Source organism: Gossypium arboreum, chromosome 6 (genome assembly GCF_025698485.1).
Source record: "Gossypium arboreum isolate Shixiya-1 chromosome 6, ASM2569848v2, whole genome shotgun sequence".
In the NCBI taxonomy this organism is placed as follows: domain Eukaryota; kingdom Viridiplantae; phylum Streptophyta; class Magnoliopsida; order Malvales; family Malvaceae; genus Gossypium; species Gossypium arboreum.
This window is the reverse complement of record NC_069075.1, coordinates 121,787,706-121,859,794: the sequence shown is the minus strand read 5'-3', so window position 1 is coordinate 121,859,794 and position 72,089 is coordinate 121,787,706. Positions and strand designations below refer to the sequence as shown.

The following is a 72,089-nucleotide window of genomic DNA, read 5'->3' as shown; positions in this document are numbered from 1 at the left end:
GTGTAACGCCCCAATTTTCGGGAATTCTGTGAATGTTGACAAAATTTCATGCTTTGATTTTGTCATTTGTGAGTGAAATTATGAAATAGGACCTATGTGAAAATGTTTGAAAATGCTATAGGCTAAATTGAAGTGGCCAAATAAATAGGAGTGCAAATTAGGAGGATTTGCATGATAAACCTCCCATTTTACATGAAGTGGCCAGCCATCATGTTGTTGTAACAAAATGTACACTTGATATCCATAATTTATGGTACAAATTGATACAAATTGATAATGGGTTAGGTAAATGTTTCATGACAATGGATTAGGTAAATATTCCATGATAATGGGTTAGGTAAATGTTTTATGATAATGGGTTAGGTAAATGTTTCATGATAAGAATTTCATGTCTTTTTTATTAAAGAATTAAATGGATGAATTATGAAATTTTATTAAAAGAAAAAGGGGTGAAAAGAACAAAGTTTTGTCCATCTTTGTTCATCATAGCTGAAAGTTAGAGAAGAGAAAGGAGAGGAGAAAGCTCTTGAGTATTCGGTCATTAGGAGGAGGAAAATTGAAGGTAAGTTCTTGGTACCTTGCTTCTATTTTGAGGTTCATGAGTTCTTCTTGATTCTACCTTAACTCTTGAAGTATATTTTGATTTTTAGTTGTGTTGTGAGCATTTAGTCATGAATTAAAATGAAGGAAATGGTTGTTGTTTCATGTTCTTTTGATGAAAAATGGAAGATAGGTGAAGTTGAGCCAAACAAATGAGCATGCATGTGCCTTAGATGCTAAAGGGAAAAATCGGCTAACATGTTGTGCTTTAAAATGATGAAATGGAGATTATACTTAAGTAAAATCATAGATATGTGATGATTGATTGGTGATATACATGTTTAAATAACAAGCATGCAAGATAGGTGTATAAAAGAGTGATTTGGTAATAAATCTGCTTGGGACAACAGCAGTAACGTAACTTTAGAAAATCACCATAAATTGTGGGAGATGAATTAGAAGCTGAATAAATTATGTAATTAAATCTTATTGAGTCTAGTTTCTAATGAAATAAACAAGAACATATTTTGAATTCTGTACAATGAGAAATTTGATTCGTAATGAAGAGTGGTCAGATTAGTCGAACAGTGAAACATGGGAAACTTTAAGAAAAATCTGGTATTAATTGGCCATACCAAAAATTCTGAAAATTTTATGGATAAAAGATATATGAGTCTATTTTCAGGGAAAATTAACGGCACTTGATTTGGAGTTTCGTAGCTCCAGTTATAAATAATTTAGTGACTGTTGCTCAGGAAGACAGCTTGCAGTGAAATTATGATTATGTGGTAAACATTGACAAAAATTTGTTAATGAGTTGCTTATTGATTTCTTATAAGCTTACTATGATCTGTAGGTGTGGTTGGCGAATATTGTAAGGGGTTAATCGTAGTTTGTATTTGAATAGTTAGATTAACGTGTTAGTAATCCAATTGTAGGCGGTTCGTGTGTGGATCTCAATCAAGATATCGTCATAAGCAGTGTGTAACTCGACACCCTCTCATAGACTAGATTGGCAAAAGCGAAAAGCAAATGCCGAAAAGTCGGTATTTTGGGAATTTATGATGTCTAATGCTTGTAAGATAGTTGGGTTTGTATATTTGGTAATCTAAAGTAATAAACCGCATGACGCGATTTCGTACATTTTGATAATTTGGGCTTAATAGGCCAAAGATCGAGTTCATGGGCCAACGGCCCAATTGATAAGTATACTGCGTAAGTGTTCGATAGTACGTAAATAGTTAGGATATGCATGAAAACCCTAAAAGTAGCTAAATTACTATAATACCCCTATGTATGGAAAATTATTGTTATACCCCAGGTGCGAATCACTGTTATACCCTAGGGTTAATTTTGACCGAAAAGCATGATGATCCGATTACGTATGATGTATGCCATGATTATATATCTGCATGGGGACATGGGTTATATTATGGAGGAAGCGTTCGGTGGCTATGCCACAAATATCGATCCGGTGGCTCGCCACATATATCTGATACGGTGGCTCGCCACGATTATTCAGATCTGTGACTCTGTCACATTATTCATGCTCGCGCCCATGCTGCAAATTCGTGGTGTGTAGTGGTTGGGTGGGTCGAGTTGTCTCCCCACACGGTGTAAGGTTGGTACGGGTGCATACGGTTGGATATGGTTGGGTTTACGCATAAACATGTAATATCTGCTACTTTTTTGTTATGGGCCTATGGGCTTTATTCTCAATTTGCTCGGCTAAGGCCAACTTATTCTATTTCTGTGGTTTGAGCTGATATAGGCTATGGTTGGGTTAATTTACACACTGAGTTTCCCCAAACTCACCCCTTTTATTTTCATCCACGCAGGTAATCCCCAACCATAGTGGGCTTGGAGTCGTGAGGGAATTGAGTGGCCACCCGCTCGAAAGTTTGATTTTCTTCCGTGAACTGGACATCCTTTTATTTACGTTTGAAGTTTTGGGTTTTTAAATGTAATAAGGCCGCTTAATTATTTTTGATGGTTTTAATATGTATTACTAAGATAGGTATTACTTATTTTAAATGTTGAAATTGGATAGCTTTAGGCGCATTTTCAAAAACAACAATTGATTTCAAAATAACACGACAACAAGCAAAACTTCCGAATGAAAGTATTTTCCAAAATTAATTACTTTTTCTAAAAATGACTTAATCAAATCGGTTTCCTAGAAATATCCATGACGTTAAGGTGTGGCAATGGCGGTATGCATGTCTAGGATTGGATCCGAAGGAGCTTGGTATTTAGCAATCCGATGGACTCACCACCTCTTTTCGGTTTCCTACCGGTGCATGACTTCCATTTACTTTAACCTTTAATGAATTAATCTTTTGAACATCAAGTACGATTTTCGGACTTAGAATGGAAATTTTTTTTTACGCTTTTGATGTGGCATGCCGGATCCGGCCATAACTTCTGGGCCGGGTTTGGGGTGCTACACGGAGGCAGCACCACACTATCAAGACACCACCTTTGGAGTATTGGCATATGTATATTAAGCACCTTCAAGTGAGTGGCATGTATAGGGATTTAGTTTTTATGATAGATGTTGTTATGATTAGCCAAATGTATTGGCTTATATTGATTCATTATATATATAGCCATGAGATGTGGCTTATAATGATTGTGGCTTGTAAGTCTAGTTATCCATGATAAGTTCTAATACTTGTGATGGATGATGTGTTTATGCTTGTGGGACATGCATGATTGGTGTTAAGACATCTATGACCAATCAAAATGGTTATAGCCATGAAGTAATTGTATGGTATAGGAATAAGACGATGATGATTCAACATGAATGCTTAATCTTTAAATAAGGTCACTTGACAAGGTCAATGAAAATGGATTATTGTGTTTAGACTTGATATTATATGAGTATGTGAAACTTGTTAATGATAGCATGTTAAAGTTAAGAATACACATTAGTGAAGTATGCTAAATCATTAAAATAATGCCACAATGTATAACTTTGATGTGTGTAAAGATGTGAGGGATTAATGGTAACAAAAGGCTTGGAAAATAGCCTAAGTGTTAGCCACATGGGCAGAGGCACGGCCATGTGTCTCAACCGTGTGGATGACACGGCCTAGCACACGGGTGTGTGGCTTGGCCGTGTTGTTAATTTTTGTTTGTTGACATCATAGTCAGAGAGTTACACGGCCTGAGGACATGGGCGTGTCCTGGGCACACGGGAGTGTCCTTGTGCCTACACGGGCATGTGACTCTGTTTCTTGGAAAATTTTCCTAAGTTTTCCCTAATCCTTCTAAAATACCCAATCTAGTCCTTAACCACTCTCAAAGTATGTTTAGGGCCTCATAGGCCCGTTTAAGGGACATCTTGCATATGTATGAATGTTTTTAAAATGAATAAAATTTTATGGCTCGGATTTACATGTGTGTTTACAATTATGTCCGGTAATGCCTCGTACCCTGTTCCAGCCTTGGATATGTGTAAGGGGTGTTACACGAAACAACTTCGTGTACCAATCATCCATCATGTGGAGAAAGGCTTCCTGAGCCCCTTCTCCTACTTTCTGGCTAACCGTGGGAGGCCGGTTATTAGTTGGCACTGCCCTTCAATGGGAGCCAGCGTATTACTTTCTACGTCATCTGTCATAGCTCGACCGGGATCCATTTACTATATGAAAACACAATTTAAAATCATTAGAAGTCGTTACACTATCATAATATACATTTGGCATGTATATCTAGACTCAAACACATGCTACGTAGTCCAAGAACTGACTAAACTGTAGCTTTGATACCACTAAATATAACACCTCTTACCCGTATTCAACACCAAAATAGGGTAAGAGGCATTACCAGACTTAAACACAAGCATTCATATAAAACCGAGACAGGAATTTCTGTCCAAATTTTAAACTTTTCATTTACATTCATATCATCTATATTATGGGCCTACGAGGCCCAAAACATACATCGAAAGTGATTCGGGACTAAATCGAGAACTTTCAGAACTATTACAACATTTAGAAAATTTTCGTGTTTTGGAGAGTCACACGCCTGAATGGGAAGGCTGTGTGATCACACACGCCTGTGTGGCTTGGGACACACCCGTGTCCTCTGCCCGTGTAACTCTCGGTTTATGACATCATCAGCAAAATAAGGTCACACGGCCACAGCACACTCCCGTGTGCTTAGGTCAGGTGGCAAATTAAATTCTCGAAATTAAGTGCAGACTTCACACGGCCAGGGCACAAGCCCATGTCTCAAGGCCAGGGCACACGCTGTAACACTCCGTACCCGAGTCCGTTACCGGAGTCGAACACAAGGTGCGTACAGACTTAACTTAATTATTTTCACAGTCCATTTAAAAATTTCCGCACAAAGTTATCATTCTTGTATCACTGTCACCTTAAAAATCATATCTTGAGTTTCAAAACACGAAAATTAGTTTCGTAATTTTTCCCTGAAACTAGACTCATATGTTCATCTACAGATTTTTTTCTAGAATTTTTGGTCGAGCCAATTAGTACAGTTTATTAGTTAAAGTCTCCCCTATTTTAGGGTTCGACTACACTGACCTCCATGCATTACGACTTGGATATCTCCCTGTACAGGGCTTCAATACTGATGCCGTTTGTTTCTACTGAAACTAGACTCGAAAAGGAATCTGTACATATATGGCATGACTTCTAATTATCTCTGGTCAATTTATAATGAATTTTCTAAGTCAAGATAAAAGCCTTCAATATGCTTACCTATGGCCGAATAACACATCAACCTATGTACTCATTCATGTGGCCGATTATGCATGTCTATGTTGAGGCCAATTATATACTCAATACCACACACAAATGGCATACCTTTTACTAACTAATGTATTACATATTATAACTCAATACGCATCTATCATGTACTCCATAACCGAAACACCATCATATGTAAATATATACCTTGAGATATTGTATATGTCTTACCAATTTGTTATGTGCAAACATATATATATATATATATACATATATATATATGTGCAAGAGCCGAATCTCAAAGTTGATTATAACTAAACATGAACATAAATCCAAAACACAAATCTTACCTACCATGCAATAAGCATAAATCATACTTATGGATATACCATGGCCGAATACATCACAACACCATACCATTTCAATTTTGGTCATGGTTAAACAAAGAACTTAATGTCTCACTCAAAAATGCTAAAAAGAAAATCCAAGAGTCATCAATCCACCATCACGTGTATCATTAACAAGCTTCATATTTAGCATGCAATGGCATTAACACAAAATCCACCTTGGCCGAATATCATCCCCATGACATAGCAAAGTTTTGAACCATGGGCTAATTAGGACTCAAGCTAGCAACTAAAAACATGCATGAATCTCATGGCACAACCTCAAACATACCTTAATCTAGATACAAGTATGGCCAAACCTCCTCCTAATCCTCTTCCAAACCAAACATGAAGCAAGAACTCCTTCCTTCTTCCTTATAATTTTCGGCCCAAAGAAATGAAAAAAGGATGAACAAATTTTTTTCTTTTCTTTCCCTCAACTCACTGAGAATGGGGGGAACACTCACACCATTCTTTTTTTTTTTCTTCCATTTCTTTATTACCCATACTCCTTATTTTATTTTTCCTAACATACACCATTGTCGCAACATGTTTTATGACATGTTTTGCCCATCATCCTTTGTCATGGCTGGCCACTAGCAAATAAAAAGGGGGAAATTGACATGCAAGTCCACCCCTTTGATTACGTGCACTAATAGATCCTTATAGATTTACCTATTACATTTCGAAAGTGTCACACATAAGTCCTATCGACTAATTTCACATGCAATTTACTAAATCAAAGCTTAAAACTTTCACACATTCATAATCACATATTTTAGACAATAGATATCATATTCAAATAATTTGGTGACTCAGTTTAGCGGTCCCGAAACCGCTTTCCGACTAGGGTCACTTTAGGGCTATCACAACTCTCCCCCACTTAAGAAATTTTCGTCCTCGAAAATCTTACTGGTAAATAAGTTTGGGTATCGTTCTTTCATGGCATTCTCAGTTTCCCAAGTAGCTTCTTCGACTCCGTGTTTGAGCCATAACACCTTTACTAACGGAACCCTTTTGTTTCGCAACTCTTTCACTTCACAGGCTAGGATATGAATCGGTTCTTCTTCATAACTCAAGTCAGATTGCATTTCAACTTCTGATGGATTAATCACGTGTGACGGATCGGATCTATAACGTCAAAGCATTGAAACATGAAAGACGTCGTGAATCTTTTCAAGTTCGGGGGCAAAATCAATCTATACGAATCGACCAACTCGTTCGAGATTTCAGACGCCCAATGAATCTCGGCTCAACTTGCCCTTACGGCCAAATCGAGTATCTTTTTCCAAGGCGAAACTTTAAGAAACACTTTATCTCCCACCGATATTCAATGTCTTTTGTTTCAAATCACAGACGATTTCTCGACGATTTGTGGCCGCCTTGAGACTTTCACGGATTACCTTTACTTTCTGCTCAGCATCTTTAATCAAATCAACTCGAAAATTTTACTTTCACCGAGCTCGGTCCAAAACAATGGTGTACGGCATTTACGACCGTACAAAGCCTCGTAAGGTGCCATCTTAATACTTGATTGAAAACTATTGTTGTAAGCGAATTCAATCAAAGGTAAATACCGTTCCCATGAACCACTAAACTCAAGGATGCAGCATCTCAACATATCCTCGAGTATTTGAATTATTCGCTCAGATTGACCATCGGTTTGGGGGTGAAAAGCGATGCTAAAATGTAACTTGGTACCCAAAGCTTCTTGCAATTTCTTCCAAAATCGTGAGGTGAATCTCGGATCTCTATCCGACACAATAGAAATAGGTACCCCGTGTAATCTCACAATCTGAGAAACATATAATTCAGCTAATTTATCCATTGAAAAATCCGTGCGTACGGGGATAAAGTGAGCCGACTTAGTCAATCTATCAACGACGACCCAAATTGCATCTTTCTTACTTGCATTACACCGGCAACCCGGATACAAAATCCATCGTTACTCGATCCCATTTTCGTATCATGATCGGTTGGAGTAAACCCGTAGGCACTTGATGTTTCGCCTTCACTTGTCGACATATTAAACACTTCAAACAAAATCGAAATGTCTCGTTTCATACCATGCCACCAAAATCGACGTCTTAGGTCGTGGTACATTTTCGTACTCCCGGTGAATTGACATTCGGCTACAATGAGCTTCGCTCGTAATCATCGAAATGAGTTCGAATTTCTTGGAACACACAACCGATTTCGTACCTCAAACAATCGTCATCATCAATTTGAAACTCCGATTCCACATTCGAACATATTCACCTGCTTTTGCAACCAACTCATCGTCGACTTTCTCGAGCTTCATGAATTTGATGAATCAATAATGGTTTGACCTTTAATTCGCCACTAACACATTGTTGGGTAGAAACGCACAAGTGTACATTCATTGCTCGAAAAGCAAACAATGATTTCCGCTTAAGGCGTCCGCAACCACATTAGCCTTTCCGGTGATAATCAATGACCACTCATAATCTTTCAACAACTCAAGCCAACGCCTTTGTCGCAGATTCAAGTCTCTTTGGGTCATCAAATATTTGAGACTTTTGTGATCCGAAAATACATGGCACTTCTCACCAAATAAGTAATGTCGCCATATTTTCAAGGCGAATACGATGGCGACTAATTCGAGATCATGGGTGGGATAATTTTTCTCATGTGGCTTTAATTGTCTCGACGATAGGCCACAACTCGACCTTCTTGCATCAATACGCAACCTAACCCAAGTAGGGAGGCGTCACTATAGATGACAAACTCTTTGCCCGATTTGGTGCACTAAAATTGAGCTTCGTCAAATAAGTTTTCAGTTGATAAAAACTTTTCGACATTTTTCCGTCCATTCGAACTTAACATCTTTTTGAAGTAGCTTCGTCATGGGTGTGGCTATCATCGAAAACCTTTTACAAATCGTCGGTAATCGGCAAGTCCCAAAAGCTCGAACCTCGATAATATTTCTGAGGCTTCCGGTTAAGTATGGCTGAAATTTTGCTCGTCAACTCGAATACCGTCGCGGATACCACATGACCCAAGAAGCTAACCTCTCTAACCGTAACTCACACTTCTTGAACTTAGCATATAACCGCTTATCCCGTAAAATTTGCAATACTAATCTCGTGTGCTTAGCATGTTCGGTCTCATCTCTTGAATAGACCAAGATGTCATCAATGAACACAACTACTGAATCGGTCCAAATCGTCTCAAGATCTGATTCATCAAATCCATAAATCTGCGGGGCATTAGTGAGCCCGAACGGCATCACTAAGAACTTGTAGTGACCGTACCTCGCTTCGAAAGCGGTCTTGGGTACATCCGAATCTCGAATCCAAGAATCGATAATAACCCGATCTCAAATCTATCTTTGAAAACACCGAGGCTCCCTTTAGTTGATCAAACAAATCATCAATACGCTGTAACGGATATTTATTCTTTATCGTCACTTTATTCACCGACGATAGTCAATGCACAACCTCATGGTTCCGTCCTTCTTTTTCACAAACAATACCGGTGCACCCCAAGGTGAGAAACTTGGTCGAGCGAAACCTCTATCCGTCAACTCTTGCAATCGAAGCTTTCAATTCTTTTAACTCGGTTAGTGCCATGCGATAGAGCTATCGAAATTGGCGTAGTCCTGTACAAGCTCAATACCAAACTCTACTTCCCGAACAGTGGTAAACCCAGTAATTCTTCGGAAAAACATCCGGTATTCACAAACCACCGCAGCAGATTCGGTTTCTTTTCCAATTCCTTGTCATCAAGTACATACGCAAGGTATGCTTCGCACCCTTCCTTACATATTTCGGGCCAACATTGCCGATATTACAAATTGGCAACCCTTTAAGTCCGTAGACTCAACTCGGATTATCTCGTTATTTGCACACCTCAAATCAATAGTCTTGCTTTTGCAATTCACAACCGCATCATGCACGGTCAACCAATCCAAACCAAGAATAACATCAAATTCATTGAACGGCAAAAGCATCAAGTCCGCCGGAAAACAGGAACCTCGAATTACTAGGGGGCATTTCTTATACACTTTGTCAACAAGCACGAACGACCCAAGGGATTTGACACCCGAATTACAAACTCAGTAGACTCTATAGGTAGAGTCTTCTTGGATGCTAAGGTTTCGCATATATAAGAATGAGTAGAACCGTGGTCAATCAAAGCAATCACATTAGTATCAAAGAGAGTGAAAGTACCAGTAATAACATCCGGCGAGGAAGCATCCTCGCGTCGCAGATGGCATAAGCCCTAGCAGAGCACGAGCCTCGATCCGTGGTAGCATCTCTAGATCCTCTCGACCGCCGCTAGCATTGCCCGTATTCCTAGATGGTCTACCCCGAGCGGTGGTAGCACCCGGTTTCCCACTCGATTTACATTCTGCTCGCACAATCTCGGGCAATATTTGATAAAGTGGTCGGTGACCAAGACTTGTAACAGAGCGGTCATGGAACCTACAACTCCCGAATGCCATTTACCACAATCACGGCATCCCGCCTGTCTCGACGGTCATTTCCAACATCGGCGATCAAGTGACTCGTGTGCTCACAGGGGTCGATCGCGATCTCGTCTAGAAAAGCCCGGTATCCTAGACCGCCCAAGCCATCTCTAAATTTATTCGATGACTGTGGAAGGGCTTCCCAAGACCTCTTACGAAACTCCCTTGCTCCCACCTCGACTTTTCTTTTCTCCATATCGAGCTCGTCGGCCTTGCAAGCTCGCTCAACAAGTACTACAAATTCTCGATTTCCAAGATGCCAACATACAGCTTTATATCATCATTTAGTCCATCCTCAAACGTTTACACATTACGGCTTCGAGGAAATGCATTCTCGTCATGCATCTGGCTAAGCCTCACAAATTTTCGCTCATAGTCGGTGAACCGACATGGAACCTTGTTTAAGTTCAAGAAATTCCTTCCGTTTTTGATCCATAAATCTCGATCGATATACTTTTTCCAAACTCGCTTTGGAAAAACTCCCAAGTTACTTGCTCTCTAGGCACAATGAAGTCAACGATTCCACCAATAGTAGGCAGAATCACGTAGCAAGGAGATAGTACCCGGATAGTGTTGTCCAACCAAAATTCAGCTTGCTCGGCATCATCGCTGTCCGTAGCTTTAAATTCAAGAGCCCGTGTTTTCGGATTCATCAACTAGGGCTTATTTGACCTTATTTGGTCGATTCACGGAGGTATCGAGGTACGGGGTGGTATTTGTCGGGAATGGAGGTTGTGGAACAGTAGTATTAGTTTGAATGTATTGGTTGAACCAATCATTCATCACGCTTATAAAAAGCTTGCCTAGCCTCATCATTCAGATTGCTAGCAATAGGTTGAGAGTCCGTCGTTACATTGTCCCTTGCGGAGAAGGCACTACACTCTCAAGATCATCACTCATCCTTCGATCAGATCGGGATCCATTACTATAAATAAACACATTTGCAAATGTCGAAATCACCACACTATCAAATAATCACATAAAATGGCATGTATAGCTAGACCCAAACGCATTACGGTAGTCCTAGAATCGACTAAACCGTAGCTCGATACCAATAAAATTGTAACACCCGCATGCGAGTGTCTCACATACGAGTCGAACACAAGGTGCGCATGCACCTAACTTAATTATTTTCACAGTCCATTTAAAATATTTCCAGACAAGCTGGTTACTGCATCACTGTCGCCTTAAAAATCATATCTTGAGTTTCAAAACTCGAAAATCAGTTTCGTAATTTTTCCCTGAAACTAGACTCATATTTCCATCTACATATTTTTTTCTATAATTTTTGGTCAAGCCAATTAGTACAGTTTATTAGTTAAAGTCTCCCCTATTTCAGGGTTCGACTACACTGACCTTCATGCATTACGACTTAGATATCTCCCTGTACAGGGCTTCAATACTGATGCTGTTTGTTTCTACGGAAACTAGACTCGAAAAGGAATCTGTAAATATATGGCATGAATTCTAATTATCTTTGGTAAATTTATAATGAATTTCTAAAGTCAGAACAGGGACTCCAAAAACTGTTCTGGCCCTGTCTCACGAAAACTTAAATATCTCTTAACATACTGTTCATATGATCATTTCGTTACTACCCTATGAAAATAGACTCGTCAAGGTTCGTTTACATAATTTATTCACTATTTAATTCCATTCCTACTATTTTTAGTGATTTTTCACATCCACTTCACTGCAGCTGTCAGCATCTGTCTTTAAGGTAGGCTTTACCTATTTCATAGTTTCCATGATTCAACTAGCCCTTTAACATAAATAGCACAAAATATGATCATGATTAACCATCCCAATGGCTAATCGTTTCCAAACATTTCCATACCTCTTAATGAACAACATACAATGATTATAATACCATGCCCAAAGTATACTTAAGCCATTTTCGCATGGCTATCCAAATTTACACAAAACCGAAAGGTACATGACCTACAACAAAAGGATAGTCCTATACATGCCATTTCAAAGTTCAACCAAAATTGTACCAAAAGGGGGCTTTGATAGTGTGGGAGACTTCGACTTCCAAAAATCCCGAGTCCGATAGCTGACGAGCCAAAATCTATAAAACAGAGAAACAAAGAAACGGAGTAAGCAATTTATGCTTAGTAAGTTTTGAGCAAGGGATTCCAGCACAACAAAAGTATAGCATTCATATAGCTAAAAGGATAATTTCATATGCACAAATTCTCAATATCATACTTACGTCACATTACCAACCCTTATGTTCATACACAAAAGATCAACTTAGCCAAAGGCCGGTAGCTCATTTATTGACTGAGCGAATACAGATTTGTAAGGGATCAACTAATTCAAAGCACACACAAAACATACCTCATCGCTGGGATTTTACGAGCGTATTAATTTAAATTTTACAGCAAGATCGCTCATTCCCAAATCAAGCATCTTCGGGGTTTAGCCGGATATAACCACTCGCCCAAGGCCTTCGGTCTTAGCCCGGATATGGTCACTAGCATAAATGCCTTGAGACTTAGCCGGATATAGTTACTAGCACAAATGCCTTCGGATCTTAGTCCGGATGTAGTCGCTTAGCACAAAAGCCTTCGGGACTTAGCCCAGATATCATTCGAGTAACCATGCTTATATATCAATAAATCATGACACATTCATATTTCATTTTCATTACCAAAGCTCAAACACAAGACACTTATCGCATTTACAATTTCGCTCAATAGCCACATACAAGAGCATGATTTTGATTTACTTAAAACATAATCTAACCGAATCATAATTTAAGTTCCATTACTCGAAAACTTACCTCGGATGTTGTCGAACGATTCGATGGCTATTCGACCACTTTTTCCTTCCTTTTATCGGATTTAGTTCCCTTTGCTCTTGAGCTTAATTTAACAAATAAATTGATTTAATCATTTGAGCATCGAAAAGAGGAACTCAAGGTACTTAGCCCACATATATTCATTAGACATTAAAGTCACATATGTACGGAATCATGAATCAAACTCAACACATTAGTTAATACTCTCCTTAGCAATTTTCTAAGTCAAGATAAAGCCTTCAATATGCTTACCTATGGCGAACAACACATCAACCTATGTACTCATTCATGTGGCCGATTATGCATGTCTATGTTGAGGCCAATTATATACTCAATACCACACACAAATGGCATACCTTTTACTAACTAATGCATTACATATTATAACTCAATACGCATCCATCATGTACTCCATAACCGAAACACCATTATATGTAAATATATACCTTGAGATATTGTATATGTCATACCAATTCATTATGTGCAAACATATATATATATACATATATATATGTGCAAGAGCCGAATCTCAAAGTTGATTATAACTAAACATGAACATAAATCCAAAACACAAATCTTACCTACCATGCAATAAGCATAAATCATACTTATGGATATACCATGGCCGAATACATCACAACACCATACCATTTCAATTTTGGTCATGGTTAAACAAAGAACTTAATGTCTCACTCAAAAATGCTAAAAAGAAAATCCAAGAGTCATCAATCCACCATCACATGTATCATTAACAAGCTTCATATTTAGCATGCAATAGCATTAACACAAAATCCACCTTGGCCGAATATCATCCCCATGACATAGCAAAGTTTTGAACCATGGGCTAATTAGGACTCAAGCTAGCAACTAAAAACATGCATGAATCTCATGGCACAACCTCAAACATACCTTAATCTAGATACAAGTATGGCCAAACCTCCTCCTAATCCTCTTCCAAACCAAACATGAAGCAAGAACTCCTTCCTTCTTCCTTAGAATTTTCAGCCTAAAGAAATGAAAAAAGGATGAACAATTTTTTTTTCTTTTTCTTTCCCTCAACTCACGGTAATGGGGGGGGAACACTCACACCATTCTTTTTTTTTTCTTCCATTTCTTTATTACCCATACTCCTTATTTTATTTTTCCTAACATACACCATTGTCACAACATGTTTTATGACATGTTTTGCCCATCATCCTTTGTCATGGCGGCCACTAGCAAATAAAAAGGGGAAATTGACATGCAAGTCCACCCTTTGATTACGTGCACTAATAGATCCTTATAGATTTACCTATTACATTTCGAAAGTGTCACACATAAGTCCTATCGACTAATTTCACATGCAATTTACTAAATCGAAGCTTAAAACTTTCACACATTCATAATCACATATTTTAGACAATAGATATCATATTCAAATAATTTGGTGACTCGGTTTAGCGGTCCCGAAACCGCTTTCCGACTAGGGTCACTTTAGGGCTGTCACACACGCCCATGTCCCAAGGCCGTGTCCTCCATACAGCTAAGACACACGGCCATGTCTCTGCCTATGTTTTTATTACTGAGCATTCTATTTTGCATTAATTAGGGTGCAGGGGACACGGCCGGACCGTAGCCCATGAGGTAGACCGTGTGTCACACATAGCCTGGACACATGCCCGTGTGCCTACCCGTGGTCAATTTTTGAGGCTATTTTCCAAGCCAATTGCCACCCTTAATTACACATACACAAACTTGACTTCAATGGCACCTCACATGACATAATTTCATGTACTTAAACCTTCATAAACATAGTTCATGCGTGACAACTTCTCATCACACTGTACTTGATTAAGACTCCATATCATGGAAAAACCAATTTTACCAACACATAAGTATACAAATAAACAATATTTCCTAGATTGTATGCATGCATTATCATATTAACTTATTCACACACTAAACTACCATCATCATTCAACTATCAATAACCATGAGCCATATCATAATGGCATTGGCACATACATGCATAAATGAATTGGTTTACAATCTAATATACATTATGAGCCACATCACATGGCCTTATACAAAATGAATCAAATATCATCATAAGCCAACACATTTGGCTAAATCAATATGACATATAACAAAAAACCAAGTCCCTATAAATGACATACTCAAAATACTTAAATTCACTATACCCAAAAGATTAAGTTGATAGTGTGAATCGAGCTCCGACGTCCTTCGATCCCTGAGCCAGCTTGGCGACACTATAAGGAAATGGAAAAAAAAAGGAAGTAAGCATAAGCTTAGTAAGCTTGCATGTAAATAATAAGCAATAAAAATATGCATTTTCATATACATACATAACTTAATTCATCTCATTCTTATTAATCATTGTAGTCATATCCTATCTCATTCAATTTACATAATGTTCAATAAAGCTCAAGATCATAATTCCTTCATTCTTATCTTATCGAAGTTTTATCACTTCGTAATCTCAATAACTACGAGCTTGGCGTACATACCTAAACCCTTTCAACATGATCATACCTCGTCATTTCTTTGACAAATCCTTAGACTACCCGTTGAACCACTTGGAATACTAAAGATACTCGGGATTTTCATACACACAATAAGATACTAATGCCATGTCCTAAACGTGGCCTTACATGGGATTTCACATCGATGCCATATCCTAGATATGGTATTATACGAAATCTCATTTCAATGCCATGTCCCACACGTGGTCTTACACGAAATATCATATCAATGCCATATCCCAAATATGGTCTTACATGATAACATATACCAATGCTGGTGCCATATCCCAGATATGGTCTTATATGGGATCTCATCAACTCAAATGTCATGATATTTGTACCCTAAGTATTCCTAAGGTTCAACCGGCTTTCATCATATCAAATCCTTGTCGAACAGCATCAATAATATGAAAAAATAAAAATATACAATTCATGCAACATTAAATGTTAAATACATGATGAAATGTTGTATTAATTACACACAAACTTACCTAGGTACAAAAATGTAGCTAACTATTCGATTTAGTCCACAACCTTGTTCTTCCCTCGGTTTAGGTCCGGGCTTCATTTTTCTTGATCTATAATAACAATTTCACTTATTTAATTATCACATTATTTAGATCAATCCATAAATTATACTTTTGCAAAATAATAATTTTGTCCCTAAACTTTCATATATTTACACTTTTTCCCCTAAGCTAGTAAAATGAAATGTGTCTAATTTTTTTGTTACCCAAGCCTAGAAGATTCATAGTCCCTTTTATAATAGCCCACATTTTTCATCAAATCACATTTTTAACACCTATTTTTACATGTTTTACAAACAAGTCCTTTTAGGTGTTTTCATGAAAAATCACTTAGAAAAATATGCTCATCTAACACCAAACTTCCATATTCCTCCATTAATCATCAAAATACATGCATGACACACATGTTTAAATTTTTAAACATAAACCCTAGTTCAAATAAAAGGTAGAAATGGCTAAATCATGCTTCAAGGATTTCAAAAATGTAAAGAACATTAAAAACGGAGCTAGGATTGACTTACTTTCAAGCTTGAAAAGTTGAAGAAACCGAAACTATGGTGACTCTTTAAATTCAGCACAAGCATGGAAAAGATGAATAGATTTTGGCTTTATTTTCCCTTTTAATTCATTTATTTACAAAATAACCAAAATGCCCTTAATACCTTTCTTTCTAATTTTTCCTATTCTTGCCCATTTTTGTCCAAAAAATATAGAAATTGGCCAAATTACTATTTAAGACCTTCTAATTAATAATCTATGGCAAATTTCATGCTTAAAGCTTCTGGAACTCCTATTTTGCATCTTATTCAATTTAGTCCTAAAAGCCAAATTGGACACCTTACCCATAAAATTTCTTCATGAATTTTTCAAACAATCTTGCAAACACATCATAAACCTCAAAATAATCATAAAATAATTATTTTTATTTTGAATTTATGGTCTCGAAACTACTATTCTGACTAGACCCTAATTCGAGATGTTACAAAAGTTATTGACTAAACGACTTATTTTGTAGTTTCCACATTTGAGGTAAGTTCGTATGTGATAAATTTCATTTTAAATGTATATTAAATGCTTTGATATTGTATATGTTGTGAATACGATACTTCAAATAAGTTTGACAATGACTCGATGATAATTCGGCGTTCGAAATCCCAGTTGAATCTTAGGAATATTATAGGATACTAGTGACATGTCATTAGGAGATACATTGAGTTGGCTTCGAGCCATGATATTAGCACTTCGGGTGCGAGATATACCAATTTGGCTTCCGGCCATGAATATCGGCTGATTTGGCTTCAGGCCATGATATCAGTACTTCGGAGATAAGTTAACTTGATTTGGCTTCGTGTTATGGTATAGGTACTTATCATGTGAAACCCTTGAGTATCTGACTTCTATTCTGAATGTTTAACGGGTAAACAAAAGAGGTGGATAAGTATGAGATTGATGTTAAATGATACAGGTACGTACATGAATTATATAAGTTTCAAATCGAAGAAATTTGTGAAGGTAGTGTATAATTTCACAATTGAGTATGTGAAAGGTTTGTTAGCTATTGTAAGCTATATGTTGTTATATTCAAATTATTGAATTATTATTTATGTGATTGTATTAAGTTTATTTCATACGAGCTTACTAAGCTATAAAGTTTACTTTGTGTATTTCTTTGTGTATTATAGTTTTCAAAGCTAGCTCGGACTCAGGGATCATTGGAGATCGCATCACACTATCCACCTATCTCTTGGTATTTATGAACTTTGGTATTTAGAGTATATGGCATGTATAAGGACTTTGGTTATTTTAGTTATGACTTGATAATGATTTTGGTCATATGAATTGGCATTGTAAATGTTTATGATTTAGTATGTATATATAGCCATGAGTGATGGCTTATTTTGGTTTAATTGGTATGTTTGAATCATGTACATATATATATATGATTATGTCTTGTGAATTGAGTTGGTTGATGGTTGTGTGATGCTTGATGGCTATAGGTGTTATAAGTGTTCAAATGTTTGAATTGTGAATATTGGTATGCTTGTGAAATTAGGCCAAATAATGCATATTTGAGTTTGGTCATTTTGATGTTTGAAGTAATTGGTATTTGGTATTTTTTGAATGAGTAAATCATGAGTTTATAAGCATGTTGGTTGTTAGTATTGGAAATGATATGATTTAGCCTTGATTGTGGTTAATATAGATGTTCATTTATACTATGAATTTGTACCATTGGGTTGTGTAAGTGCATACAAATATGGGTGGAAAATTGACTTGGTAAATAGCCTATTTTTGTCTACACAGGTAGAGACACGGGCGTGTGCCTCATCCGTATGTGACACATGGTTAAGCACACGGCCGTGTGTCCCTTAGTGTTGAATTTGAAATTAAGTCAATATGCTCCACACAGCCTCACACACGGATGTGTGACTTGGCCGTGTGGTATAAGTCAGTATACCTTACAGGTTTGGCACGGCCTAGCATACGGCCTGGCACACGGGGGTGTGTGGCCACTTCGAAAGACATACGAGCTACACACACGGGCGTGTGGTTGGCCTTGTGACCCAAGTCAATAAGTTCACTTGTTTGGACACGGGAAGGGATACGGCCATATGCTCCCATTTCAAATGTCCACACGGCCTGTGACACGGGCGTGTCTGGTGGCCGTGTGAGAGACATAGCCTGGCCACACGGGCGTGTGTCCCCTATTTTGAGAAAAATTTTCAAAGTTTCATGACAGTTTCTTAAGTTATCAGTTTAGTCCCGAACCACTCTCAAAGCATGTTTAGGGCCTAGTAGGCTCGTATTAGGGACAAATTGATTCAGATTAAATGATGATTGTATGAATTGATTAAATGCATGTGAAAAGTATGTATAAATGTGTTGTAAGTCCGATAATACTCCGTAGCCCTATTCCAGCGTTGAATACGGATGAGAAGTGTTACAGGGTGGTTGACCAGTGTGGTCCACACAACCTAAAACACGTCGGTGTCTCTTGCCTATGTAACTCTAATTCCAAAATAGTGAGTTAAACAACCTGGACACACAAAACGTGCCTATGGCCCATGTGACTCTAATTCCAAAATAGTGAGTTACACGGCCTACCACACGGCCTACCACACGGTCATGTGGCATCTATAACCATGGATTCCAACTTCTGACGTTCATAGAAATTCGGGTTTTCGTTACATACATGATACGAATTCAATGTAGAAGCAACAAAGATGAATTCCTAGCCCTAAAACGATAATCAAACCTTAATCAAATGATTTCTGTAACCATTTCAATAACTAACATATTTACTACCAAAGTTTCATTGAAAACTTTTGACGCAAAGCCCAAATCAAACTTAAATGCTTACCTCGCTCGCATCTAGCAGTACAAGTACTTAAATAGGTAGAGAATCTTAATATGCATCCCTTCACCTAAGAAAGAGAACTAACTGAACCCTCAAAAACGAAATTGGACAAAATGAGCAGAACAATTTCAATTTTAACAAGTAACAAACTTACACCATTAACCTTTCTATCGAAACAACGAAATATGTAATCTCTTCGACAAAACCAGTTGTGGAGTTATCACAAAGAAAAAGGAAAATAAAAATAAAAATAAAAAAATAGATGTTCCAAAAAAAAAAGAGAAGTTTTTGAAAAGGAGTTTAGTTATTTTAAAATAAAATAACTAAAATAAACTAGAACAATTTCACAAGGCAACGTAAAAAGAAAAAAAAAGAACATTTTTCTTATCGCTTTCGCAAGGACTCAAACACGAGAGCAAAGAGTACATAGAAGCTTAACCACTGAACCACTAGACTCATTGTTGACATTAGTTGATCGAAAATAGATTTTATACCAAATGATCAAGGATAGATGTTAAGACAAAAATGAAAAAAAATTCAAAGAAGGGATTTGAGCACAAGACCTCATGCACACATCCAGAGCATTTAACCAATGAACCAAATGAATTTACTGTGCAAAATTTTCAAAATCCTAACTCAAAATCAAGACATAACCACTCTTGGTTTAGCTAACCCAATTTCTTCTAACTCGATTTTTGGGATATTACAAGTCTTGATACATCATTTTTATGACAATACTAAAATAGTGAGGCATATATAGAATCTCGATCTTCATTTTAACTAGATAATGTAACTTCTTTAACAAGTAGAAATAGTATTACACAGTCCAACATAAGCTTCCAATCATTTAACTTAGCAATCTCATTCAGAGCAATTACAAGTAAATAAATAGCACAACTAAAATAGACAGAAATACAGTTCCAAGAGATTAAAAAAAAAAAGCCATATTAAACTGAACAGAAAAAAACCTATATCCCCGACAAAAGAATTCCTATTTACATGAACTCTTGCAAAACCATACGAAGAGAAATAATTTCAACATCAACACGAGTAAAAAAAACTTCTCTAACTAGAGGTGGCAAAATAGGCTTGAGCCCAAAAGCTTGCCCATGCCAGTCCTAGTTCATAACGATCTAAATTCCAGAAAATCAAGCCTATAATGCTCCAAGCCCAAGAATAAGCTTGAGCCTAAAATAATTCGGGGCCTAGCTTGAGATCAATCTGAGCTCAAGCTCGAGATGGATTTGATCTAAAACCTAAAAAAGTATGAACTTATGATGAAACGAACATTAATTATTAGGTTAAAATATGTCATACGTCATTGTACTCTTTATAAATTTAGAATTTGGCCACTGTACTTCTATTCCCAGGAATTTATTCTCTCTACTTTTTAGATTTCAAATTTCAGTTCCAGTTGTTAACACTATTCTTTTTTTTAAAAAAATTTTTTGATGTGACATTTTAAAATTAAAAAGAAGTACTCACTTGGTAGCCGCGTGGCTAAAAAAAATGACGTTATAATAAACTTGAATTTAACAAAATAATTGTAACAGTGTTAATAGTTGGACTTGAAGTTTGAAATCTAAAGTAGAAGGACTAAATTTCTAAAATTAAAAGTATAATAACTAAATTTGAAATTTATGAAGAGGACAAAAACTTCGACATATTTTAACCTAATAACTAATATAATTATATGATGATATTTAAAATAATATAAAATATAAATGAAAGTTGAAAAATATTTAATTTATGAAATATATATTTTAAATATTATATAATTATATTAAAATTTATAATTAAAAATGTTAAACTATAAATTAAAATAAATATTAAAAACATGAATTATGAATACAGAATATTTTTTAATGTAATTATTATATATGTATAATAATATTAAAAGTGAATAATTATTCAAAATTACAAAATTTAAATTAAATGATTATATAAAATATTTAATGATGTAATATAATAAATTAATGATATGAAATCAAATTAAATCTAAAAGAATTTATCTATAGAATTTGTTAAACTTTCAATTAATGAAAAATCAATTTATAGATACTCATTATACCCATAATTCGTATGAAAACACGAAAACCAATTAAAATAAAATTTTTATTACTTTGAGACATTTTAATACAAAATTGCTTGAATTACAAAAATGAGCAAATAACATGGTTTTAATGTTTATTTTAGCTGGTTCCAAAAATTCTATAACAAAGCAAAATGGAGTAATATATATATATATATATTAACGTTTTATGAGTATTGTAGTTTGCTAGAATTTTTATTATTTATCGATAATTATTATAATTTTCTAATCACTGTTTATAAGTTTATAATTCTATATATTTTTACAAAAGTTTAATAATTTTATAAATTTTTATAATATTTTGAACTACAATTAATATGAACTATATAAATAAATGTCCAAATTCAAATAAATTTAGACGTTCATTTGTTTAAGTTTAAGATCATTTTAGACATAAAAATTTGAAATATCTAAAAAAAACTTGAGCCCAAAAAATTTTAAACTTAAAAATAATCGAACTTAGAACTAATTCAAGCCCATGATATTTCAAATTCAAAATAATTTGAATCTAACACACTATTATTAACTACCTAACCTGCATCCCTAACAACAAAAGCAGCACAACTAGAACATCGATCAAGAGCTCTACACTCTACTGGCAACAAAGTAACCTCAGGTCAGCAAGAGTCGGTGAAATTTTCAATAAATGCAAGGCATTTTCAACAAACAAACGAAGTAATCCGCTAAGTATTTCCCAATGGGCCAATAGATAAACAAGAATGCAACCGACCATATAGCCAACAAAGCAAACCCCCAAAAGCTAAATTTTGCACAACTATGATAAAATAACTGATATAGATGAAAAGCCCACACTAAGGAACTCCAGAGTAAAAGATATGAATTGGAGAAACACAAATCTAATTCGCTGGAGTGTGAAACAAGAGGTTTCATCAAAGGAACTGTTTGTCTGATGATTGCTATAGTGATAGACTTTGGGAGAGGCAAAGGGGCAAATTAATTTTATGAATAAATAGTTGGTTTATGAATAAAATTTTCATTTATTAAAAATTTTATTTAGTTAAAGATTAGTTTTTATATATTAGCATAAAGTACACATAGTATATCACGATAACTGTCACCAATTTTAATAATAAAAATAAATGAAATTTTAAAAAAAAATTAATTTTAATTTATAAAAACTAATTTATCTATTTTTTGAGCAAAGGGGACAAAATGCAATGTCCAGCATGAATTATGAAACTGCCCTTGGCACAAGGGATAAACTTTCGCCAAAGAATTGGCATGTTTTTGAGGCATGCATTGAAGCTGTTGGAATGATCCATGATAGAAGTATAGGGGTTTAAGTTGCTTGAGCAAGCTGTGGAAGAAAGTGGTCTTTAGGAGAACTCACTATATGTAGAGAATCTCACCAAATCCAATTAGGACAAAGCTTACCATTGATAGATCCATAAAGCAAATGCTTGAAGCTTCTGGAATTAAGAGCATATAAAATGTTGTGTATAAATTTGGTGATGACAGTGATTTTGCTCTTAGTCCAACTTGACAAGATATTTTATGATATTATTGAATCTATGCTGCTCATCCCATCCCCATTGCATTCAGTGTGGGCTCACTTAAATAAAAATCGCCACACTTGGAATGCAACTACATTAGAAGGAAAGTTTATTAAGAAAAGGATTCTCAAAGCTCTAGGTCTGGTGTCCCAGTTCCCCCAAGCTAGAATGAAGGCTAAATTTATTATAGGTTAGGTGAAACTACTACTGAAAAAGTGCCAGAAACGACCTTGCTTGACCCATGAATCCAGGGGAATTCTAAGTCAAAAACAGCAGTGACTCGGAGCAATGTTCTTTTGCCACAACCCCCTTGGTCTTGGGGCAATTAGATTCTTCAAAAATGTCGGAATTTCTTTTCTTTTCTTTTTTATGGGTTGGGAAAGTTCCAAAAAGAAAAACCAAGATATTTATGTTGTACATCTTGCTAATTGAGACTGCACAGCAGCTAGAGTGGCAGCTGGCTAATCTGGGCTGTTCCAAGTCATAATATATAACACATGCTGTAAGATTATAATATGCTGGGATTGTGCTCATCACAGAGAACATACTCAGATACTCTAAATCTTAGAAACTTTGAAAGCCGAAGCTGTTCATCAGATATACATGCTGTTTACACTACAAGGTTCATTAAATTCAGATTCCAAAACATTACAGCAATTAAGACATATATAATTATTAACAATCTGATATTGAAACAGAATTCCTCTGTTTTCCATGCACTGACCAAGTAACCGTAAAACTTGGGAAGAATAATCAAGCCGGAAAGAGGTGAGAAACAGCTCTCAGACGGATGAAGAGATGGAGCCTTGAGTGACTTCTTCAAATCCTGGCAAGACTCCACTTGAGTTAGACCTAAGAGGCCGGGGTGAATCCAGGCTTCGACGAAGAATCCTCCCTATGGCCGAGATAGGGTGCTCCGTTTCATCTAAAGGACTCGACGCCTTGAACTGATTGCAGAATTTGATGTGTCGGTCCAGTGCTTCCTCGGTGGAAATAAGCGTATCCGATCTCAGAGCCTCATCCTTGACGGCCTCGATGCACAGCCCACAAATCCAACGGCCCTGGTAACGTTCCCGGACACGCAGTATATATGCAAGGGTGCACTCCTCTGTGAAGCCGCAGGACTCACATTTAACGCAGTGAATTTCGATCGGAGCTGTCGCTTTGCTGGGTGGGTTTTGAGTGTCTATGGTTGAAACCGCCATTGCAGGGAACAAACATTGAATATTCCTTCGTTTTTTGCTCTGTTCTTATTTCTATGTTTTCTAGACTATGTTTAATGTTTTCTGTTTTGTGTTCTGTGTAACTCTTATATTGTGAAGGGAGAGGAACAGGTAAGTTAAAAAAGATTATGTCATGGGGATGTGATAAAAAAAAAAAACAGACAAATGAAATTTAAGCGAAAGAATAAAATGGTTGCCAATTTCCATTTGCCATGCTTGCGGCTGTCCCACAGATAAATCAGAAATTATCAAAATTACTATGAAATATATTCCAACATAAACTAAAATAATAAAAACTCATTAACTTAAATGAGATGAGGAGAAATTAAACCCATTATAGATCCAAGTATTGTGGATTTTGACATGGTTGATAAAACTCCAAGTGATTGAGACTTTGGGATTCAAATGAAAACCTGCGGCTGCTAAAATTGCTGCCACCAGACAGCCAGATGTGACCACAGCAACAATATACTTTTAAATCAAAAACCTAATCAAGATGAAACTTTTTCCCGTCTATAATTCATAACCACGATCATAAAAGTTACATTAACTGACCGTATATGAATATGTTTAGGTTCAGTGTTGAGATACTACTCTTCAATGCATTGCTCCAAATCTTATGAAACTGAGGCCAGCTTAAAAGAAAATATAGAACCATATTTGAGGTTTCTACTGTAATGGCAGTAAATGTATTCCCATATAATCCCGCAATGCTGATCTAATATGAAGCTTTTAATCAATGAAACTGTCCATTACTATAATGATGTTCAAAATCCGGGTTTTAATATTTTGGTTATAAATATAACAACTATGGGTCTTTTTCTTATCTTCTTCCATTTCAGCGGACATCTGGTCCTTGATAATTGGAGGGTAGTGGAAGTCCTATACACAATTCCAACTACTCTTCTTAATAATCCAGCAGAAAATTCAAATCATAGCATTTAGAATAGTTCACAATCATCATATCTCACTATCAGAGATTTCTCTCAAACAAACATCTTTGTAGCAGCATTTTTCAGTTCCCTTCAGAAGTTGTTGGGTCTTTTTCATGGGTTTTTCTGATGAACTCGGTACTTCAAATCGTCTTCATCTTGCCTATATCTCCTCACCTACTTGGAAGTGCCACTGGCATCCAAAATACTTGTTGCAGGTAAGCTTCCAAGGTATTATTTTTTATCTTTTAGACACTTTGTTTGTTTCTTCTAGTAGAGGGTGACTAAACTTGGGAGAAGGATTATTGAAAGGATTTTGTAGATAAAAATGGTGTATTTTGTGCTGAAACCAGGGACAGCTCGATCAAAAGACTGCACAGAAAAGGAAGAGACTTAGCTTGGGTTGGAATCAGAACAGCTAAAGGAGGAGGCTTTATTGTCTGTGACGGCCAAAGCTTATGACGTTCTTTTTCTCCAACCATGCTGCAAAGGTTTAGCTAAGTTTAATTAAGAATTCGTATGTCTACTCTTTTTCATGCTAAAAGAGAGCGGTATCAGACTTCATTCAACGTCAGAAAAAGACAATGGTGCAAGGCAAATGAACCATGTGCAAGATTTGCTCACTCTTCTTCTATACGGACAAAGGCAAGGCCAAAACTGGTAAAGAGGTGTGGCAGTGGCAGCTTCCTTATGAGAGGACTCCTCTTTCACACCTTCACCGGCAAGGGGAATCTTTTCTTCATTTTGTTGTTGGGACCAGATAACTACAATTGATGCCTCATTGTTTGGTGGCATATGTTTTTTATGATAGATACGGATTTTGTTATCCATTTCTTGTTCTATTTTGCGTTTGTTTTTAAACCCTTTACCTTTTTATCTGAAATATTATTTTACTTTTGCGTATTATCCAGACCAAGAGATAATTGCATTGCAACATGTTTGCTGTCATGAAAGATGAGACGAAAAACCAAAGACCCACCACCATGGACCACAGCACTTGACCATATATGATTAGGCCCCATCAAACTCATCATAGGACATGTTAACTGGACAAACTATAATAGCAATTTGCAGACTTTCAACAATTTTAGACAATTATAATCTAAATGCACCTGCAAGCTGCTTCATCTTGGAGGAAGTCAATTCAGAAATAACATGAATTTAATTATAAAGTTTCGAGCAGTAATAGGAGGCAACATAAATGTAAGCTCTTCTAACCCTCTTTCAATCCCTCTCAAACATCATGATCAACTAAAGCATGTATGTTGTTTTAAATAATAGAAAGGTTTTTGCAGCAGCTAATATTGGTCCATGCTCACTAGTCGCGCTCACTAATAGCTGTCAGATGTTCATCAATTTCCTCAGTTGACAACACTCTGAAAGCTGGGTTATTAGCTTTCACCACTCCCACCTGCCAAACATTAAAAGATATGTATGTATGTCAACTACAGTTCAAATGAGGGAAAACAACAATAATTCCAGTTTCAGCTAGTACAGGGAATATATCTATGCAATTTTATTAAGAACCATAATCAAATGCATTAGAGTGAGAATACACCACAAGCAGACTATGAGACAAACAAAGGATATCCTGATAGTGGGTTGTCTTCAGATCCCACATTGGCATTGCGTGCAAGTTTCTAGTAGGTTACACACAGGATTCCATGGTACTTCAAACCAGCTAGCTTTTAACTACCGGTGTATCCATCGGGCTAAAAAGGCAAATACATGTGTGTGGCGCTTCCGCATGTCTGGACAACCCCATAGTGTATCGTTTTTAAATCACATCAACAGTATGCTCGAGTTTCTTATAGTTTATAGAGGAGTCCACAGTAGTTAAAATTAGCAGGCTTTAATACTGGTGTTCCTTTGGCCAAAAATTATGCTAATTATATACACAGCTTATCTTCAGGAAACATTTATTAGACATGAGAAAAGCACCAACGATATTCAATCATTCAAACATTTAGATGGTGCAAACTTATAATGGTAAGATAATAAATTCTATATCTACTAACAAGTAGAAGGATGAGCAGCCTCATTATACCTCTATCTCAGTAGCCTTGAAATCCTCTTGAAGAACAGACTGTAGAGCAGAAATAGCAGTCTGAAGAATAGAAGTAATAGGAAGCATTAGATAAATATGATTATTTTAGCTATTGTTGAACGTGCAGTCTTTGGAAACTTCCTTTACCATTAATAACAAAAGTAAAAGTATAAATACCTGCACTGTTTCCTCATAAGTAAAAGCAGGGTCATTCTTCATCTTCTTTTCCAAGAAATTAATTGCCTCTTGCTCTTTTGATCCGGCACTGGTTGCCTGCAACATACCAGTTAAAATTATTCCCAGCAGCAAAGCGCTTACCATAAAATTGGTCAAAAATAATTTTGAACCCATGCTATTGCACAAATAAATTCATATTGGAGAACAAACACGCTACTTTCATGCCTAAAGAGAAAGACAAAGAAAATGAAATAGTCAATATCATTAACTCAAGGTAGCAAAGACCCACAATATGATGGTACTGGATAACCAATATTAGATTGTTGTATAAATCTCTTTCTAAGAATTTTTTTTATTTGGATTTGACCTTCCAAACTCTATGGTTTTGTGGTCTTCCAGTATCGGAAATACATTATAAACAAAAAAAAAATATCTTCAGCAATTATATTACTACATCTACAATGCAAATACATGTTTGAAAATTATAAGGTCAAAGAGAACTATTATAGGAAAACAGCAATGAATCATAACCATAATAATAACAACATATGCTTCTGAAACCAGATATTAGAACCAATGTTAATAATCCAAACTCAATGAGCAATGAAAATTAATTTGCAAACTACCTTGTGGCCATAAAAATGGCCTGCTGGATCACATTTGTAGAGTTGGGGCCCCTTCTCTTCATCAATACCCAACACCATAGCAACTTCACAGAAAATTATATGAAAGATATTACAGGCAATATTAAAGAAAGTTACTTAAAATACATTAGCATATATCTAACTGAAAAATTGTAAAAAATCTACTGTTACAAATACAAGTAATTAAAACAAAATCATATTCATAAGATTTTAAAGAAATCATAGACATACCAACTCCAAGAGGTCTCATATAAGCATGTTGAGTGTAAACCTGTGATTTGTCAGCAATCCTACATCAATAAAGCACGTTACTCCAAATAAGTTGTACAATCATAGAGATGCACAAAAACCCATATATCAAAGAAAAATCAATGAATTTAATAGTAACATGAAACGCAGTCAGTTATTGACTTTAGAACCAAGATTATATTCACGAACGAACGAAAATAAAGTGCATTGCCTCCAATATGTGAAGATGAGCAGTAATGAATCAGGGTCATATATTTTTGTCCAATTTGTACTGGAACACATACAAAGGCATAAACTTGCAGCCAGCTTATATCAAAATGACCAGTTCTTGATGTCACTAAGTTTATTCAACATTATCTGGAAGAACTCTACAAATACAACAGCTACGAACAGGAAGACAACTAAACATCGCTACTTTCAACTGAAGAAAATATAAGAAACATACCATTTGGACAATACATCCACAGGCATCTCATATCCATATCTGAAACGAAACTCAGCTGCTTCATTCCTTGCCTGCTGGACCAAGGTCCTTGCATCAGCTGGAGAGCGACAGAGCCAATTATCAAAGCATCCCTCACACAGTATTTGCATAGCAAGAAAGAAAATTTAACCTTAAGCATTAATCTAATGTAGTGAACAAAACTATATTTGAGTTCTATGCTGATGATAGGCAAGCTATTTAATGGGAGAATGCCGATCATCATGTGAATGCCAGGGTCAGCAACAGTTAGCTTATTAAGAAAACCATTCTGTTCTAGTTGTTAATTCTACAGCTTGCATACCTTTGGTGCAGTTTTGGAGATTTTTGCAACCCTAATTTAGACTGATTATAAGTACATTAATCCAGAATCCTTAATATCTTAAAAACCCTAGTTCAATAGTTAACATAACAACATCTTCCCAATTCGAACAAACAATATCAAGAAAAAAAAATGGCATTTAACAAAACTAAACCTGTCATGCCAGTAGCCAACAATCCAAGGAACTTAGTAATAGGGAAAAGATGAGTGACGCTAGTCTGATCCAAAAGTTTGTCCTGCATTACATTATTCCAAAAATTAAATACCCAAATAGTGAAAACCCCTTAAATAAACCAGGAAAAGTAAATAAAGGGAGAGTACGGACGGGAACTTTCTTCTGAGTAACAACACAGACGGAGTCTTTCCCTCGAACACCAATTGATGTGATCCCAGCGGCTTTCACTGCCTTAAACGCATACTCTGCTCAATTTATTCCAAAACCAAAATTGGGTCAAAGCTCCTTACAGGAATCAAAAAGAAGGCAGGCTAGTAGAGTGAATATACATACCGACTTGGAAAAGACGACCTTCGGGGGAGAAGATGGTAATATGGCGATCGTACCCGCCACCGCTTCCTCGACTCATTTTCTCTCTTGTTCCTTTGGAATTGTCTTGTTCCTTCTTCTTTTTTATTGTTTTGGTGTTTTTGATGCACAGATTTCTTATGTAGAAAAGAGAAAGCTTCTTCTCCAAGAACGAAATTGTTAAGCTCTTTTATGACTCTCTCGAGTTAACTCACAATTAAAGAAAATTGAGTTATTTGTCCAAAATAGCCTTCTTTAATTTGTTTTTAAATTATTCTTTTTTCCTGGTTATTTTTCTCTTTTTCACAATCGCGTCCTTTTTCTGATAGGAACGTTGCGGCGCTTTGAAAAATAGGGTTTTGCGGTTTTCTTGCGTTCAACTTTTGTAAAAATACGTATAAGTACTCCTACTTTACTTCTTTTTCAAAATAAAACCTTGATTTTTTTCTTTTAAATAGAACAGATGAATTAGGTTACGTAGTATCCGTGAAAGCATGTCCATAAATAAAGTAAGTTTTGCTTTCTCCAAAAGTGGTGCTGATGACAATAGTTCATTCTTTTTTCTTTTTCTTTTTTTTTTTCCTTTTTTTTTTCTTTTAATCGATGATAATGCCGGTAGTTTTAGTTTTTAGTAATTTTTTTAGTTGTTTCTTTTAGTTTTGGAGGAGGTTCTGCCAACCTCATATATATTGATTTAGCTTTAGGGGACTAGTTTTGTGCATCAACATAATCTTTCCATGATCTTTTACGTTGTCATTATCAATCGAAGTTCATTGTTGATGCAATTTGACAGTGGTGGGACTAAGATGCTATTATTAACGATTATTCATAGTGGTGCATCTCTCGTAGTTTTCTATTACTACCAATTTAATGATCCTTATAGTTATATCTCATATCTCATCTCCACTAGCTTTTATGATCGTCACGACGTGCAACTATTAAAATTATGAGAACATGTGGTTTTGAATGCAATTTCCATATCTATTTATTTAATTTGGTGTTCTATTTCATCATGTGGTTCTAAATGCAAATTCTATTTTGGTTTATTTGATTTGATGTTTTATTTGTAATTAATCATGTTGTTATTTTGTAGGATGTGTTGTCATTCTAATTTGTTACCCCATTAACTTTTATCTATATTATTAATAAAACTTCTGATTAAGTTGGTCTCAGGGGTTAATTAGGTACCAACTCAATTAAGAATGACTAATATATCATTTTATTAAATAACTACTATTATTATTTTGATGACCTTTTTGCTTTTTCTTTTAAAAGAAAAGAACTGATACTCTTTTACTATCACTAATTTTGAAAAATACCTAAAATTAGGTAACCTCTCTTTCAAAAGGAAAAATTATGCAATCTCAATTGGTTTAAAATCATTTGAATCCAATATGTACTTTTCAACCCCATTAAAATACCTAAATGATCTATTAGTAAGTACTAAGGTTCTTTAAAAATATTAAAATTAACCAATGTGACATTAGAGATTTAAGATTTGATTTAAATCTTTTTATTTCTTTTTATGTTTTTTATTTCTTTCCTTTCTCCTATTTTCATTTGAATTGAAATATCTCTTTATTACTCAATAATGGTTGATTGCCAATTAATATTGTAGTAGAATGGTGGTATTTTAATTAATAGCACTTACAGTTATGATATTTCAATTAGGTTTGTTGATTTTTTATATTATTTTTGTTATTTGATTTTGCAGTCCATCATATTAATTATTTTATAATAAAAATCTATCATTAATGGAATCTATGTTGTATTAATGTGGAAAATAAATATGACGAAGAGGAGGTAGATTATATTGATTGGTGTTGATTTGTCGTTGATATGTTTGAACGAGTCTACCCAAATGTTAAATTATAGTGCACTAATCCATGATTGGAAAGAGACAAAAAATAACAAAAAATAAAAAAGTGATTGATAAAAAGCCAATTAGAAGGTCATATGATTCATTAGATGATGAGTTTGATTCTAGATTTGGTTACTATATTTGGATTATGCTATTAGTGATAGTGATGTCAAGAGAAAACGAAAACTTCCTGAATTTGATGTTGAAAAGGATATGTCCTGAATTTATTGTAAGCATGATATTTAAAAATTTTGATGAATTTAATATTCATTAGTTAATCAGCTTGGGATCGATTTTAAGCATAATGATAAAGATAAAGTGGATGTAAGGTGCAAAGAATGTTGGTTTTTTTTTGTACGAGTTTCTAAAATGTCAGACAAAATGACTATTTAAATCAAAAGCATTGTGAGTGAACATAACTGTAGTAAAATTTTTAAGAGAACTTTGCATCCGTTAAATGTTGGCGCATAGATTTTTAGATGTGTTCCACAATGACCCTAAAATGAAGGTGAATACGTTTTTAACTAAGGTCAGAAAGGAATTAAATCTTGAAATAAAATGGATGAAGGGATATAGGACTAAAGTAAAAGCATTGGAGATTATTAGGGTGAAGGATGAAGACCAATACTCTAAACTATCTAACTATTGCGGAGAGGTAAGAAAAATAAATCATAGGTTCAACACCATTTTGCATTAGAGAGATCATTGTTTCAAATATGCACCAAAGCATTGAAGCATGGCTTTTTGGCTGGTTGTAAACCACCCATTTCGATAGATGGATGTTGGCTAAAGGGTAAATATGGTGGAGAATTGCTTATGGTAGTAGGTATAGATGCCAATGATTGCACCTATTCGATAACTTATGTAGTTGTTGAGAGAGAGAAAAATAATAGTTGGGGGTTGGTTTCCAAAATTGCTAGCCAATGATTTAAACATCAAAAAATCTCATACGTGGACTTTTATGTTAGGCAAAAGGTTAGCAAGTAGCTTCGTACTTTATTATATGTTTCAGATAGACTAACATGTTTGTTTTATCTGTAGGGTCACATTCCTATTGTACAATCATTATTTCCAAATGTTGAGCATAGCTTTTGTGTTCAACATATGTAACAAAAAATTTTCTAATATTAATGCCCATAGAGGAAAGTCCCTTAAAGACCATTTATGGGTAGCAGCACGAGCTAGCTATATTGGTGAATTTAATTATTGAATTGAGAAGATTGAGAAGAAATGTGATAGTGCTTACAAGTAGCTGAAAAAGAAACCAACTCAGAAATGGTCTAGATCGCATTTTATAACTTTTCCTAGATGTGATATGCTTTTGAATAATATGTGTAAGAGTTTCAACAACTTACTTTTAGATGTGAAAGACAAGCCAATTCTTACAATGCTAGAAGTAATCGGTCCAAAGTTAATAAGAATAGTTTATGCACAAAGAGATGCAATGAGGAGATTTAATGGCCAAATTTGTCCTAATATACAAAAGAATCTTCACAAGTTGAAAATTGAGTCTTTGCATACTAGATGGGTAGGAGGACATACATTTCAAGTTAGATGTTCATTAACTTAATTGGTGGTCAATATGAATAAGTAGACATGCTCTTGTAGGATATGGTAGCTAAGTGGACTACCATATTCACATGTAATTTCTTTTATCTTTAACTAAAGAGAGTATTTAGATTATGTGGATGATTGTTACAAGGTTGCAATATTTTTGAAAATTTATGCTTATATGATTAATCCAATTGTTGGTGAAGATCAATAGGGCTCTGTCTAACATGGAGATGCAGTTATTCCACTTGACCTTCCTAAGCCTAAAAGAGGGAGACACCAAACTGCGCAAAGAAAGAATATTGTTGAAATACTTGTAGAGAAGGAAAAGAAAAGCAATTTGTCCAAGTTATCTAGAAAAAGGTTCAAACTTACTTGTATATGTGGACAACAAAGACACAACAAACATTTTTATGTTAATGAAAAGTATTTACAGTTATAGAATTTTAATTATTTTGAAACTAAATTGTGACACCCTTTAATTATTGTATAAATTGAGTACTTATGACCACCGTTTTTATTGTAGGAAATGACATAAGTTGATTCATATGAAGTGTTTACCAATTCATGAAAAGATTTTGTTGAAGACATTTGACCAAGCAATATGCATGCGCCATATTTTCTTGTATGTTTAAAACTTCAGTGTTACTATTTTGTTTATTAAAATTGATACAAACTTTTAGTTGATGCTTTATAGGTTCAATAAGTAGTGAATTTTAGGTTAATAAATATGTTTTGTTTAAATTGCTTATTTTATAAAATCTTTACTTTTTCTAAACTTGTTTTCAGCTTTTACTTTATTGGCTTTAAAGGAATATTTCAGAGACAAGAATAAAAAAAAGGTAGATCATCTAGGGAAAATATTGCACCAATGGTCGGTTAGTTACTTCATTCAAACAATAAAAATTTCCATGATTCATGGTGCAGTAATGGTGGATGTAAAACAATGAAAATAAAGGAAAAGTAAAGACCTCTTAGACAATAACATCGCCCTACCATTGATGGCATCGGCGATGAAGCTTCTAAAAGTTCAACTAATTCGACAACATATAACTTTTAATCGAAAGGACCAAATCCAGGCCTATTATTGATGGCATTGTCGATATTATAAAATCAAAAGTGACTCAGATCCAAAAAGCTAGCATGAGTAGTTTGTTAATAATATCACTAGTAGGCAAAGAAAAACACAAGATACCAATGAACTAGATTTTGTTAACATCGCCCAAGAGAATTTGATAAGTAGCATTTTATTACATCAAAAGAAAATTATGATTATATTTTGTTAATAACATCACCAGTATGGTGTTAAACTAATGCATCACTTATATTTACATGATGTAAAACCAAAACGAGGTGAAAGTAACAATGCCGCTTATAATGCAAAGTCTATCCAACCTATTTTCATTCTTCATCTTCTCCTCTTTTAATTCGTTATGCGCTTTTGAGTACAATTGACATGACTCAAGAACTTCATCGTAGTTTTTGCTTCGACAACATAATTTAGAAGATCAATCTAAAACAAGCCGTTGTGAAACCAACTATTAGGCAATCTATTTGCATTAGGAATACCCCAAAAGAATTTTGAACATATTGTTTTATTTGTACCTTACATCCATAATAGAAACAAAATCTAAGGGGTGAAATGCTTTCAAGTCCATCGTTGTCACCATAATATTCAACTTCAGTCCAATCTTGGGGATGCTAGAGATAGCCATTGCAATGATTCTCCTTTACTAGTGTTAAAATGTTAATTTATATTTTTATAGACATTTTTATTTCCAATGAAATGAACATTAAACAACAAGAAATGGCCAATTTTAAACAATCAGGATGTTAAAAAAAAAAGAGACGTTTACTATTTAGATCCTTCATTGCCGCACTTTGAGGATAAATTAATGTACACATGTTTCATCTATAAGCAAACTCTTTTGAATTGCACATCAACTAATCATTAAACCACCAATTCCCCTCACTTTGGGTGTTGATTTCAATATTTGTAAACTTCGGCTTTAATCTTTTACAATAGGTGAAAAACGTGAGGAACCTGTCAATATATCATCCATCGCATCCTTTCCTTTTCTTGAAGAAATTTAAAAAGAACTAGAATTGCTCAAAAATGAAGTAATGAATAGTCTAATATAGTATAAAAATTAGGCCCAAATTAAGGGAAACCATCAAACCAACTCGTAGGAAAACCATGAAGTAAGATATTACTTGAAGTTTGAAATTACAGCTCATCCTTTTACTTAGAAAATCAGTAGCAATTAGATCTAATAGAGCCATATAAACCAAAATTTAAGCTGACGAAGAGTCCAAAATGCATTCCGTAAGCAAAATTGTCGCGCTGTAAGGGTTGTAGGATGAAGTAATGAGAATTCCAATAGCTCAAGCAATACATCTAGCATAAACTTCATTTTTGAAAAAAAAAAGAAAAATCAAAGAAATCAACTGACAAATGTATCAATATCGTATTAGGTCAGAAATAGAAAGATTATTTTTTTCTAAGTAGTTTAGCCAAATCCAAAAATTGAGAAAAATCCTAAATTTTTTTACTTTATTACTTAAAATGCAAATAAGATATTTGCCAAAAAAAATTTCAATAAGATTAAATGTAGAAGTGTATATGTTAATTCGACTTTTCTGCTAAATTAAATTAAAGGTCTATGATTTAGATGAAAATAGAAGCTAAGTTTGGTGATTTAAAATGTAAATTACTCTCCTCCAAAACTTCACACTTCAATCCCTAACGATATGAGCAAATACTACGAGCTAACCTGGACTTATTGGAAGAAACCAAGTAGTAAGTTGAAATAAAGCTGACTGCTAGAGAACATGTTAGAAACAAGTAGTTTTTGTTAAGGGGATTGATTCTTTCAGGAGAAGTTTTTGAAGTATCATTTGGTCCCCTCAATGGAATATATTGTTTTTGAGTTGAGGTTTGATCGCGTGATTTCGTGATAGGTTTTAAATATTTATAATTAATCGTTCTTGAAACTAACTATTATCGCGATGTAGGCAAGTGTACCTATCAAACAGTAGTATAGTTTTAGCAAGACTGGATTGTCGAACCCAAGGGAACTAAAAGTACTAGTAATGACTGTCTTTTTATTATCTAGCCTAAGAATAAAGAGGTTTTTGTTTTAACTAACTAATTATCTAAACTAAGAATTCACAGAGAATGGAATTGAGGAATTGCTTTTGGGAAAATCGATTGAATTAAGACAATACCTAAGGAAAAATCCACCTAGACTGTACTTGTTATTCTGGCTCCGAATCGGACGATTTGTTCATTTAACTTGTTCTGTACAGATCCCTAAGTTATGTTATTATCCCTATTCAAGACTAATAACGTCTAATCCCTAGATTGAATAATTGAGACTTTTCTCTAATTAACACCCTAGGGTTGCATTAACTCGATCTATGGATCCCCTTATTAGGTTTCACCCTAATCCGGCAAAATCTTGTTACCCTATGTCTAGGTGCGCAAACAACTCCGCTTAATTATGACAAATGTACTCTTAGACAGGGTCTATTCCTCCTCTGAATAAGAGCTTATCTTGAATCAGTATCCTGGGATATCAAAACAAGAATTAAGAACACATAATTAAGAACAAGTTAAATATGTATCATACAATTCAGAAATAATAACAAGATTCGTCTTAGGTTTCATTCCCATTAGGTATTTAGGGGATTTAGTTCATAACTAAAAAGGAAAACATCTCAGAAGAATAACGAATACAAAACATAAAGAAAACCCAAAACTCCTGAAGGGAAATTGAGGAGAGATCTTCAGTCTTGATGGTGAATCAATTGGCTTCCTTGGAGTAATTCATTACTCCCTATTCTGTGCCTCCCTTTTCTTCCTCCTTTAGGGTGTATTTATAGGCTTTGGAATCCCTAAGAGCCCTCAAAAGTGGCCTTTTCCGAATTGGACTCAACTTGGGCTCGACAGGGACACGCCCGTGTGACACGCCCGTGTGCGATTATTTCAGGCCGTGTTCGAGCCTGTTAGAACGGCACGGGCGTATGTTCTACCTGTGTGAGTCGTGCGTCGTGCTTCGATTCTGCCAAATTGATACGGCTGTGTGGGCTGCCCGTGTGAGGAAGTCCAGGCCGTGTTGATTTCGTACTTTGGCCTATTTTCTCCGTTTTTGGCCCGTTTCTCGTTCCTTTCGCTCTCTTATGCTCTCCTAAGTATAAAACATGAAATTAAAGCATTAGGAGCATCGAGTTCACCAATTCTAATAGGAAATCATCCATAAAATGCGTTTAACATGGGGTAAAAATATGTATAAATTACGGTTTATCAATTACCCCCACACTTAAGCATTTGCTTGTCTTCAAGCAAAATTCTCAACTTATAATCAGGATAAATTCTTCTTAATTTATAATTTCTATCGATAATATCTCAAAATAATTCATAGGTAATCATACATTGAGAGTTCAACTAAAAGAATATAAAAGTTTCAAACATTTCAAGTTGAGTATTTAATCATGCAAACATAGGTGTCTCCCATCATTTAAGTAATTACGTTTGATTCAGAATATCACAGAGTTTCACATCCTTACTAAAGATTCACTCAAATCACTCAAGGTGTTTAAGAATAATAAATGAAGCACTCAATAGTCAATAACGAAAAGTGATTACCATAGGCTTGCATGAAAATCAAATCTCCACCACTATAATTTAATATGATACATCAATCAAAAGGTCTTTAGAGGGTTGTAAAGAGGCTTGGTTAGGGGGTGTGGTCACAAGCTGAAAGAAAGGGTTAGAATCGAGATTGAATTGAAAAATTGTCTAACTAGAAAAAGAGTTAATCATCACTTGCGTACAACAGAGCTTCTTCTCAGAATATGGAATTACTAATGTGTATACATAGTTTTTTTTTGTAAGAACAAGTTAAATAACATAGAATAACTATTAAGAACAAGACGTAGCTAAGCAATTTATTCAACTCAAATCTCAACAAAAATAGGGATTAATTTAGGGGATTTTAACAATAATGGGTTAAGGGTTAATATTAAGGGTAATACAAGAAATGGCTTGTTAGGCTCAAGAGGGTTTACTAGGGGTTAATCATGGAGGTAGGCTTTTCATGGCATGAGTGGGTTAATCCTAAGTGCCTTAATCATTTTGACATATCAAATCAAATGGTGTGGTCTCGACATGCATAATCAAGCAAGTTCTAGAATAACAGTCCAATACTGACACACTCAAAGCAATAATAAAAGTGAGCATGAAAGAATTAATAGATGATCAAAAGGCTCAAAAATCTCACAAAAATTATGGCTTTTTGATGTTTAAAACTTGTGAATTCCAACTCAAAGTAATACCTAAACTTTGGGGAAACAACCTAAGATTTTAAATTCTTAAAAATCAACTTATCATGCTTGATTCTCTAATGTCTTGATGTTTAAACAATCAATGCATAAATGCCTATGTTTTAATTCAAGATATATCAACAAAAATCATAAATTAATCAAAATTTATCCTAAATATGATATGAGAGCTTTTCAAGAGAACAAGGTAGTCATTCAGGGATTTTTCTGATAATGAAATAAATACCCCCTCACACTAAAGATGTACATTGCCCTCAATGTATAAAGATAGATATAAGAATATAAAAATAAGATAGGGAGAGAAGTGAAACTTCCTGAGTTAAAAATAGATGAAATTCTTGGATTAGCGAGAGCGAGTTGTTGGAAATAAAGCTGGAGGACAAACATGATTCTGAAGAACAGAAGGAGAATTGGGGGAATAATTTGGTAGTAATCATAAAGATAAGCCGTGTTTAAAAACAAAAAATCTTCAAAAAATAATGAAAGAAAATAAAAGAAGATAGATAATCTAATTTTTCAAGTGGCACGGCCAGTTCACACGCCCGTGTGGATCGGGTCCAGCCCGAGTTTGTTGCGAAGTGAGATATCATCACACGGCCTTCGGGCACGCCCGTGTGTCTAGGCCGTGCGGCTATATGATCATGTTACACGGTCGTGTGTGATGTGATTCGCTTCTCCTACAGTCGTGTAGGTCTTTGCACGCTCGTGTCATTTTGACAATGTCGTCCACAGTTTTTCCACACGGGCGTGTTGCACGCCCGTGTTGTTTTAGCAGACTCGACCACGGCCATGTCGCATAGTCGTGGCGTTTTATTGTAGCCCGTGTTTGGGGAAACCTTTGCCCTGTTTTCACAAGGCCCTAAGCATGCCTGTGTGCTTTGCCGTGTCTCTGTGGAAAACCTGTATTCAAGGGCTTCGTTAGTAAGTTAGGTGTTGAAGACTAAATTTTAAAGAAGTTAATACAGTTAGTGCTCGGGTTGCCTCTTGAGAAGCGCTTATTTATAGTCTAAGCTCGACTTACCTCTCCGTTGAATGATCATGGTGGTTTGAGGAGTTTATACTCCTCATTTCTGCTATAAATATTATCAAAATAAGGTTTTAAACGGGTGTTGTTTACCTTAAAAGTGCTGAACTTGGGATGACTCACCTCGACGGTACCGAATGGGAAAATGCTAAGTACCGTAAGAGGGATTTCTTCATTCGGTGTGGTTGCAACAATATGGGGATCTGCGGCATCTAATATGACTCTATCTCCAATCTTAAGTTGATTTGGAAAGGTATTGAGCTCGTTCTGTCGTAGATTCAGTTTGTCGGGTGTTCTCGATTTATGCGTCCGCCATTCATCTAGCTCTTCAATTTGTAGCCTTCGATCTTCATGAATAGGTCCTCTACTATTGCTTGAGAATAGCTCATGTACTTCTTTCAGACTCATTTCCTGTAAAGAAGGTTGCACCATATTGTCAGTTTTAGTAGAATGGTTTAGACAATCACCTTTAATTTTCAATGTGTTGCCGAAATTGCAAGCTTGAAGGGTGATTGTTTCGTCTCCCACATGGAGTGTGAGTTCATCTGTGCCAACATCAATAATTGTTTTAGCAGTTTCTAAAAAAAGCCTTCCTAGAATTAAAGGAGTGTTGCTATCCTCCTCTATGTCTAGAACAATGAAGTCAATGGGAAATATAAATTTATCGATTTTAACTAGCACATCTTCAATAATACCCCTAGGAAATCTTATAGTTTTATCTGCTAATTGAATGCTCATCCTAGTCTGTTTGGGTTTCTGGAGACCTAATTGTTTGAACATTTTGTAAGGCATGACGTTAATACTAGTCCCTAAATCAGCTAATGCATTATTAACATTTAACTACCAATTAAGTAAGGAATTGTAAAACTCATTGGATCTTTAAGTTTGTTGGGTAGTTTATTCTAGAGAATAGCTGAGCAAACTGCGTTTAGCTCCACATGCGATGCCTCGTCCATCTTCCGCTTATTTGCTAAAAGCTCCTTTAAAAATTTCATTACGTTTGGCATCTGTGATAGAGCTTCAATAAACGGTAAGTTAATATGTAATTTTTTTAAGAGTTTAAGGAATTTACCAAATTGTTCATCTGAACGGTCTTTCCTTGTCGCGTTGGGGTATGGCATACGAGGTTTATATTCGACATTCACCGATTTGTTTTTATTGTGATCTACCTCACCTTGACCTTTGCTTACCACAGTTTCTTGCCTCGATTCTGGGCCAGGCTCAACAAATCCTTCTTCATCTTGAACATTAATCGCGTTGAGCTGTTCCCATGGGTTAGGTTCAGTATTACTTGGCAAGCTCCCTTGTGGTCGTTCGGAGATTAGTTTAAAAAGCTGGCCTATCTGAGTTTCGAGCCCTTGGATCGACGCTTGTTGATTTTTAAGTGCTGTCTCATTGTTCTGGAAACGAGTTTCTGACATCGATATAAACTTTGAGAGCATCTCTTCAAGGTTCGGCTTCTTTTCCTGTTGGTAGGGTGGTTGTTGGTAGCCTTGAGGTGGTTGTGGTCTTTGATTTTCTTAACTACCCCACGAGAAATTGGGGTGGTTCCTCCAACCTACATTGTAAGTGTTACTATATGGATTGTTTTGAGGTCGAGGATTATTACCCATGTAATTTAATTGCTCGTTACCGATGTTGTGGCCATAAGGTTTGTATTCCGAATGGCTTGTTCCACCTCCACTTGCTTCGCACTGCATTACTAGGTGAACCTGTGAAGAACTAAGAAAACCATTAATCTTTTTATTTAAAAGTTCTACCTAGTTTGATAGCATAGTAATCAAATCGACATTATAAACGCCTGCTGTTTTAGTTGGTTTTGTCCTCATGACTTGCCACTGATAGTTATTCAGTGACATCTCCTCTATAAACTCATAAGCATCTTTAGGTATTTTATTATTTATGGTTCCACTAGCAGCTGCGTCAACCATTTGCCGAGTCGAAAGATTAAGGCCATTATGGGACGTTTGAACCTGAAGCCAAAGCGGTAACCCATGGTGAAGGCACCTTCTCAAAAGGTCATTGTATCTCTCCCATGCATCATAGAGTGTTTCTAAATCCATCTGCACAAAAGAAGAGATATCATTATGTAATTTAGCCATTTTAGCCGGCGAAAAATCTTTTAGTAAAAATTTTCCGTTATTTGTTCCCAAGTAGTGATTGACCCTCGTGGTAACGAGTTCAACCACTATTTAGCTTTGTTCCTCAATGAGAAAGGGAATAACCTAAGACGAATGACATCATAAAAAACACCATTAATTTTAAATGTATCGCATAGTTCCAAAAAGTTTGCTAAGTGAGCGTTGGGATCTTCATCCTGCAAACCATCAAACTGAACAAACTGTTGTATCATTTGAATTGTGTTAGGTTTCAGTTCAAAACTATTTGCAGCTACAGTAGGTCTAACTATGCTTGATTCAGTTTCTGTTAAAGAAGGTTTAGCATAATCATACATAATGCGTGGAGCAGGATTTTGATTAGCCGCAATTGCAAAAGGTAGCTGATTGTCTTGGTTTTCAGCCATCTCTTCGGTTGGGGGTTGAGTATCGTCTTCTTGCTCGTTTTCTGTGTATCTTAGGCTTCGCCTTATTTCTCTTTGGTTTCTACGAACTGTGCGATCGATTTATTCGTCAAAAAGTAGTGGTCCTGACGGGTTTCTTCTAGTCATAAACTATAAAAACCTGCCAGAAGAAAGAAAAAGAAAATTAGTAAATTAGAATAAAATTAAAAATAAAATTAGATTGCAAGAAAAATAAATGGCTAAAGTAATAAAAATTGAGTGTTTCTAATATTTTAGTTCCCCGGCAATGGCGCCAAAAACTTAATCACGTGATTTCGTGATAGATTTTAAATATTTATGATTCATCGTTCTTGAAACTAACTATTATCGCGATGTAGGCAAGTGTACCTATCGATCAGTAGTATAGTTTTAGCAAGATTGGATTGTCGAACCAAAGGGAACTAAAAGTACTAGTAATGACTATCTTTTTATTATCTAGCCTAAGAATAAAGAGGTTTTTGTTTTAACTAACTAATTATCTAAACTAAGAATTCACAGAGAATGGAATTGGGGAATTGCTTTTGGGAAAATCGATTGAATTAAGACAATACCTAAGGAAAAATCCACCTATACTGTACTTGTTATTTTGGCTCTGAATCGGACGATTTATTCATTTAACTTGTTCCGTAGAGATCCCTAAGTTATGTTATTATCCCTATTCAAGACTAATAACGTCTAATCCCTAGATTGAATAATTGAGACTTTTTTCTAATTAACACCCTAGGGTTGCATTAATTCGATCTATGGATCCCCTTATTAGGTTTCACCCTAATCCGACAAAATCTTGTCACCCTATGTTTAGGTGCATAAACAACTCCGCTTAATTATGACAAATGTATTATTAGGCTGGGTCTATTCCTCCTCTGAATAAGAGCTTATCTTGAATCAGTATCCTGGGATATCAAAACAAGAATTAAGAACTGTAACACCCCCTACCCGTATTCATTGCCGGAATAGGGTACGAGGTATTACCGGAGTTTACGAATTTATTTATTTATTATTTTTTTTTAGGAAAACTCAATATAATCCCTTTACAGATATCTAACCTTCCCTGCAATATTATATCGAGACCAATCCAAATCAACAAATCCAATTCAACATATTTTCAAGATAAATTCATGCATATTTATAAAATAACGTCATCACATACCCAAAACCAGGTTTGTTAACCATACCAATAGCTAACTCTACATTCATTTCACAGAATCATTTACTTTATTAGCTTATACATGCCATTAATTTCCAAAACAAAGTTTCTTTATATACCGAAGTCCTGAGGTTGATAGTGTGATGTGTCTTCGACCAAATCCGAACTCCGAGCTCTTAACACTACAAAACAGGGAAAAAGGAAACGGGGTAAGCACTTTGTGCTTAGTAAGCTCATGTAACAAGAATTACATTTACCTAATATTTTCAATACAATACAATAAACATTTATATATCCATTCAATGCATTCTTACCCTAACATTTACAAACTCAACATTCAAGTTAGTACAATAATTTCCATGTACCAATAATACATACTATGATTGATGAGCTCATCAATACCATGATTTCCATTTCCTTATATTTTTTTTTTCATATTTATCCCGTTGAATTTCTTAGAATTTTCGATGGATTTTCAGATGTACACTTTTAGTGTATATTTTCGGGTCCGTCAATTCATATTCATGTGCGCACATTTCCATTTCAGAGAGCACACTCCCGCGAACCTCATCCTTACAATGGATTACCATCGAGTTAAATCCTCAGAATATAAACTCATAGAGTATTGTCGGGATTACCAGCCCAGTCTAAATCCCCTGCAATGACAATTACTCTAATGAGCTTGGATCTGAATTACAGTCCAAGCTAAATTCGACCTAATTCGGATTACCCGTCCGGCTAAATCTATTTTACACATATTCTTCGGAGGGCTATATCAGATAGGATCACCCATCCTGCTAGATCCTTTTACCGTCAATTCCTTTTCGAGATCCATCGAATTTTCCTTTTATTCAACCGGATTTCTTCCCATTTTATCAAATATATCAATGTTTCATTAATTTTCATACAATGAACATTCAAATCATATTCACATCAATAACATACAATCTCAAGCAATTTAAGAATATAATTCAAGTTACACGAACTTACCTTGATACTTGTTTGTAAACAAAAAAATCTACTAACCCCGAACTTTTTCCTTTCCTAGATCTAGCTTTGTATTTGAATCTTCTGGATCTAAATAAATAAATTTAATTATCAATTTAATACATTTCATGTTCATATGCAACATTTTCTATAATTCAACTATTATTTATAGTTCATTCAAAGCTGTCTACATGAGTCATAGTCACTAAATTATTTTTATCTTGAGATAAAGAACTCCAAATTAGGATCCGATAATTTTTTTTGAAACTAGACTTATATATCTTCTTACCATAAAATTTTCAGAATTTTTGGTTTAGCCAATCAGTATAGTTTATTCTTTAAAGTCACCCCTGTTCTGCTGTCGATAGTTCTGACCCTTCTTCACTAAAAATTAATTATCTCTTCATACAGAATTCAAATGATGTTCTAGTTTATTTCTCTTAAAAATAGACTCATTAAGAATTCTAAACATATAAAGTTAAGCCCCTAATTGTTTTTCTTAAATTTTTTATGATTTTTCAGAGTCAGAACAGGGGAACCCGAATTCATTCTGACCTTGTCTCACAAAATTCATCATATCTCAAAATTTACAAATCCATTGCTTACACTATTTCTTCTATGAGAAACTAGACTCAATAAGATTTAATTCCATATTTTTTTCATCTTCTAATTAGATTTCTAAAATTTATGGTGATTTTTCAAAGTTAGTCTACTACTGTCGTCCAAACTGTTTTTGTGCTAGCTGTTTATTACCATTTTTCCCCTAAGCTTTTAATAAATGATAATTTCGTCCCTACTCAATTAGCCTCTCAATTGAACTGATTTTTCTCAATTAATATTTTATTCTATCGCCTTAAACTAGTTTACAACCTTTAGGAATCATAATTTCAGCAATAGACTTTAATTCCAAGCATTTTCACAATTAGGTCCTAAAAATCAATTTCTATTGAAATTACCTAATAAAATCATCTCAGAAACAAATTAAAGCTTTAATTTCATTCTATTTCATCATAAAATTACAACACTCAACCATGGTGACTTTCAATTTCATCCATGAAATCAAAAACTAATGAATTTAATAGTAGGACCTAGTTGTAAAAGTCTTAGAAACACAAAAATTACAAGAAAAAGGCAAGGATTAACTCACTTGGTGAAAAAATTATGAAATACCAGCTTATAGAACCCTCCTATGGCATTTTTAGCTGCTGGAATTGAAGAGAAATGAAGAGAAATCTAGATATTTCCTATTTAGTCCTAGCTTTATTTAGTTAATTTTGCAATATTCCAATTTTACCCTTAATTTATCAATTTTTCTGCTGATTTCATACCCTTTCCGTCCAGCCCAAATAACTTTTGGGTCTAATTTCCTTTTAAATCCTTTCTCATTAGACTCTAGAGCTATTTAATCATTCTAGCAACTTTTACACCTATTACAATTTAGTCCTTTTCATTTAATTGACTACCCAAACATTAAAATTTCCTAACGAAATTTTAATACCACACTAATAAAATTTCATAAATATTTATAAAATTATTTTCGACTCGGTTTTACAAGATAGAGGTCCCGATATCTTGTTTTTACCCAATTTCTTCAATAATTTCTTTTTCTAACTAACCACTAAATCGGTAAAATTTTTCTATCAATATTTTCATACGATTTTCCTATCATATCAATTTTCATGCAAAAATATTGAAATAAATTTCTCTTTAAATCGGATTTGTGGTTACGAAACCACTGTTCCGATAACCTTAAATTTAGGCTATTACAACTCTCTCCCCTTTTAAGATTTTCGTCCTCGAAAATCTTACCAGTAAAGAGATTTGGGTATTGTTTCCTCATTGCCTCCTCCGGTTCCCATGTCGCTTCCTCAATCCCGTGCTTTTGCCACAATACTTTTACCAAATTTATCTTTTTATTTCTAAGCTCTTTTGTCTCCCGTGCCAATATCTTGACCGATTCTTCACTATAAGTCATATCCGGTTGAATCTCTACTTCTGTCGGAGAAATAACATGTGAAGGATCTGATCGATATCGTCGTAACATAGATACATGAAAAACATTATGGATTCTATCAAGTTCCAGTGGTAATGCCAATCGATAAGCGACCGGTCCAATTCTTTTTATGATTTCATAAGGCCCGATAAATCTTGGACTCAGTTTACCTTTTCGACCGAATCGGAGGACTTTTTTCCAAGGAGACACTTTCAGGAATACCTTGTCGCCGACTTGAAATTCAATCTCTTTTCGTTTAAGGTCGGCATATGATTTTTAACGATCGGAAGCTGCTTTTAGACTATCCCAAATAACCTTTACTTTTTCTTCTGTTTCCTGGATCAAATCAACCCCATGTATCTTCCTTTCACTAAGCTCTGTCCAATATAACGGTGTTCTACATTTTCTACCATACAAAGCTTCATATGGAGCCATTTTAATACTAGACTGATAACTGTTATTGTAAGCAAATTCAATCAAAGGTAGATACCTATCCCAATTACCTTCAAACTCTAGTATACAACATCGAAGCATATCTTCCAATACTTGAATTACACGCCGATTGACCATCCGTGCGAGGATGAAATGCGATCTTTGAAATACAACTGAGTACCCAAGGCTTCTTGCAATTTGTCCTAGAAACAAGACGTAAATCGGGGATCTCTATCTGATATAATGGAGACAGGCACTCCATGTAGCCTGACAATATCAGATATGTACAGTTCAGCTAGTTTATCTAAAGAATAATCCATAGTACTGGAATAAAGTGAGCTGACTTTGTTAATCAGTCAACAATCACCCAAATAACATCTTTTTTCCTTGGAGACAAAGGTAACCCCGATACAAAATCCATAGTGATTATTTCCCATTTCCATTCTGGTATAGTAATTGGCTGAAGTAACCCCGAAGGTACCTGATGTTCAGCTTTAACTTGCTGACATATTAAACAGCTTGATACAAACTCAGAGATATCACATTTCATTCCTGACCACCAATACATCTTTTTTCAGATCATTATACATTTTATTACTCCCCGGATGTACAGACATAATACCGCTGTGAGCCTCGCGTAGAATCTTCAGATGAGCTCAATTCGAGGTACACATACCCTACCTCTGAATAATAAACAACCATCGAACCAATCAAATTCGAATCATTACCTGACTCACACTATGCCTGTTTAACTTGTAACTTATCATCATTCTTCTGAGTTTCACATATTTGCTGTAAAATGTCGGTTTAGCTCTTAATTCGCTAGATTGAACCATCATTAGTCAATGATAACGGGTATTCATAGCTCGTAAAGCAAAAGAGATTTCTACTCAAAGCATCAACTACAACATTAGCTTTACCGGATGGTAATCAATAATCAAATCATAGTCCTTTATCGCTTCAAGCCACTGCGACAGATCAAATTCAAATCTTTCGTGTCATCAAATATTTCAAGCTTTTATGATCGGTATAAATATGACATTTCTCACCGTACAAGTAATGCCGCCATATCTTCAGTGCAAATACAATAGCAGCTAATTCAAGATCATGTACTGGGTAATTTATTTCATGTGGTTTAAGTTGTCTTGAAGCATAGGCTATTACTTTACCTTCTTGCATCAAAATACAACCTAAACCATTTAATGAGGCATCACTGTAAATAACAAATTCCTTACCCGGTTCAGGCTGCACTAATACAGGTGCTTTCGTTAATAGGTCTTTCAATCGGTTGAAACTTTGTTGACATTCATCAGTCCACTCGAACTTTACATCTTTCTGCAATAATCGAGCCATTGGAGAAGCTATCATAGAGAATCCCTGTACAAATCTCCGATAATAACCAACTAAACCCAAGAAACTTCTAACTTCAGATACATTCTTCGGTGGATTCCAATTGACAATAGTTGATATTTTACTTGGATCTACCCTGATGCCTTCGGCAGATACAATGTGTCCAAGAAAACCCACTTCTCGGAGCCAAAATTTACATTTACCGAATTTAGCATATAACTGCTTCTCTCGTAGAATTTGCAACACAATTCTCAAATGTTCTGCATGTTCTTCTTCATCCCGAGAATAAACCAAAATATCATCAATGAATACTACTACAAATCTGTCTAAGTACAGTCTTAATATCCGGTTCATCAAATCCATGAATACTGCAGGTGCATTAGTTAGCCCAAACGGCAAAACTAGAAACTCATAATGCCCGTACCTGCTTCTAAAGGCTATTTTTGGCACATCTGACTCCTTTACCCGTAACTAATAATAACCTGATCGAAGATCAATCTTTGAAAACACAGTAGCACCTTTCAGCTGATCAAATAAATCATCAATCCGGGGTAACGGGTACTTATTCTTTATGGTTACTTTATTAAGTTGCCAGTAGTCGATACACAATATCAAAGACCCGTCTTTCTTTTTCACAAACAGAACCGGAGCACCCCAAGGTGAATGACTCGGTCGAATAAAACCTCTATCAACAAGCTCTTGCAACTGTGTCTTTAACTCTTTTAATTCTGTAGGAGCTATCCGATACGGAGCTATGGAAATCGGAGTAGTTCCTGGAATCAAATCTATAGAAAATTCCACTTCTCTTTCTGGTGGCAATCCTGGTAATTCCTCTGGAAACACATCGAAAAATTCACATACCACTGAAACTGCCTGTATTTTTGACTTAGATACTTTGGTGTCAAGTACATAAGCCAAGTAAGCATCATACCCTTTTTTGACATACCTCTGTGCTGCCATTACTGAAATCATATAAGATAACCCTTCTGTCTGATCAGATTTAACTTGGAGCAACTCACCATTCTGACATTTTAGCACAATATATTTTTGTCTACAATTTACTACCGCATCATGTTTGGGTTAACCAATCCATGCCCAATATCACGTCAAATTCATCAAATGGCGGAACATCAAATCACCGAAAACAATAACCTCTTACCATTAGTGGACAATTTTAAAAATTTTATCCACCAACACAGACTAGCCCAGGGGGTTCGAGACTTTAACCACAAATTCAGTAGGTTCAACAGATAAATTTTTAATAATTGCGAGTTTAACACATATATATAAATGCGTAGAACCAGGATCATTCAATGCAGTAATATCAGTATCAAGTAAAGAAAATGTACCAGTAATAACATCGGGTGCTGAGGCATCTTCTCTGGCATGAATGGCATATGTCCTAGCAAGTGCTCGTGCCTCAGGCCTACCTGCAGTATCTTTTGTAGCTCCTCGACTACCACTGACATTACCGGATGGTCGAGGTGGTCTACCTCTCGAAACTGGATTACTCAGCTTCGAGATCTGTTTAGCTTCTTTTTCACCCCTTTCTGGACAATCTCTGAGGAAATGGTCAAAAGAACCACATCGGTAATAAGCCCAGCTCTTTAATCGACATTCACCAAAATGAGCTTTATTACAGTACTGACATCTCGGTTTAGGAGTGCTAACACTGCCAACATTGGTCACTGATGGAGTAGAAGGCCTTGATTATCAGATTGAGAACCTCGCTCTCGCCTCAATACCCAATGGTCAAGTAGAACGATCTCGATACTTCTTCAATTTCTTTGAAGCGTAAAACGGATTTTCCCATCGGTCTTTTGCTAAAATTCGAGCTTCCTCTCACCTATTTCTTTTCTTTGCTCAATTCTTACGCTTTATAAGCTCTCTCGCTAAGTAGCAAACTCTCGAATTTCAAGAATTCGATCAAGAGTTTAATGTCTTCATTCAACCCTTCTTCGAATCGTTTGCACATTTCAGCTTCTGACTGTACCCATTCTCGAGCGTATTTACTCAATCGAACAAATTCTCTTTCATACTCGACATCGATCATTACCTGCTTCAACTCAAGAAATTCTTTTCTTTTCTGATCGAGAAACCTCTGACTGGTATACTTTTTTCTGAACTCGGTCTGAAAGAATTCCCATGTAATTTCTTCTTTCGGAACAACTGAAGCTTTAGGATTCCACCAATGGTAAGCTATGTCTTTTAGCAATGAGACGGCACATTTCAGACATTCTTTTGGTGTACAAGATAATTCCTCTAGAACCCGAGTAGTGTTTTCTAACCATAATTCAGCCAGTTCGGAATCATCATCAACAGCTGCTCAAAATTCTTCGGACCCATATTTTCGAATTTTATCTACTAGAGCTTTCCCTTTTCTGACAGATTCAGTACCTGTACCTTGTGGGATCTCGGGAACCGGTGGAGGAGCAGGAGGGGGAGCTTGAACTTGCTGCACTATAGGATTAGTTCTTAAGTATTGATTAAACCATTCATTCATCATTTGAAAGAAGGTTGTTTTTGCCTCGTCCCCTCGACCCTCTGTCTCGTGCCTTTATCGCTAGTTTATTCTCTTTGTAATCAAGCAGAGCATGACTCCACTTCCTCAGATTGAGCTTCGGTCGGATGACATTACTATAAGAAAAATACATTTTAAATGGTCGAGATATCACACTATCAATAATAATTTAAATGGCATGTATAGCTAATCCCAGATTTGCTACATCGGTCCTAGAACCGGCTAAACCGTAGCTCTGATACCAACAAATGTAATACCCCCTACCCGTATTCATTGCCGGAATAGGGTACGAGGTATTACCGGAGTTTACGAATTTATTTATTTATTATTTTTTTAGGAAAACTCAATATAATCCCTTTACAGATATCTAACCTTCCCTGCAATATAATATCGAGACCAATCCAAATCAACCAATCCAATTCAACATATTTTTAAGATAAATTCATGCATATTTATAAAATAACGTCATCACATACCCAAAACCAGGTTTGTTAACCATACCAATAGCTAACTCTACATTCATTTCACAGAATCATTTACTTTATTAGCTTATACATGCCATTGATTTCCAAAATAAAGTTTCTTTATATACCGAAGTCCTGAGGTTGATAGTGTGATGTGTCTCCGACCAAATCCGAACTCTGAGCTCTTAACACTACAAAACAGGGAAAAAGGAAACGGGGTAAGCACTTTGTGCTTAGTAAGCTCATGTAACAAGAATTATATTTACCTAATATTTTCAATACAATACAATAAACATTCATATATCCATTCAATGCATTATTACCCTAACATTTACAAACTCAACATTCAAGTTAGTACAATAATTTCCATGTACCAATAATAGATACTATGATTGATGAGCTCATCAATACCATGATTTCCATTTCCTTATATTTTTTTTTCATATTTATCCCATTGAATTTCTTGGAATTTTCGATGGATTTTCAGATGTACACTTTTAGTGTACATTTTCGGGTCCGTCAATTTATATTCATGTGTGCACATTTCCATTTCAGAGAGCACACTCATGAACCTCATCCTTACAAATGGATTACCACCCGAGTTAAATCCTCAGAATATAAACTCATAGAGTATTGTCGGGATTACCGATTCAAAGCAAATCTCGCAATGACAATTACTCTAATGAGCTTGGATCTGAATTACCATCCAGCTAAATTTAGACCTAATTCGGATTACCCGTCCGGCTAAATCCATTTTACACATATTCTTCGGAGGGCTATATCAGATAAGATCACCCATCCGGCTAGATCCTTTTACCGTCAATTCCTTTTCGAGATCCATCGAATTTTCTTTTTATTCAACCGGGATTTCTTCCATTTTATCAAATATATCAATGTTTCATTAATTTTCATACAATGAACATTCAAATCATATTCACATCAATAACATACAATCTCAAGCAATTTAAGAATATAATTCAAGTTACACGAACTTACCTTGATACTTGTTTGTAAACAAAAAAAATCTACTAATCCCGAACTTTTTCCTTTCCTCGATCTAGCTTTGTATTTGAATCTTCTGGATCTAAATAAATAAATTTAATTATCAATTTAATACATTTCATGTTCATATGCAACATTTTCTATAATTCAACTATTATTTATAGTTCATTCAAAGCTGTCTACATGAGTCATAGTCACTAAATTATTTTTATCTTGAGATAAATAACTCCAAATTAGGATCCAATAATTTTTCCTAAAACTATACTTACATATCTTCTTACCATAAAATTTTCAGAATTTTTGGTTTAGCCAATCAGTATAGTTTATTCTTTAAAGTCACCCCTGTTCTGCTGTCGACAGTTCTAACCCTTCTTCACTAAAAATTAATTATCTCTTCATAAAGAATTCAAATGATGTTCTAGTTTGTTTCTCTTAAAAATAGACTCATTAAGAATTCTAGACATATAAATTTAAGCCCCTAATTGTTTTTCTTAAATTTTTTATGATTTTTCAGAGTCAGAACAGGGGAACCCGAATTCATTCTGACCTTGTCTCACAAAATTCATCATATCTCAAAATTTACAAATCCATTGCTTACACTATTTCTTCTATGAGAAACTAGACTCAATAAGATTTAATTCCATATTTTTTTCATCTTCTAATTAGATTTATAAAATTTATGGTGATTTTTCAAAGTTAGTCTACTACTGCTGTCCAAACTATTTTTGTGCTAACTGTTTATTACCATTTTTCCCCTAAGCTTTTAATAAATGATAATTTCGTCCCTACTCAATTAGCCTCTCAATTGAACTGATTTCTCTCAATAAATATTTTATTTTATCACCTTAAACTAGTTTACAACCTTTAGGAATCAGAATTTTAGAAATAGACTTTAATTCCAAGCATTTTCACAATTAGGTCCTAAAAATCAATTTCTATTGAAATTACCTAATAAAATCATCTCAGAAACAAATTAAAGCTTTAATTTCATTCTATTTCATCATAAAATTACAGCACTCAACCATGGTGACTTTCAATTTCATCCATGAAATCAAAAACTAATGAATTTAATAGTAGGACCTAGTTGTAAAAGTCTTAGAAACACAAAAATTACAAGAAAAAGGCAAGGATTAACTCACTTGGTGAAAAAATTATGAAATACCAGCTTATAGAACCCTCCTATGGCGTTTTTAGCTGCTGGAATTGAAGAGAAATGAAGAGAAATCTAGATATTTCCTATTTAGTCCTAGCTTTATTTAGTTAATTTTGCAATATTTCAATTTTACCCTTAATTTATCAATTTTTCAGCTGATTTCGTACCCTTTCTGTCCAGCCCAAATAACTTTTAGGTCTAATTTCCTTTTAAATCCTTTCTCATTAGACTCTTGAGCTATTTAATCATTCTAGCAACTTTTACACCTATTACAATTTAGTCCTTTTCATTTAATTGACTACCCAAACATTAAAATTTCCTAACGAAATTTTAATACCACACTAATAACATTTCATAAATATTTATAAAATTATTTTCGACTCGGTTTTACAAGATAGAGGCCCCGATATCTTGTTTGTACCCAATTTCTTCAATAATTTCTTTTTCTAACTAACCACTAAATCGGTAAAATTTTTCTATCAATATTTTCATACGATTTTCCTATCATATCAATTTTCATGCAAAAATATTGAAATAAATTTCTCTTTAAATCGGATTTGTGGTTACGAAACCACTATTCCGATAACCTTGAATTTAGGTCATTACAAGAATACATAATTAAGAACAAGTGAAATATTTATCATACAATTCAGAAAATAATAACAAGATTCGTCTTAGGTTTCATTCCCGTTAGGTATTTAGGGGATTTAGTTCATAACTAAAAAGGAAAACATCTCAGAAGAATAACGAATTCAAAACATAAAGAAAACCCAAAACTCTTGAAGGGAAATTGAGGAGAGATCTTCAGTCTTGATGGTGAATCCGGCTTCTGACATGGATCAATCGGCTTCCGTGGAGTAATTCCTCACTCCCTATTCTGTGCCTCCCTTTTCTTCCTCCTCTAGGGTGTATTTATAGGCTTTGGAATGACTAAGAGCCCTCAAAAGTGGCCTTTTCCAAATTGGACTCAACTTGGGCTCGACAGGGACACGCCCGTGTGACACGTCCATGTGTGATTATTTCAGGCCGTGTTCGAGCCTGTTAGAATGGCACGGGATTGTGTTCTGCTCGTGTGAGTCGTGCTTCGATTCTGCCAAATTGACACGGCCGTGTGGGCTGCCCGTGTGAGGAAGTCAAGGCCGTATTGATTTCGTACTTTGGCCTATTTTCTCCGTTTTCGACCCGTTTCTCGTTCCTTTCGCTCTCCTATGCTCTCATAAGTATAAAGCATGAAATTAAAGCATTAGGAGCATCGAATTCACCAATTCTAATGGGAAATCATCCATAAAATACGTTTAACATGGGGTAAAAATATGTATAAATTACGGTTTATCAAGCTTTCACCCCTCGCTTCTGTTGAGAGTTTTGTACTATTCACGAAGGGAGAGTGCCTTATTTAATGAACAAGATAGGTATATTACAAGTCTTCAATTTTGAGTCTTACAGGTTGAGGTACTCTCTGTGAACTGTACACAGCTAGCAGTGAAGATGGGACGGGCGTGTGTTCTGCCCATGTGAGTCGTGCTTCGATTCTGCCAAATTGACATGGCCGAGTGGGATGTCCGTGTGAGGAAGTCCAGGTCGTGTTGATTTCGTACTTTGACCCATTTTCTCCGTTTTTGACCCATTTCTCGTTCCTTTCGCTCTCCTATGCTCTCATAAGTATAAAGCATGAAATTAAAGCATTAGGAGCATCGAATTCACCAATTCTAATGGGAAATCATCCATAAAATGCATTTAACATGGGGTAAAAATATGTATAAATTATGGTTTATCAAGGTTTCATCCCTCACTTCTATTAAGAGTTTTGTACTATTCACGAAGGGAGAGTGCCTTATTTAATGAGCAAGATAGGTATATTACAAGTCTTCAATTTTAAGTCTTACAGGTTGAGGTACTCTCTGTGAACTGTACACAACTAGCAGTGAAGATGGGACGGGCATGTGTTCTGCCCGTGTGAGGAAGTCCAGGCCGTGTTAATTTCGTACTTTGGCCTATTTTCTCCATTTTCGACCCGTTTCTCGTTCCTTTCGCTCTCCTATGCTCTCATAAGTATAAAGCATGAAATTAAAGCATTAGGAGCATTGAATTCACCAATTCTAATGGGAAATAATCCATAAAATGCGTTTAACATGGGGTAAAAATATATAAATTACGGTTTATCAAGGTTTCACCCCTCGCTTCTGTTGAAAGTTTTGTACTATTCACGAAGGGAGAGTGCCTTATTTAATGAACAAGATAGGTATATACAAGTCTTCAATTTTGAGTCTTACAGGTTGAGGTACTCTCTGTGAACTGTACACAGCTAGCAGTGAAGATGGGAGCTTCCTCCCTTTGTTCAAACAAAGAAAAACTTCATTTTTCATACAATGTCTTTACACTGGACAATGTCGTTGTTAGAATTAAATGACCCGAATCCTTATTTAAATAAAATACAGTGGTAAAATAAAATAAAAGTAAATTCCATATAGAACTACACTTCTTTTATTTTATTTTAGAATAAGGTTTTTTAAACCTTATTAAACTCCATCTATTTTATATTGATTAGAATAAGGTGTTTCAGTCTTACTAGAATATGGCTTTACAAGCCTATAAATAGACATAGTCTATTCCTCTTATAATCATTCGAATTTGACATAGTGAATTTTCTTCTCCTCTGCCCGTGGTTTTTTCCCAAAAGGTTTTCCACGTGAAAATTTATGTGTTCTTTATTTTATTTTATTTTATTTTATTTTCACAAATTGGTATCTGAGCTTCCGAGTTGTTCATCTCGATCACGGTAATGGCGTTTTTGAAGTATGAAATTCTGCTGTTGGATCGCAACACTAGATTTGCGTTGTGGAAGATTAAGATGCAAGCAGTTCTTGCCTAGATGGATCTAGAGGATGCCCTGCTAGGGATAGATAAGATGCCTTCGACATTAACAGATGAAGAGAAGAAGCGTAAGGATCGAAAGGCGTTAACACAATTACATTTGTATTTGTCCAACGAAATTTTACAGGATGTGATGAAAGAGAAGACAACCACTGCATTATGGAAGAGGCTAGAACAAATATGTATGTCGAAAACTCTAACAAGTAAGCTGCATATGAAGCAACGTCTTTATGCTCATCGTTTGGAGGAAGGTGCGTCTGTACACGAACATTTAACAGTGTTTAAAGAAATTCTCTCAAACTTGGAGGCCATGGAGGTTCAATATGATAAGGAAGATCTAAGGTTGATTCTACTTTGTTCATAGCCCCCGTCTTATTCAACTTTTAGAGACACGATTTTATATAGCCTCGAGTCTCTCACAGTTGATGAGGTTTATGATTCTTTGACCTTGTATGATAAGATGAAGCATCTTGTGGTTAAACATGACTCTCAGGGAGAGGGTCTCATTCTTCGTGGGAGACAAGATCGGAATGCTGATGATGATCGTGGAAGGACACAGGAACGGTGTAACGACCCAAATTTTAAGGTCATCAGAAAAGTGAATTTTTGGGTCTTCAATTCTGAAAATGAGACTCGTAAATATTTATTAGAAATATTTACTAAGTTAAGTGAGAGGTTAATTAGATTTTAATTAAACAAATTTAGCTTAATTAAGGTTAATTTAGTGAAAGGACTTGATTGAATAAAGTGTGAAAGTCTAATTATGAACTATAGAAAAGTCAAGGGACAAAGTTAGCAAATAAACCTTAAGAGACAAGTGTGTGGTAAGTAAAAATACATATGTAATATTTTAATTGGTACAAATGTATGTATATATATGAATTTACTTATTATATAAGTAAATAATTATATAAAGTAAATTATATTAAATTATATAATTATAATATATTAATTGAATAAAGAATGAATAAAGAAAATAAAAAGAAATAAAACATAAAGAAAAGGAGAAAAAAAGTCACGAATAGTAGGGAAAGAAAGAAGGAAAAAGGGAAAGAAAAAGAAAAGGAAAATTTAAGGTTTTGGAGTTTCAAGCTTGATTGGTAAGTCAATTTAATCCTTTTTCTTGTAATTTTGGTGTCTATGGAATCTTAGGAAGAAATACTATTTGACTTATGTTGAAATTTAGGAAGATAGTGAATTTTTAGATGTTGATTAAGTTGAATTAATGAGTAAATTATGAGATAAAATGATAGAAATTCAAGTTAGAAGTAGGAGAATGATTAAATTGTAAAAAGAGATATAAGTTTTGACATAGTAGGGATTGAATTGAGAGAATTCTATAATTAATGTTTTGTGCTGTAAAATTTAAGATTTGAATAGTCTAAAGTGATAATTGAATGAAAATATAGGATTTATTTTGAAGAAAAAGAATGGTTATGGTGGAAGGACCAAATTGGAATTTATGTAAAAGCTATATGAAAATAAAAGAGTGTGATATTAAATAACATACATTGATAATTTTAAATGTTAAATTTTATGTAGCCAACGTAGCACCGGAAACGTCATCGAAAAAGGGGAAGGAGAAAGTAAACGAGGATATCGAGTAACCTCAAGAATTACGGTTTGTATTTCTATAAACTATGCTTAATAATTTAATAAATGTAATTGTTATTTTTATTTGGTTAGTATGTATGATAAACGATGTGATAGAAATTGTTACTGTTTCTGTATTGAAATGAAATGATTCAAATACCCTATTAACAGTATCGGGCTAAGTTGGATATAATTAGCATGCCATAGGATTGGAAGTGTTCAGGGATATTCCGACTGTGTGTCGATGAGACATTATATGTGTCGACTACTGTTACTGTTCTGGATTCGTTCCGAAGAGGTACTATGTACTTGATTGTTACTGTTACTGTTACCCTTACGGTGTATTCCGGCTTCGGCCGATGAAACACTGTATGATATCTCGGTGTGTAGGTTGGATTCGTATATCCGTCCAGGTCTGAATTATGTTAATAGGGGTAAATGAAAGTACTAAAGACCGACTGCTATTGATTATGTGACTGTGACTGTTATACGATTGTTGAAAGATATCGAATGATATGAAATGTATATAAAGAATTGCTTAATTACATTTAAAAGCTATAAGTTAAAGGTAAGTGATTAAGCTATTAAAATTATGAAAGTAAAAGTTTTGAGTTACAATAAATATATACGGCTTATTATTGTTCTAAGCATTAGTTTATAGAAATACCACTGAGTGTATACTCATCGTACGGTTTGTTTCCGTGCACAGGTTAGGTACAAAGTAGATATCGTTTCAGCATCCAAGCCAACTCTCGAACTCAAATACTTGGTGATGCATCTTATATTGAGAAATGGCATGTACCTAGATTATTTTTGAAGTTATTTTGTTTACAAATGATGTTGGTGAAAAATGTTAATAGATAGTTAATTAATGTAATGAGTGTGTTATAATATAGTCCTTTTTTAATTGATTTGAATGGTATTTAAGTGCAAATTTTTAAGAAGTTTGTTTTAAGGGTTATTAAATATAAGAGTTAGTCTATGGTTTGATGGTTTAATGAGTATTCAGTGTATGTATCATATTTTGGATTGGTTGAAAGATTGTATTTAAGTTTTTTATTATTTAAGGTTTGCAGGGTTGGAAAAATTTAAACTATAAGGTTCATTTTGAGTCCACACGGCTTGTCAAACGGGCGTGTGTTCAGACCGTATGAGACACACGGCTTAAACACGGGCATGTTGATAGGCCGTGTGTCCCCTGCATCCTTAAGTGTGAAGTCAGGATAACACACGAGAAAAAGACATGGCCGTGTGTCTTGGTCGTGTGAAGGACATGGGTTTCAAGCACGGGTGTGTCTTGGCCGTGTGAAGGACATGGGTTTCAAGCACGGTCGTGTGTCAAAAACATGTAAAAATGACTTTAAAATGGTGAAAAATCAGTATATCACACGGCCTAGCCACATGGGCATGTACCCAGGCCGTGTGCCCCCTCTGATACTTAAAAATTTGCAAGTCAGACCTGCCTATGGGTAGCCACACGACCATGTCCAGGCCACACGGGCGTATGCCCCTATCTTTAAGGAAAAATTCCCAAAGTTGCCAGTTTAGCCCCAAACCACTTCAAAAGCATGTATTGGGCCCCGCAGGCCCATATTAGGGACTTTATGGTGCAATTTTTAAAGAATTGATTTGGAATGCTAATTTATGATTCAATTTTGTATAAATGTTAGTGTATAAGTTCGGTAATGCCTCATAACCCTATTCCGGTGACAGATACAGGTGAAGGGTGTTACAAATAGAATCCTCGCGATAAATCTAAGAGTAGATCAAAGTCTTCAAACAGAGGTAAAACTTGTAACTTCTGCAAGAAGAAAGGGCACATTAAATCTAGATGCTATAAGCTACAGAATAAGATTAAAAGGCAAGCTGCGAATCAAATGGGAAAACAACCAGAAAATTCCGGTGAAGCTGATGTTGTAGAAGACTACGGTGATGGTGAACTTCTAGTCGCTTCGGTCAACAATTCTAAAGTGAGCGAGGAGTGGGTACTTGATTCAGGCTGCACCTTCCATTTGAGTCCCAATAGGGATTGGTTTACAACTTACGAAACAGTGTCTGAAGGTGTTGTTTTGATGGGAAATAATGCTTCGTGTAAAATCGCAGGTGTTGGAACAATTAAAGTTAAGATGTTTGATGGAGTTGCCAGAACACTTTGTGACGTACTACATGTTCCAGAATTGAAAAGAAATTTAATTTCGTTGAGTACTGTTGATTCAAAAAGGTACAGATACACAGCTAAAAGTGGGGTTTTAAAAATTTCTAAAGGTTCCCTTGTTGTGATGAAAAGGCAGAGAAAGACTGCCAAGTTATATGTTTTGCCGAGTTCTACTGTTACTGGCAGAGAAAAACTGTCGCTTCCTCTTCCTTTTCAAATGATGATATTACTAAACTTTGGCATATGCGGCTAGGGCATATGAGTAAGAATGGCATGGAAGAATTGAGCAAAAGATGACTTCTTGATGGGCAAGGAATTTGCAAACTGAATTTCTGTGAGCACTATGTTTTTGGAAAACAAAAGAGAGTTCGATTCACCAGAGAAATCCATAACATGAAGGGAACGATGGAGTATATACATTCTGATCTGTGGGGGCCATCTAGAGTGCTTTCGAGAGGTGAAGCTAATTATATGCTAACCTTTATTGATGATTTTTCCAGAAAAGTTTGGAAGTTCTTCTTGAAGTAGAAAAGTGATGTGTTTTCAGCATTTAAGTCTTGGAAAATTATGATTGAAAAATAGATGGGAAAACAAATAAAGTACCTCCACACAGACAATGGCTTAGAGTTTTGTTCTGATGAGTTTAATAGATTGTGCAAGTCAGAAGGGATAGTGAGACACTCGACAGTTTGCCATACTCGGTAGCAAAATGGCATTGCAGAACGAATGAATAGAACGATCATAGAGAAGGTTCGATGTATGTTGTCAAATGCCAACTTACCAAAGTCGTTTTGGGCCAAAGCAGCCTCTACAGCATGTTTTTTGATCAACCGATCCCCATCCGTTGCTATTGAGAAAAAGAATCCGCAAGAGGTATGGTCTGGTAATCCAGCAAATTATTCTGATTTAAATATTTTTGGGTGTCTTGCATATGCTCATGTTGATAATGGAAAATTGGAACCGAGATCTATTAAATGTGTTTTTCTTGGTTATAAAGCTGGTGTAAAAGGGTATAAGTTATGGTGTCTTGAAAATAGAAAAGTTGTGATTAGCAGAGATGTTGTTTTTGATGAAACTGCTATGCTGCCTAACTTATCTCTTAAAGACTTTTCCAATAAAGAAAATCAAAAGCGGTGGAGCATCGATTAATACTGAGTCGACTCCTCAAGCCAAGACAAAAAATTGAGAATAGAGTTGCTTCTTCACCGCAATACTCTATCACCAAAAACAAAACTAGAAGAGAAATTAAACCTCCAAAGAAGTATCTTGAGGTGATCTAGTTGCTTATGCTTTAAATGTGGTGAAGATATAGATGTGAATCGAGCCATCTAATTATTCGAGGCGATTAGCTGTGAAGACTCAGAAAAGTGGATGTTTGCTATGCAAGAGGAGATGGAATCACTCCACAAAAATAGAACATGGGATTTTGTGAAACTTCCTAAATGTAAAAAGACTGTTCGTTGTAAATAGGTGTTTAAAAAGAAAGAAGGGACTCTAGGAGTTGAATAACCCAGATATAAAGTAAGGCTTGTTGCAAATGGTTACAATCAAATTCCACGAGTGGACTTCACAGATGTGTTCTCCCCAGTTGTTAAGCATAGTTTGATTAGAGCTCTGCTTGGTATTGTAGCCATGCATGATTTGGAGCTTGAGCAGTTAGATGTAAAAACTGCATTTTTGTATGGAGAACTTGAGGAGGATATTTACATGCAACAACCAGAGGGTTTTACAGTATCAGAAAAAGAGGACTATGTTTGTGTAACCCCCCTTAACCCCAAACCGTAGCCAGAACAGGGTTACGGAGCATTACCAAACCTATCGGACATTTTACATAAAATACCTATGTTCAACCAATCTAAACAAATTTAAATATGCTAAAAACTTGCTAAATTTATACATTTTATATATTATCCAATACTCAATTCTAATTACTTATCAAATATTATCAAGTAAATCAAATTCATACTAAATTAATCAAGTCCTATTATATACCATTAACAAAATCTAAATCTACTTATTTCACTTTTACATTCACCATTCAAAATGACACACATAAGACACCCTAGGTACATGCCATTATCAACAATTACCACGCTTTACCTCGTTGAATTCGGGATCGGCCTCGGATGTTGATTCGACATTCTCACTTTAACTTAACTTGCGCATGAAAATAAACCGTACGCTGAGTATGGGTATACTCAATGGTATTTCTATAATTTGAACACTTAAATAAATAAAAATATAACAAACACTTAAAATCATATAACAATCATAACTATTCAATTATTTAATTCATAGACAAATTTATTGTAACTTATTTCATTCTTTTCACTTACTAACCTATATAGCTTTCCACGATTTATTCACAAGTCATTAAACATTTATAATATTCACTTTTATCCAATCCAAAGCTACATAATTCATTTGTCTCAATCATACTTTAGTTCACTATTTAATCTTAATAAACTATATTCAACTGTTCACTTTTCAATCAGTGTTCTGTACATATCCATTTCAATAACAGTCATTACCATTCATATCAAATCAACTTGCTATCCCAGATAGCTTTCACTGTATAATACGATTCGTGTGTTTCAGTCCATATTTCAATTCTTCATTCAGTATCAATCTAATCACTGTTATATTTAATAACCCCTATTAACATGACTCAGACTCAGACGGATACACGGATCCAACCAAACACACCAGAATGGCACCTAGTGCCTCATCGGATAGTTCGAAGCAATATAGTAACACCCAGTGACTCATCGGCCTAGCCGAAGTAAAGTGGTACCCAATACCTCATCGAATCTATCCGAAAAAATATGTGACACCCAACGTCTCATCAACTCGAGGTCGAAGTATTCCTGAACTCTTCCAATCCTATGGCATGCCAACTATATCCGATCTAGCCCAATACTGTTAATAGGTTTCCAATTCACTTTCCAGTTTCCAATCATTATACACTTCAACAATCACATTTATTCCCAATTCAATATAACTCAATTCACTTTTCAATAAAAAATATTCAATTTCACAATAGTCACTTATTCATATTAATTTCATCACATACTAAATCAATTCATTTCAATTATAAAAAAACACAATACAAATAATTCACATCTTAATTATTTATCATAACATTTACCCAAAATTTAATTATCATAATTGTATAATATCACATTCACACATTCACACACACACACACACACACACACATATATATATATATATATATAATTCAATTCAATATTAATTCAATAAATTCATAACATACCAAATCAACCCTCTTCCATTATCAAACACAATAATTCTCACTTCAACATTCACTAAAGACATTGAATAAAATATAACAATTAATAACTAGGTTCGGATTATAGAAATACAAACCGTAATTTCCGAGCTAGCTCCTGTCGACTTTACCTTTTTTCCTTGCTTAGCTGAGATTTCCGAAACAACGCTAGCTACGAAAATTAATTAAATATTATCAATACACTACCATTCAATTTTAATTTCTATTCAACTTTTGCTTAAATTCCAATTTAGTCCCTAAACCGAGACTAACTTTTATTCTTCATATTTAACTCAATATTTTCATTCAATTTTCACTTTAGACTTATTTCAACTCTCTAATTTTACCATAGGACCATAATTTTAAAATTCTTTCAATTTAGTCTCTACCATTCAAAACTTATGAATTACTTTACAATTCAATCCTTATTTCACTTCTAACTTGAATTTCTATCAATTTAGACCTTAATTCATCATTTTATTCATCATGAACAATATCTAGAAATCTAAAAATTTTCAAAATATCCTCTTAATTTCATCAAAACATTGTTCCAAAGCTTCCAAAATATCAAAATTAAGTAAAAATAGCTAAATTGACTTACCAATTAAACTTTCAAACCTTAAAATCTAAATTTTCCCTTTTCTCCCTTTCTTTCTTTTCTTTCCTTCCTTTCTCTGTTTCGTTTCATGCTATTCTGTTTTTCTATTCTTTTCTTCCTTTTATTTGCTTTATATATATATATATATATATATATATATATATATATATATATAATATAATATAATAACTTATTAAATATCTATTTAATAATCAATATATTTATTACAATTGTAATATTACTTATATTTACACATGTAACATATCATCATCATATATTTGTCATGTTTTAATTTATTTATTACATAAAAATCTTATAATATAATTATTTATTTAATAAATATCTATTAATAATTAAATACATATATTACAAATGTATGTATTTTTATTTATACACTTGTATCAAATCATATCCACACATTTATCTTTATTTAATTTATTCATCATATAATATCAATTTAATAATAATAAATACATTAATATTTACTTAAATAATAAGCAAATACATACATGTATTACAAATGTATGTATAATATTTATTACACTTGTACCAAATCATTTTATACACTTGTCTTTCTTTTATTTATTTCATATAAAATCTATTTAAATAAAAAGCAATTAAATAAAATATACTACAATTGTACAAATATATGTATATTTTATTTACCATACATTTGTCTTTATTTAATTTATTTCATAATATAATATCAATTTAATAATAACAATAACATTAATATTTACTTAAATAATAAGTAAATACATACATATATTACAAATGTATGTATAATATTTATTACACATATATTTTAATTTATTTATCATATAAATATCTTATAAAATAATTATAATAAATTAATTTAATATCATTTATTACTAATATATATATTTTTATAATTAAAATCTAAGTAAAAATTTTAGATTTTTACTTTATATGTCACTCACTTATGCTAAATGGCATAATTGCCATTTTGATCCTTTTTACTTTCTTTTAATCTATAATTAAACTTTCACACTTTATTCAATTTAATCCTTTTATCCAATTATCCTTAATTAAGCTAAATTCACTTAATTAAACTCTAATTAACCACTCAATTAAAATTTTAAATATTTTGATAAATATTTACTGATTCATTTTTCAAAGAACGGAGACCGAAAATACACTTTTCTGATAACCGTAAAATTCGGGTCATTACAGTTTGCTTGCTGAAAAAGTCCTTTTACGGTTTGAAACAGTCACCAAGACAGTGGTACAAGAGGTTTGATTCCTTTATGACTTCTCATGATTTCAAAAGAAATAGTTTTGACAGTTGTGTTTACTTTAAGAAAAACAGTGATGGTTCTTTTATGTATCTACTTTTTTATGTTGATGACATGTTGATAGCAGCAAAAGATAAAGGAGAGATAAGAAAGGTCAAAGCCCAACTAAGTGAAGAATTTGAGATGAAAGATTTAGGACTAGAAAAGAAGATATTTGGTATGGAGATTCTCAGAGATAGAAAAGTAAGTAAATTGTACCTAAGTCAGAAGGGGTACATTGAGAAAGTTCTTTGTAGGTTCAATATGCAGAGTGCTAAGCCTGTTAGTACTCCTTCGTCGACTTTGTCTCCACAATCAGATGATGAGATTGAGTACATGTCACATGTTTCATATTCTAGTGCAGTGGGATCTCTCATCTATGCTATGGTTTGTTCACGTCCAGATTTATCATATGCAGTTAGTGCAGTTAGCAGATACATGACGAATCCCGGTAAAGAACACTGGAAAGCAGTTCAGTGGATTTTAAGATACTTACGAGGTACTACTGATGTTTGCTTACAGTTTGGAAGAACTAGAGATGGAGTCAATGGGTATGTTGATGTTGATTTTGCTGGAGACCTTGATAGAAGAAGATCTCTCACAGGTTATGTCTTTACAATCGGAGGTTGTGCAATCAGTTGGAAAGCCACTTTGCAAACTACAATCGCTTTGTCTACCACTAAAGCTGAGTACATGGCAATTACTGAGGCTTGTAAAGAAGCTATCTAGTTGAAGGGACTCTTTAGTGAACTCAATGAAGACCTTCAAATCAGTATTATATTTTGTGACAGTCAGAGTGCAATCTTCCTTACAAAAGATCAAATGTTTCATGAGAGAACAAAACACATTAATGTTCGGTATCATTTTGTTCGTGATATTATTGCTCGTGGTGATATTGTTGTGAGCAAAATTAGTACTTATGAAAATCCTGCAGATATGATGACTAAGGCACTTCCTATAACCAAGTTTGAGCATTGCTTAGACTTGGTTGGTCTCCATTTTTGAAGTTAAACTCTTAAGGGGTTTTATGGAAGAGGTGGAGAACTTGTTCGTTGAGAGTTCGCGATGAAGAACTTGTTCATTGAGAATTCGTATCAAGGTGGAGATTGTTAGAATTAAATAACCCTAATCTTTATTTAAATAAAATATAGAAGTAAAATAAAATAAAAGTAAATAAGGTTTTTTAAGCCTTATTAAAATTGTTCATGGAAAAAGGAATAACGACGGTGAAAAATAAAATAAAATAAAATAAAGAACACAAAAATTTTATGTGAAAACCCTTTCGGGAAAAAATCACGGGCAGAGGAGAAGAAAATTCACTATGTCAAATTCGAATGATTAGGAATAGACTATGTCTATTTATAGGCTTGTAAAGCCATATTCTAGTAAGACTGAAACACCTTATTCTAATCAATATAAAATAGATGGAGTTTAATAAGGTTTAAAAAACTTTATTTACTTTTATTTTATTTTCTTCTCTTTTGCCCATGAACAATTTTTTTCGTCTTTTTTTTTTAAATATTTATTTACTTATTTTAACTTCTACCACCCTTTTTATTTTATTTTCTTCTCTTTGTCTTTCTTTAATTACTTATCAAATAAAAGCACATTTGGAGACAATTGTTTTGCATAGAAATTGCTTTTGTTAAGATATTGATGCGTCTTAGGTATTTCTCTTCTAAGTTGCTACCTTAATTGAATTCAACTTTCTATACGTTCTTGTTGATAGATCAGGGTCATTGGAATTTTATATTGGATCAGAATTCAACGAACAGTAAACATAGATTGTATTTCTTTTTGTTTTAATTTTTCTTAACGTGTTATTATTTCGAGGAAATTGTTGTTTTTGTTTTCAGTTTGTTTTAGAAAAAAACATTTTCTTAGTCATTGGTTTATCTAAATGTGCATCAAGACCATCAATTTTACTTTCACAGTAATTGTTTTCAATTAAAAGATATGGAAACTGGATAGATAATTAGGTTATAGTAGTTTAATTGTTGATTTTAGATTAAATTACAATTCATGGAGATTATTCAAAATATAGTGCTCTAATTAAAATGGTTAGTGTGAGTTAGGGTCTGTTTGTTTGCATGTAAAATATTTTTCATAAAATATTTTCATTATTTTGTTGTGTTTGTTTGGTGGAAAATGAATTACCAAAGGAAATTATTCTCCAAAAATAAAAATAAAAAGCCTAAAATCAATGCTTTTTAAAGGAAAATGTCTTTTTTTTTTTGTAAGATATTTTCTAAACTGATAAGGCTCTATTCATTGTCTTCACTGTCAAAGAACAAAAGGAAAATATTTCAGTGTAAGGAAGGGGAAGCTGTCTTCATTATCGAAGAAAACAATCCCTTATATTATAATTTTATATTTTTTATGATTTAGTCCATGAAATCCAAATTTTTACTAGTTTACAATTTAATTCCTCAAAAACAAATTGTCAAAATTTAGTCCTTACAACTAAAATTGTAAAATTTTTCAAAAATTAGTCCTTGATTTTTGAACAGTTAAAGTTTCATATTCTATTTTTCAAAATTGTAAATTCTCAAATAATGAAAATTAGTCCTAAAACTCAAGTTTTGAAATCTTTACTAATTTAACCCCTATAGTTTCAAATAATGTAAATTAGTCCTAAAACTCAAACATTTTATAATAGTATCAGTTGCCTTCTTTGTACCTTTGTCTTAATACACTTACTCTAAGAGAGAGCCGCAAATTGACCTGATTCTTTTTCCTTGAGGTTTCTCCCTCCCTCTTTTTTTTTTTAGTGACATTTTGTTAAGTCTTACTTTTTCATGTCTTTGTAGGATGAAAGAATGGTCCTACATGTTAAGCTGTAAGGCTAAAGAGCTATCTCTCATTGCCATTATTTTTATGGCTGCAACTATTATTATGTGGACATGTGACAGAAGTCCAGTATTTACTTTCTCACTACTATCCAATAATCAATTGTTACAACTCTCTTCAGGTCTCTCCCTTGCTTCTATGAAATAGATATATTTGACAAAACATTTAAGAGGAAGAGTACTTCTACTTACATGCTCACGATAGCTTTCCTTCCTCATAATATCTGGTGCAGATATTAAAAGAGTGCCATTAGAACCCAAAAGACATGTCAAAGAAGATATTTCTCTGTTGACACAGAGGAAAGTTATACATAACGAAGATGAAGATCATTTGGATAAGACACTTTCTATTGATACTGTTGACACTACAGTAAAACATGTTTTTAGCAGCGTTTGAATGAAAAATGCAGCTAAAGATCGAGTATTAGCGGTGCTTTTTTAAAAACGCCGCTATATGTACACCTTTAGCAGCGTAAACGTCGCAAAAAAATTAACACAACGCCGTCGTTTTGTATTGTGCCTTTAGTGGCTTTACCGGCGCTTTTTGAAAACGCCGTTAAAGATCGAGTATTAGCGGCGCTTTTTTAAAAACACCGGTATATGTACACCTTTAGCGGCGCTTTTTGAAAAACGCCGCTAATGCTTGATCTTTAGCCGCATTTTTTGAAAAACGCTGCAAAAGAATTTTGCAAAATGCCATCATTTTGTATTGATCTTTTAGTGGCTTTAGCAGCATTTTTAAAAAGCGCCGCTAAAGATCGAGTATTAGCAGCGCTTTTTGAAAAACGCCACAAAAAATGAAAAAATTAAAATACTATTATTTAAAATAATTTTAAAGATTTTTGATATATGACTAATTGTTTTTAATTTTATGTTAAATATTTTCTTATATAATTGTAAAAGAGATAGTATTAATTTTAAAATATTGAATTAATTATCATTATAGTTTAGGGTTTACGGTATATGGTTAAAGGTTTAATGTTTATGAGTTACTATTTTAAAGTTTATGGATTATGAGTCTAGGGATTATGGTTTAAGGGTGGTTTAAGGGTTGGGGTTAATGGTTAGGGATTAGGGGTTAAGTGTTTAGGGATAGGGGTTTAAGGGGATAAGGGTTAGGCGTTAAGGGGACAAGGGTTAGGCGTTAAGGGGACATGGGTTAGGGGTTTATGGTTTATGAGTTAATATTTTAAGGTTTATGGATTATGGTTTAGGGATTATGTGTTGGGGTTTAAGGTTTAGGGGTTAAGTGTTAAAGGATAGGGGTTATGGGTTTAGGGTTTATGATTTAAGATTTAAGATTTAGGGGTAAGGGTTAGAGGTTTAGGGTTTAGATTAATTAGTATTATTTAATTTAAATATTAAACGATTTCTTATATAATTGTAAAAGAGATAATATTAATCTTAATATATTAAAATTATGATTATAGTTTAAATTATTTAAGAGATAATAGATAAAATTTATATATATTATTTAATAGTGACTATCATAAGTTAATTATTATGGCTTCCAAATTATAACAAATAAAAATAAATATGAAAACTAAGAGATTAGTGGCATTTTTTAAAAAAACACCACAAAAAAAGGGCATTAGAGGCGTTTTTTTAAAAAACGCCACAAAAAACACTATGAAAACGGCGTCGTTTTCCTTTCTTATATTTCATCTTCTTGTGTCATGCCCGACACTTAGCCATTTCCCCCAAAATCCCAAAACAGATATCCCAAACGCTTAGCCATTTCCAGCAAAATCCTAAAATAGATTTCCCTAATTCTCTACATTTCCCCTAATCCCTAAATTTCCCCCAAAATCCCTAAGTTTTTTTTAATAAAGCCCTTGTATTTAAAAAAAAATCAATTTTTTTCAGGATTAGGGAAAGCGATTCAGCCAGGTATTTCAACATCTAGAGTTTCTGTCAATGTTAGAGAAGAGGTAAATATTCGAGTAATTCATGCTTATAGTTGATTTTTATTTGAATTTTGATCGATCTTATTTTTCTTTTATTTGTAATTGATGTCGAAGATGCTTGATTTGTTTAGGCTTTGTCTCAGTAAATGCTGATATAAAGTAAGAAGATAGTAAAGAATGCAAGATTAACATTTTTTTTTGTTTCTTTTTCTTTTAATATATGTGAGGTTCTAGCAGATTTATCAACGAAAATGAACTTTTAGAAAAATGAAAATATCGGGAGTTTTGGCGAGAGAGAATTTCCTTTTCTCTTTCTCCAGATTCATTTGATTTATGTGATTATGTCAAGAAAGACGTAGGACTCTTACCCTTTTTTTGCCTATAAATATACATACTTATACCCCTTCAGTTCAGAATCAGAGAGAGAAAAGAACAAACCCAAGATTTTAGTTTTAGTTTTTGAATCTTTAGATCAAAAGAATGGCAGAGGAAGTAGTATTGCTAGATTTCTGGCCAAGTATGTTTGGGATAAGATCCAGGATTGCTTTGGCTGAGAAAGGGATAAAGTATGAATACAAGGAAGAAGACTTGTGGAACAAGAGTGCTTTACTGCTGCAGACGAAACCTGTTCATAAGAAAATCCCTGTTCTTATCCATAACGGTAAACTTGTTTGTGAGTTGCTCATTCAGGTTTAATACATCGATGAGGTATGGCATGACAAAGCTCCTTTGCTCCCTTCTGACCCTTACCAAAAAGCTACTGCTAGATTTTGGGCTGATTATGTTGACAAGAAGGTACGTTCTTTTTTTAAGAGGCAATATGTGAAAATAAGAAAATAGTTTTAGTTCAGAAATCATTATAAAATTTCTCTCTGGAAAAATGTGAAGGCATAGCATGAAAATTTTGGCTGTAATTTAGTTGTATAATGATTTAGAGTAGAAATTCTACGGTACAAGATTTGCACCTTTTCCTTTTTTGGCATTTTTATTCATTTTTCACTTACAAAAGTACATATTGATGAGGAGTGGGTGTCTGCTTGAAAATGACTGTGCATTCCTTTTAGTTATCTTAAAAAGAAAAAAATTTTGGCTTTTCGGATGAAATGGTTATCAAGTTGCTTAAATCAAATTCCTTTAAGTTGTGTTAGTATATCATAGTTTTTTCTATCAGGTTTAGATTATGGCATTACATATTTTGTCTTGACAGACATCATGATCCTGCTATTTTTATTCATTGATTGATGATAGGATTTTGGACTTGTACCTATAAAAGTTGCTACTTGGGGACCATTTGTTCTTCTTAATATGGACAATGAGATTTTACAAAAGGACAATATTGATACTGACAACGTTACAAGTGAATGGCTTGCTAGCTCCTCTGAATTATTTAGCCTTAATGGAGTTGATACCACACTAACTTATGTTTGTCGATGTGAGTACATCATAGAATGTAACTGGAAGGTACGTCTCTGTGGTTAATGGAAGCTCCTTCAATTTAATTTCTTGTTCTTAGCTTTTTATGATAATACTTAAATGATATATGGAGTTTCCTTGTAGCTTTAATGATGCTGTCTGTGTGCTTTGTCTTCTGATAAAGCATTAATTATTATTATCACTAGCACTAACAACATTATGTTGTCTTGAATATTAAATTGCATATTCTCCATACTAATGATTATATGATTGTTATCAAAAGCTTGCTGAACATACATGGAGATGGCTAGTTGTATTTTGTTTCTTTTACTTACAAGTATTCTGCGACAACTACTTGGATGGTGGTTACCATGTGCTATTTGCACACAAAGGCCTTGCATCTGGTCTTTCACTTGATTCATATACCACCTCAGTATGCTTCGGTCTGTCTTTTCTGCTAGTTATATTTAAGATTAAAATGCTATTTGTTTGGCTTGTAATGTAATACGAACATGCTCGAAGCTTCTTTTAAGGTAATTTTATTTATTATATGATATTATATGCTCATTGTAGTTTTAGAATATCAAACATGTGAAAACATAGTATTCACAATGCATAGTAGTAAGCAAGTGAATAAATTTTATTTTGTACCTATAAGCTAGATATTTTGAGCAAGGTAAATTATGACACTTGCAACGATTAAAGAAAGGATAAATACATCATATAAAAAGAAGATAAATCTTGTTTAGGGCATATTTTGAGATTCTTCCTTAACAACAAAATACATAAGACAAACATGATCTGACATGTTTAGTTACTATTCTTGAATAGCAATGCCTTCTTTTTTATGCTTTCACTTGTAATATTCAAGACAGACAAGGCCAAGATGCGGCAGGTTTGGATTTTCTCTATGTCGGTTCTTGTAAGGACAGTAGATGGAAGAGATAATGTTGTTTATATTCATCTTAAAGGACTCTGCTTCTTCCATCTACTGTTCCAAAGGTAGGTAAAGGATGACATATTTCCTGATGTTGTTGTTATTTGTTCAGGAATGAAAGGAAGGTTACCGTAATACTGAGTAAAACAATTATCTAATGCATGCACCATATTATCCCAGATAAAGAAAATAGTAGCCTTTTGATTACAGATACTGAGTGTCACTCTGCAACCAT

At 34.3% G+C, this 72,089-nt stretch overlaps 1 protein-coding gene, 1 long non-coding RNA gene, 1 other non-coding gene and 2 pseudogenes across 3 annotated transcripts; 3 read left to right on the top strand and 2 right to left on the bottom strand.

Moving 5' to 3' along the window:
- Positions 1 to 23,508: 23,508 nt before the first annotated feature.
- LOC108472680 (uncharacterized) lies at positions 23,509 to 24,395 on the bottom strand (annotated as a pseudogene).
- A 440-nt stretch (positions 24,396 to 24,835) lies between these two features.
- LOC108470377 (uncharacterized) lies at positions 24,836 to 26,502 on the top strand. Its single transcript, XR_001869312.2, has 2 exons — positions 24,836 to 25,328; positions 25,464 to 26,502. It is a non-coding gene; the product is annotated as an uncharacterized LOC108470377 (long non-coding RNA).
- Positions 26,254 to 29,872, bottom strand: LOC108470376 (proteasome subunit alpha type-6-like). Its single transcript, XM_017771652.2, has 9 exons — positions 29,539 to 29,872; positions 29,356 to 29,450; positions 29,185 to 29,266; positions 28,673 to 28,769; positions 28,210 to 28,268; positions 27,961 to 28,043; positions 27,335 to 27,430; positions 27,158 to 27,217; positions 26,254 to 26,521 (listed from the first exon to the last, which is right to left on the bottom strand). Exons 1-9 carry the CDS (start codon positions 29,612 to 29,614, stop codon positions 26,429 to 26,431), a joined length of 741 nt encoding a protein of 246 aa, XP_017627141.1. The 5' UTR covers positions 29,615 to 29,872; the 3' UTR covers positions 26,254 to 26,428.
- An 11,449-nt stretch (positions 29,873 to 41,321) lies between these two features.
- Positions 41,322 to 41,427, top strand: LOC128294991 (small nucleolar RNA R71). Its single transcript, XR_008285298.1, has one exon. It is a non-coding gene; the product is annotated as a small nucleolar RNA R71 (small nucleolar RNA).
- Positions 41,428 to 69,256: 27,829 nt separating this feature from the next.
- The window catches only part of LOC108473969 (uncharacterized), a 5,909-nt pseudogene continuing 3,076 nt past the window's right edge, over positions 69,257 to 72,089 (top strand).

Bases quoted from the DNA above. Each gene is read 5' to 3' on its own strand.
- LOC108470376 (XM_017771652.2), bottom strand. From the start codon at position 29,614: ATGAGTCGAGGAAGCGGTGGCGGGTACGATCGCCATATTACCATCTTC. The intron at 28,044-28,209 runs GTATGTCTATGA...TTTTCTGTGAAG, and splicing joins TATGAGACCTCTTGGAGTTG to TTGCTATGGTGTTGGGTATT. The intron at 27,431-27,960 runs GTAGTTTGCAAA...GGTATGTTGCAG, and splicing joins GCCATTTTTATGGCCACAAG to GCAACCAGTGCCGGATCAAA.